We start from the raw sequence: 63,869 nt of genomic DNA, 5'->3' as shown, positions 1-63,869 counted from the left end.
TATGGCAATTTAAGTGAAGGCAATTCAGCTTGAACGAGAATCTGCAACACAGAAACTGTTGTGCAGAACATCTAATTTTGCTGAATTACTGGGAATTGGTCGGATGGAATTAGGAGTTGTACCCTATATGCACATAAATCCTTATGTGTCTAGTTTCTGATGAATTTTACGGTTTGCGATTCCGACTTTTCTATAAAGAGTTATGGCAATTTAAGTGAAGGCAGTTCAGCTTGAACGAGAATCTGCAACACATAAACTGTTGTGCAGAACACCTAACTTGGCTGAATTACTGGGAACTTCTCGGAAGAAATTAAAAGTTGTACCTATATGCACGGAAAGCCCCATGTGTTTGGTTTCAGAGAAATTTTACGGTTTGCGATTCCGACTTTTCTAGAAGGAGTTATGTCAATTTAAGTGAATGCAGTTCTGCTTGGACGGGAATCTGCAACATCTTTTACAAGTTCATGTCTAGAACCGAACTTCGGTGAATTACTGGGAACTGCTCGGATATAATTAGGAGCTATACCCTATATACACGGAAAGCTCCATGTGTCTAGTTTCTGAAGAATTTTACGGTTTACGATTCTGACTTTTCTAGAAGGAGTTATGGCAATTTAAGTGAAGACAGTTCAGCTTAGACGGGAATCTGCAACATCTTTTACAAGTTTATGTCTAAAAGGCCCAGCACATATATTTGGAAATCTTCAGTGTGCCGCATCATCATTATATGTGTGTGTGTGTGTGTGTCTCTTTGTATGAATGTGAATTTGTTGTAATTTGGCTTATGGTGAAATTGGACATTCTCATACTTCTATATAGAATATATGCACATATGTTCTACATGTCATGACTATAGTTGACCGATTCGATCGGATTCGAAAATATGGTGAAATTAGCTAAATTTTTTACCACACTTATAATTTATTATAATAATCTCATCCAACGGTCGGTTTTTCCATTTTATTTGAATTGATAGAGGTTGCCCTTTGGAGTGTATGATATATAAATATAGGTTTATAAGAGTAACTAAGTTTGACCTAACTGATCGAATTCGAAACGAGAACCAAATTGGCTGGATTTTCTAAAACCACCATAAAACATTACAATCTCTCTATCGAGCGGTTGGTTTCTCCAAATTCATTTTCCACTTCATATTTGCTTTAGAATGAACCTCAACAATTTAAATACAATGTACAAGTTATACAACTTTAAGAGGCAAATTGGTATAGGCCAACGTTTTTGTAATTAAAATTGAAGTTTTTATCTTATGTTCACGCACATCCATCTATGGAATATTTACAGACGTGATGTGAAAAAAGAAGCACGTTTCGCGGTCGTCATGCCATCGATCAACTAAGAAGACATACAAGTGACGAAGGTTGACCAATTCGATTGGATTCGAAAATATAGTGAAATTGGCTAAATTTTTTATCACACTCATAATTTATTGTAATAATCATATCCAACGGTTGATTTTTCCATTTTCTTTGAATTGATAGAGGTTGCTCTTTAGAGTGTATGATATATAAATATAGGTTTATAAGAGGAACGAAGTTTGACCTAGTTGATCGAATTCGAAAAGAGAACTAAATTGGCTGAAATTTTTACAACCACCACAAAACATTACAATCTCTCTATCGAGCGGTCGGTTTCTCCAAATTCATTTTCCACTTCATGTTTGCTTTAGAATGAACCTCAACAATTTAAATGCAATGTATTAAGTTATACAACTTTAGAAGGCAAATTGGTATAGTCAAACGTATTTGTAATTAAAATTGAAATTTTTATCTTATGTCCTCGCACATCCATCGATGAAATATTTACAAACGTGATGTAAAAAAATAAGCACGTTTCGCGGTCGTCACACCATCGGTCAGCCAAGAAAACATACAAATGACTACGGTTGACCAATCTGATCGGGTTCGAAACTATGGTGAAATTGACTAAATTTTTAACCACACGCATAATTTATTATAATAATCACATCCAACGGTCGGTTTTTCCATTTATTTGAATTGATAGAAATTGCTCTTTGGAATTTATGATATATAAATATAGATTTATAAAAAAATTAGTGTCTTTAAATATTTATTATAAATAAAGCCCACAAGGCCAGTCCCGAAAAAGCCCGCAAGGCCGGCTTTATATGGACGGGCTTGAATCTTTCGATTTACAATAAAGCCCGACCCGGCCCGCCATTATTTAAAAATATAGTAAGACCCGGCCAGACCCGTTGACGAGGCATATCTGAAAATGTTGTACAACATTTATGGAGGAGGTTGAGTGTATCACTAATTCAATGAAAAGAAATATAAAAGTAATATCTATATTCTTTTTAAAATGTGGTTTCTGGTTCTTGCTATATGATTTGAAGGCAAGGTTGTTATTCCCTTACTACCAAATTGCAATGAACAACGATGTCCGGTTTAGCTTTCCAATTATGCCAAGTCCTGAATAACACAATTGGAAAATTGTCTAGAAAAATATATAAAAATTAAGAAAGAACGAGGAACCGATGATTAAACAGGATGCTCTAATCCATAATTCCTCGTTCCTCTAATCATATTGAGCCAATAATTATAGTGTTGCAGTAAAAAGAGAAAAAGGGGATGGTTTGAGATGAAGATGAGCACAAGGTTTAATCGGCCTTCATCTATTGGGTTAATATATCGGAAACAATAAGGAATGACAATTCGTGTAATTAGAGTTTAGACCTCATCAGTTGATGATGTATGTAATTACTGGTGTCATATTAGAAATAAAAGTGATTTCACTTTCCCGTTTGGAGTAAATACGTATTTATATTGTCATTTTCATCTCAAGTAATTTTTTTTTTTTTAAAAAGGAAAAAGAATTAATAAATCAGATGAAAAGGAAAAAAATGGAGAATGGAGAGGCACCGACAGAGGCCAATGGCTTGTTCATAGTCGGGCAGTAGGTACACCGTACACACAGCTTGTTCACAGCCAACTACGAAATCAAGCTTTTGATATTATTTTATAGCAAATTGTTGCTCCTTTGATAGATACCTTCAACCGGTAAACCTACACGTGGCTCGATCTAATTGGAGACCATCGTTTCCAAGTCAATATAACAACTCAATCATGCACAAGATCTGCAAGCTTATTATTGTTAGATGAGAAAGTGATGTTATCAGTAATAACGAGCTGAGATAATGAAAACGATAATGGAGTGTGTGACAGGGGAGAAATAAAAAGAATTTTAGGAGGGAAAAGAGATCGACTCAATATATTTAACAATTTTCAATATAAATAGGTATGTTAATTGAATTTTCTAATTAAATATAATTTAAGTATTTAACGGTGAAAAATAATGAGATAAATAAATTTATTTTAATTATTTCACGAAAGACTAGTTGTAGCATTTGAGTTATTTATCTTATAAAAAAAATAATATCCGATGTCAGTTGGGCATGACTGAATATGAAATCAGCTAACAATTAAGCGAGATTATCCGAATCATATTCAATTGAATAAAACATTTGATAAAAAACACTTTTTTGCTTAGCAGCAAATTCACTTGTTAGATTGTAATTAATCGTCGTTAACATAACACTGAAGTAATTTCTCTGAAAGTGACACATCAATTCGAAAAGTAGTGTTTAGATCTCTTGAATTCGATACTTTGTGAGAATGCATTGTTTACTTGCTCGTATGTAGACCCTGAGCAGTGGTTGACAGTGTGATTGAGTTTTTGACTGTCTCTGTATTTGGCATAAAAAAGTTACTTCTTGCTAAATGAATTGTTTGTTCGATTAAATGTAGGTCATTGTAGATATATGATTGTATTGACATACATGTAATTTTTATTCCGATAACATTTCTATTATGATAAAAAAAAAGGCTAATCATAATATTCATTATCAAAAATAGAAAGTAATTTTTTTTTTTTAAAAAAGAGAGTAAAATATGACCTAATTAGGGAAAAAAATAAAAACAAAAATCGACGAGTGAAGTTTTTGCAGACGCGTACAAGCCTACCAAATGGATCACTGACTGTACAACTACTAAAGCGAGCTGGACAGCGGGAAACCGGCTCACCCGGTTAATAAAGAAAAAAATAATAATTGAGATTGGAGGAAAATATACTAGCAATAAAATGACAAGCAAAGAGAAAGCTGTCATGAGTGGAGAGAGAGATCAGAGATGTCGTAGTGAATAGGCCAAGAATTCACATCCTCCTCCTCTCACCTTCTTCATCACACCATCGACACCGACGCTCAGATCTCTCTTCATTTCTCCTCTTCTTCTCTCATATTCATCAACACCACAATTTCAGAAACCTGAACAGCTGAGAACCAGCCATGGAAGCCAATGCCGGAATGGTGGCCGGTTCTTACAAGAGGAACGAGCTCGTTCGGATCCGTCACGATTCCGATAGCTCAGTAAGTGCTTTAGCGATTTTGTTAGAATCGTATTTTTGTAGTTGAATTTGGTGGATTTTGACGGATCCGAGTGTCGGCAGTGTAGAGCTATCAGTAAAATGTTGACTGAATCGGAAATTATTAGCTGTTGTAATTGAGTTGAGCGTAATTTGCATTTCAGAGGCAATAATTTATGTTTTCTTCTTTTTACTTTTGATTTTACTGCTTAGGTAGTGGTATTTTGGATCCGAGAGTGTTGATTGTGAAATTGGGAAAGGATTTGGATTTGACACTACAAGGCAAAATCTGTTGAAGCAAGCCATAGAACATTAGATATGCAACACATTTGAAACGGAAATTTGATCAAAATCTGTTCTCGTTTTTAACAACTATGTAATTGCTTTTATGATTTCTCCTATGTCTTGGAAATGTGTATAGTAAAGGTCAATCTTTGATGCTTATATCATGATTGGGACACTTGTGGACAAGCGAATGTGATTGCTTTACCCGATCACTCTAAGATCTTGGACTACTCTTCCTTTTAACTTTTCTCCGAACATTGTTGTTCATTAATGCAGGCGAAGCCCTTGAAGAATCTGAACGGCCAGATATGTCAGATCTGTGGTGACACTGTCGGACTTACAGCTACTGGCGATGTCTTTGTTGCCTGTAATGAGTGTGCCTTCCCAGTGTGTCGGCCTTGCTATGAGTATGAGCGAAAAGATGGGAACCAGGCTTGTCCGCAATGCAAGACTAGATATAAAAGGCACAAAGGTTGGCTTCTCTTTTCGTAATTTTTATTGAGCTTATAGCTTGCTTCAAGGATTGCACTGAAGTTAACTAAACTGATAAACTTCAGGGAGTCCTCGCGTGGACGGAGATGAGGATGAGGATGATATTGATGATCTTGATAATGAGTTCAATTATGCACAAGGAACTAGCAATGCAAGACGCCAATGGCAAGGAGATGATCCTGACCTCTCATCTTCCTCTAGACATGAATCTGGACAGCCAATTCCCCTTCTCACAAATGGACAATCGGTAGGCAACTAAGCAAACGAGCTTCTCAATACCAGTTATTTATCAGAAAAATAAAATCTTTCTTTTAAACTAACATGCTTATAGTCACTTCAGGTGTCTGGTGAGATACCCTGTGCTACTCCTGACAACCAATCTGTGCGAACTACATCAGGTCCTTTGGATCCACGGCAGCCAGGTATAACTTAATTATATTCATTCAAAAAGCCTTCTGACAAATGGCTTATTTGAACTGTCATTTAATCATGTAGTTTATTGTTACAGTTCCCGTGAGAATAGTTGATCCTTCAAAGGACTTGAATTCCTATGGGCTAGGAAATGTTGACTGGAAAGAAAGGGTTGAAGGATGGAAACTCAAACAGGACAAAAATATGATGCAGATGACCAGTAGATACCCTGAAGGAAAGGGGGACATGGAAGGCACTGGTTCAAACGGAGAAGAACTCCAAATGTGAGCATCGTAAAAGGCTTTATTTAACTTGCTGATCTTGGTTATGATTACTGAGTTGAACATCTGTTGTTATTAATGAGTGTTGGAAGATGCATTTTTGCCTACATGATAAACAAGAGAAATGAAAATTGTTTTTCCTTGTTGCAGACAACGTTTGAATATGGTTCGATTTTCCGTTGTAGATGACAATTTGTTTTCTTTTGTTTTCATCTCAGGGCTGATGATGCTCGACAACCTTTGAGTCGTATTGTTCCTATCTCTTCATCTCATCTGACACCTTATCGTGTTGTGATCATACTTCGGCTTATCATTCTGGGTTTCTTTTTGCAATACCGTGCAACTCACCCAGTGAAAGATGCATATCCATTATGGCTAATATCAGTTATCTGTGAGATTTGGTTTGCTTTTTCATGGCTTCTGGATCAGTTTCCAAAATGGTTTCCCATAAATCGTGAGACCTATCTTGACAGGCTCGCACTGAGGTTGGTCAACTTCATATCTTCTGTAGCAATCTATAGTTTGAGTTGTTCTTTTGTTTTCAGATCATTTTAAATTACCTGAATACTTTTTACACTACAGGTATGATCGTGATGGGGAACCATCTCAGTTAGCTCCAGTAGATGTGTTTGTGAGTACAGTGGATCCCATGAAAGAACCTCCTCTGGTTACAGCCAACACAGTTTTGTCCATACTTTCTGTGGATTACCCTGTGGACAAAATCTCTTGCTATGTGTCAGATGATGGATCTGCAATGCTGACATTTGAAGCCCTTTCTGAAACTGCGGAGTTTGCTAGAAAGTGGGTGCCTTTCTGCAAGAAACACAACATTGAGCCTAGAGCTCCTGAGTTTTATTTTGCTCAAAAGATTGATTACTTAAAAGACAAGATACAGCCTTCTTTTGTCAAAGAGCGCAGAGCAATGAAGGTGAGTAATGTGCATGGATTCCTCAAAAAGTTAGGCATGATTATTTCTCATATGCCCATTTCAAGCAAGACGGTCATTTTGATTCTTTGCGTGACAGCCTGCTTTAAATTTACATATTTCATAATTCATCTCTCTGATATCCTTTGCATGTGTACTAAGAGTCCAAGACATCATCATTTAACTCATGACCATAGAGCAGTATATGTATACCAAGACATCATCTCTCTGATTCCCTTGCATATGTAATTTATCCAAACCCAGAACCGAATAAGAAAATAAATATTTCATTATTTGTGGTACATTGCTCTTTAAGCTATATAATATGAGATCTGGTTTCCAGCTTTTGTCTTATTGGTGCCTGTTATTCTCATCTCAAAACAAATGTTTTTTACAATGCTTGGTAGGTTAATGCATGTGTACCAAGAGTCCAAGACATCATCATTTAACTCATGACCATAGAGCAGTTTATGTATACCAGGAGATCATCTCTCTGATTCCCTTGCATATGTAGCCTGGTTTAATTACATAATTTATCCAAACCCAGAACAGAATAAGAAAATAAATATTTCATTATTTGTGGTACATTGCTCTTTAAGCTATATAATATGAGATCTGGTTTCCAGCTTTTGTCTTATTGGTGCCTGTTATACTCATCTCAAGACAAATGTTTTTTACAATGCTTGGTAGGTTAATGCATGTGTACCAAGAGTCCAAGACATCATCATTTAACTCATGACCATAGAGCAGTTTATGTATACCAGGACATCATCTCTCTGATTCCCTTGCATATGTAGCCTGGTTTAATTACATAATTTATCCAAACCCAGAACAGAATAAGAAAATAAATATTTCATTATTTGTGGTACATTGCTCTTTAAGCTATATAATATGAGATCTGGTTTCCAGCTTTTGTCTTATTGGTGCCTGTTATCATCTCAAAACAAATGTTTTTTTTCAATGCTTGGTAGGTTAAAGGATTACCAATTTTATTGTTGGTAGAATCTTGGGTTTTCAAACCATTATCCAAAAGGAAAAAAAAGTGTTAAATTTGGTAGATTTGATTGCTGTAATATTAAAGTAATAGTCTTTTACCTTGTTTGAGTAGATATCTTTAGTGGTCTATAAGTGATAAATTTTGGTTATCTTCCAGGAGAGCTCAAAGGAAGTCTAGAGTAGATTGTGATAACTTTGTATGTGTTTAGCACTTCAAATGGAGAATAATGTGTATCTGTTTGACCCACAGAGAGAGTATGAAGAATTCAAGGTAAGGATTAATGCCTTAGTTGCCAAGGCACAGAAGATGCCTGAAGAAGGTTGGACAATGCAGGATGGGACTCCATGGCCTGGGAACAATTCTAGGGATCATCCAGGAATGATCCAGGTACTCACAATGTTTTATCCAGTGTGTTGGGTTTCTGCCTCCTCTTTTTTGCTCTTATAGTAATTTTAATTCTCTATCATGTGAAAGTGCAGGTCTTCTTAGGCCACAGTGGCGGCCTTGATACAGATGGCAATGAGCTGCCTCGACTTGTTTATGTTTCTCGTGAGAAGAGACCTGGCTTCCAGCATCACAAAAAAGCTGGCGCAATGAATGCATTGGTATGTTCTGTTGAGTTGTTTTTATTAGTTTTCTTTGCTGATTGCTATAATCAAAGTTTGACTGAGTTGGAACTATATTTTGGTTATTCAATCATTTTCTGATAAAGATGGATAAATGCCCAAAATGATCTGTTTTTCATTGATATGCATTTGTATAACTGCATAAATGCTCACCCCACTAGCTCCTATTTATGACCTCTCTGGAGGATCTGTCTTTGTTACTTGGCTGATTAGGATCCTCAATAATTCCTTGACCAAGTACACCATGATGGCATGATACATATCATATTGTGAGGATGCTAACATTCTTTCAATTTGGGGTAGCAATTGTTTGTAAATTACCCTTGTTTTATAGCAATACTGTTATCCTCTCTTAAACAAGATTATCTGAGATACAATAGGTATTTTGATTAATAATTGTATACCCAAACCATCTCAATTTTCTGACATGGTTTACCATGTGCCTTGTAGATTCGAGTTTCAGCTGTCCTGACAAATGGTGCATACCTTTTGAACGTCGATTGTGATCACTACTTCAATAACAGTAAAGCTGTTAAGGAAGCAATGTGTTTCATGATGGACCCAGCTTATGGGAAGAAGACCTGCTATGTACAGTTCCCACAACGTTTCGATGGGATTGACATGCACGATCGATATGCCAATCGTAACATTGTCTTCTTTGATGTAGGTCCTACTTGTTTTGTAATCATCATTCAGCAATGACAAATTTCATTCCACTGGAAAAATTACATTGTTATTTCTTCTTATTTGCAGATCAACTTGAAAGGGTTGGATGGCATCCAGGGTCCAGTCTATGTGGGAACTGGTTGCTGTTTCAACAGGCAAGCACTATATGGGTATGATCCTGTTTTGACTGAGGAAGATTTGGAACCAAACATCATATTCAAGAGTTGTTGTGGTTCAAGAAAGAAGGGAAAGACCAGCAATAAGAAGTATATTGACAAGAAGAGGGCTGTCAAAAGAACTGAATCGACCATTCCCATTTTCAATATGGAAGACATTGAGGAGGGTGTTGAAGGTTGATTCCTCTTCTGTTTTACTTTTGGATCCACTGCCAGTTTCGTTAAACAATTCCATTTTCAGTTAAATTTGGAAAAAAAAGTGATCAATTTGAGTAGCACTGAAATTCACAAATAAACCAAAACAGTGATTTACCCAATCCATGTCTAGTGTTAAACTGTTAACTAGATTCTTTGTATTCTGCAGGTTATGATGATGAGAGGTCCCTTCTTATGTCTCAAAAGAACTTAGAGAAGCGTTTTGGTCAATCTCCAGTTTTTATTGCAGCCACCTTCATGGAACAAGGGGGCATTCCACCTACAACAAACCCTGCAACTCTTTTGAAGGAAGCCATACATGTTATAAGCTGTGGGTATGAAGACAAGACCGAATGGGGAAAAGAGGTCAGTTAGTATAGCAATTTGGTCCTACCAGCTCTCATTTCCCAAATTTAAATAGTAGCATTGAGTTACAGTTATTGAATGGACTTGCGGTTGTGTTTACTATAATTGAATTATCTTTTGTCACCAGATCGGATGGATCTATGGTTCTGTGACTGAAGATATTTTAACCGGGTTTAAGATGCATGCTCGTGGTTGGATATCAGTCTATTGCATGCCTCCCCGTCCAGCATTTAAGGGGTCTGCTCCCATCAATCTTTCTGATCGTTTGAACCAGGTGCTTCGGTGGGCCTTGGGATCTATTGAAATCTTGCTCAGCAGGCATTGTCCCATATGGTATGGCTACAATGGGAGAATGAAGCTTCTGGAGAGAATTGCATACATCAATACCATTGTTTATCCCCTCACATCTATACCTCTGATTGCATACTGTATGCTTCCTGCGTTTTGCCTTCTCACAAATAAGTTCATCATTCCTGAGGTAAGTACTAGTTTAGGTTGATCTTACTTGCATTGAATTTAATGCATGATTTTTTACAGTGCACTAAATCTGTTGAATGTTTATGCAGATAAGCAACTTCGCTAGCATGTGGTTTATTCTTCTCTTCGTTTCGATTGCCGCAACTGGAGTTCTTGAGCTTAGGTGGAGTGGAGTCGGCATTGATGACTGGTGGAGAAACGAACAGTTCTGGGTCATCGGTGGAACATCTGCTCATCTTTTCGCTGTCTTCCAAGGTCTCCTAAAAGTTCTTGCCGGGATTGACACCAACTTCACTGTCACATCAAAGGCCTCTGATGAGGATGGGGATTTTGCAGAGCTTTATGTGTTCAAGTGGACAGCACTTCTCATTCCTCCCACCACAGTTCTCATTGTGAACTTGGTAGGTATCGTGGCTGGTGTTTCATATGCCATAAACAGTGGGTACCAATCTTGGGGGCCACTTTTTGGCAAACTGTTTTTCGCCATGTGGGTCGTTGCCCATCTATACCCATTCTTGAAGGGTCTGTTGGGTCGCCAAAATCGTACCCCTACGATCGTCATTGTATGGTCTATCCTCCTTGCTTCGATATTTTCCTTGCTATGGGTGCGCATCGACCCATTCACATCAGACGCTTCAAAAGCTGCATCAAAAGGTCAATGTGGCGTCAATTGTTAGTTCACTTCAGAGACATTCCTGCTGCGGAAACGCCATTTCTCTCCACTTGTGTGTGTATATAACAAGATGTGAAGTAAAGTCGTCTACAGAACTTTGTGTTTCAGTCTCTGTGCGGTCGAAATCCCAATAGGGAGTCTGGTGGATATGAAAAATGAGAGGAAACCTCGTTACCTTTTTGTTGCTCCTTTCACAAGTATTTATCTTTGTTGAACTTCGATGTTAGTGATTGTGGTGCAGTATTGTTGTTATGGGGAGGATGTAGAAGCTATTTATTGCAGTTCTCGGCCTGAATAGGACGCTATTTTGTGCCATGTAAACTTATTTATGGGGTAAACATATATCCATGTTGGAAACTACAATTCAATACAGATTCTTTGTTTCTTTTTCTCGTTGATCACAATTTCTGTCTTCAAGTCTTCATCTTTAAAATCTTAGTGACTGGAAGTCTGGAACTGCGATTTCTTGTTCAAAACTTGCAGAAGAATACTAGAAGCTGAAGCCAACTTGGAGCAGAACTGTGTATATTTATTTACAACTTGCACTAAATGTACAACTTACACCAATAAGGTATGAGAAGGGCATATATGTCAATTCGAAACAGAGTTGATCGAACGGCGTGGCGTGATTGGCATAATCACGCGGTCTTACTTGTCATTGCCATCAAACGACGACGTATTAAAGTTGTAGGAGCCCACTGGCGTGGTTTAAAACCCCTAGAGCCTCCTCCTATAGTTCCGCAGGGGTTTTTGAGCTTTGAGATTTGGGAGAGAGCAGGGTTAGGGTTTAGCGAAAGCAAGAAGAAGGCGAAGCAACAATGGACGGTCTCACCGAAGCAGTGAACGACATGCACATCACCGATTCAGCGGCCAACAAGAAGAATCGCATCCAAGTCTCTAACACCAAGAAGCCCCTCTTCTTCTATGTCAATCTCGCCAAGGTAGGGACCCCTTTCGTTTTCGCCATTGTTTCATCGATTTTGCGAGAAGAGCTTTGTTAGTTTTTAATTGTGCGCATATGCAGTATTGTTTGTGTTCAGTACTCATGGTTTGCAATTCTGCCTTTGCAGAAGTACATGCAGCTCAACAATGAGGTGGAGCTTTCCGGTCTAGGAATGGGTACTGTTATTTTCCCTCTTTACCCCTCAATTTTTGTTGCATTAAGTGATTTATAGTTTTGGGATGCATGTCAAATCATTCAGTATTATGGAATTGGGAGCTACATTGACAATTTGTTGTGTTCTGTATCGACAGCTATTGCTACAGTTGTTACCATTGCTGAGATCCTCAAGAACAATGGATTGGCTGTTGAGAAGAGTATGTTCTTGTGCCTTGCTGATAATTGTTTTGTTTTTGTTTTTGGTATATGTTGATATGTTATTTTAACTTGCGGCTGTTTTTTAACCTATGCAGAGATCATCACCAAAACTGTTGACATGAGGGAGGATGCAGGAGGGCGCCCAATTCAGAAAGCTAAGGTACATTTTGAATAATGTATTAGCTTAACTATATGATGGTGTCTACATTTGATATAAACAAGTCAGCAGAATGAGGACTAGGGGTTATTCAAAAATTAGTTGATGTAGCTTGCAAGTTAGAGAAACATAGAATGGAACCCACAAATGGGGACATCTAGCTTTTATTGCTTGTAAGGACCATACCATACATATGCGTCATATGTGTTGAAAAATCTTCATTAGAGGAAATTAGGCATTATATCATTCCAAGTTTGCTTGTTTCTGAATGTCTTAATGGACTGGCATCTGGATATGGTCTCTGATTAATAGTTCTGCGCTTAATGTTCAAGGAATTAGATGCCAGGTCCTCAATGATCATATAGCTCTCTAGATAGTTTATTTAGTTCATATGTAATGCCCTTCAACTTCAAAGAAGGAAGTATTAGCTTAGTTTTGTTCAACGAAAAGTATATGCTGTGGTGGTCTGTTTAACATTTGAAAGATAGTTTAACCAGGTTGGGTGTAAAGGGTTGCTTCTGGGCTGGTCACTCTCTTAGATCTTCACAGTACATGTGTTGATCAAAATTGACTATAGCAGGATGCATAACGTTAGTTTCATGAAGTAAATTTATTTCTGTAATTTATCTTGGAGGCCGACAGGCTGATGATATCCTATGATTTTCTTTGTTGTTTAGATTGAGATACTTCTGGGAAAGTCAGACAAGTTTGACGAGATAATGGCTGCTGCTGCCGAGGAAGCCAATGAATATGAGGAGCAGAGTTGAAATGTGTTGTTTCAGATTGCAGTAACTGATACCTTCTTTAAAAGCTGTGGATGTCTAACTTAGATTGGCTTCTCCAAGTGATTTTTGTTTAGCTATTATAAACTTTCGTTTAGGAATTGTTGTAAGATGCAGTTCTCTCTGCTAAAATTTGGATTCGGTCAGTGTTTGAGAATCTTATGATATGGAGGCTTTGGACTTGTTCTTTTGGTGGTAGATCATCCTCCTTGTTCACTTTAATGCTTGTGATTTTGTTGTTTCAATTGCTTCTGCCAGAGCACTGAAAGTATTTTAGCTCTATGTTTTCATGCGCGCACTGATTGATTCTGTCAAGTAGCCAAAATTAAGTAATTGGTTATTCCTTGTAACCTTTTTAGGCGACTCTATCAGTCAGTAACTAGGGAGCTAAATGGAAAGCTTCCACTTCTTTAAAAACCCAAAGAAACCAAGTACCGCATTTGCAAGACAATAGTTCATTGTGGTTTGTCTCCAATCATCAACTACCAACCAAGACAAAATTGATCGTGATCTCAGGTTAAAAGGGAAAATCTCTAATGGAAAAAATGAAGCAGCAATGTCTCCAATGCAATAATGGGTGAGGCCTCGGATACCCTGCAACAAAGCTTGAATGCCTGGATGATGGATTACTTTGTGCGAAAAGCTAACACATGAGGATCTGATATCGTACAATTTCTTTCAAGAGCAAAAAACTCAATGCCATTTATATTAATTCTCAAAAACATCAAAATTCTAACCTCAGAAAAACCCAAGGCTCCCTGAGCTGAGTCGCAATAGAAGAAAAAAAATCCAATAATGAGAAAAAGGGCAACATGCCGTGTGTCATAAAAAAGTTATCCCACTTCTTTTCTCCCTGCTCTGATTTGTAAGTTTCCTATGCTTCCTCATCATCCTCTACCAGTACCTTCTTCATTGCTTCGTAGCACATGAAAGAAATCCCTGCTGCAGGCACCAACTTCATGCAGCTAGGCCCGAGCCCTCTGTATAAACCAGCAATACCTTCATGTTCAAGTATGCTTGCGAGGGCATGAATCACATCATTATACTGCCTTCCACCCACGGCCCCCACCTGCATATGTTTGCGAGCTACTTCAAGAGGGAAAGTTGCGGTACTTGAAATAGCACCAGCTGCTGATCCAATTAAAAGGGTCTGAATGTTCCCAATCTTCTCCTGCTTAAAAATCTTACGATAGGCTTTCCGTAATGTGTCATAAGCACAGTAATTTGTGGCAGCATAAGGAATGACTCCAATAAGACTGGGTGCAAGACCTCTATAGAGCTCTGCAGGTCCCTCTTCTCGAATAATTTTTACAAATGCATCAAGAAGGCCATTATATACGCCTCTCTGCAGATTAAACAAACACCATCATGTGATAACTACATGCATAGTCAAAGATAGGAACAGGACTTCTGCTTTTTACAGTACCTGAATAGTTAGCCGAGTCTTTAGTAACTCAAGGGGGTATGTGATAAGTGTGGAGCTCACTCCAGCACAGGCACCTGCAACTAATGAGGCAGGAATTGGAAGTTTCGACTGTTCTCCAGCTTTGGGCGACAGGTGCTTATTAACCGTATCATAAGCGAACAGCTGCAGAAAAGAGAACAGATCTTAGCCCAAAAAAGAGGAAAACTGATATCTTTCATATCAATAACTTGCTTCCCAAATTTGAGTGAACACAAGTTTCCAAACAATACTATAGCTATGATTCGCTAAACATGCATCTCAAGTCTCTTTTATTTGTTTCTGCATGATAAAAAGAAGGGATTGGGAGTAATTGACATCTACCTAGATGGGGATAAAATATAACATAAAATAATAAATAGAAGAAAAAAAAAACACATATAAGCTCTTGTATCCCACCCCATATAAAGCAAACCTCAAAGTTATTTGTTAATTGAACAGAAACCAGAAAGGTCATCTCCTCAAACATAATTTTGCTTCTTCAATGATGAGAGATGACAAACTAAAAAGCTAACAGGAAAAACAGACAAGCACATCAAATCAGAAATTGCAGCAGTATTTCCCCCAGCTAAGACTAACAAAGAGGACCATGCAACCAACTCAATTTCTTTGATCCACACAATGCTCACCGCCATGATATGCCTAATGACTGTTAAGTGAGTTAAGAGACTGGAGTGACAACAATGCAAATGTTTATCAACGACATGAGGAACAACATTACTAACATGAACAAACATTTTAAAGTTTTCTGCAAGACTGAGTCTAAAGGAACTCAGCATGAGTTAACATACTCATACTGTTCATTTGACAGGCCCATTGCAAGATCATATTGTAAAGAACACGAGCATCAGCTAACCTAAACCATCTGCAACACAAATCTACTAAAGATTGCCAGGCTGCCACAACTATATGTTCTCACACACCAAGAAGGGGCTTACTTCAATGGAAAAGTTATAGACCAAGATTTATATCAGGTGATTGGACCGAGGGGCTTTAAATGAAAATTGTGATAGCACAACCAAATGGGGAAAAAGTAAACCGAATTTGTAACCAAATCAAAAGGGGTCAATAAGGGCTCAATTTGGATAGAGCAAGAATTGACACAAACAAGTGATGACATCAAGGATATGTACGAAAAGCAAACTACCCATTTGACCCTGGATGTGTAATGGTAGAAAAGGTCATAAACAGAAAGGGCATGATCAATTATAAGCAATGCCAACAACCAACAGAACCAATATCTCAACCAAACAAACAAGTGGTCACTAAACAACAACTACAACCAAATAATTCAAGGCCTTAACCATATTAACATCATCAATATGACCAAAAAGAGAAAGAAAAAAAGAACCAATTCCCATACCTCTATTGCCTTGCTCGGCGCAACCCGAATCACATTGACCAAATTCCCCCTAAACAATCCCGTCCACCCATCCACCTTCATAATATCAGTAAACACCTCAGTACACGAATTCCCACTACTCCCAACCATCAAATGCGTCCTTATAGTCTCCAACGGCGCCACCGCAGTCCTCGACACCGCTCCGGCCACCGCACCACTAATCAACCGCCTCAGAGAAGGATTAGCAATCTTAATCTTCAACTTGAGACCACCCTTCTTCTTCTTCACCACCCCTTCCCCTTCTACTACCTCCTCCTCCTTGGCCCCAAAATTCTTAATGCCCTCCACATACTTCATGTACAGGTCGGCGTAAGGCAGCTTCATGCCGCCGCCGTCGCCGCGCGGGTTTTGCGGTTCCGGAGTTGGCGAGACTCCGAACCCCATTCCGACTTGGGAAACGCTGGCGAATAAGCCTCCGGCGTGGGGATACTGCACCTGTTGAGGACTCGATTGAAACCCCAAATTGCAAACGGAGAAGAATCCATCGCTCCTGTCATCGAAAACCTGAACATCTCTCCGCCCCATTGATCAGAGGACTCAACGATTGCCAAAAGATTCACAAAGATTCGATTTTGGGCAAATGGGTATACAAAGAACGCATTTTTAAGACGTGGGCATGGTGAAAGCTTGGAAATTTTGTAGGGAAACAATAGGGTGGGTGGAAATTCTGGGTTTGGGTTAGAATATAGACAAGGAGGCGATGAAAACGAAAGGGAAATGAGTGTGAGAGAGGAGAGAGAATGTAAGGGAAAACCTAGGAAGGGAGAGAGAGAGAGAGAGAGGGGTGGGTGAAGAATCTCTCTGCGTGTTTTTTTCTCTCACACAGAGGAGGAGGGGGAGTGAGAGAGTAGGCTTAAATATGGTGAGGTGTCCTTTGAGGTGGGTGAAGGGAGTTAGGTTTTGTGTCCAGGTTAGAGACGCCTGTATAAAACGACCTGTGCCATCCATATACGCCTTGTCGCTTTGTATAAGTAAAGGCTACGGTTGGGTCTTTCGAGGATTGACCCGTTTTCATTTATAAAACTCGAACCATTAAAATTAATATCCTATGATTAAGGAGTTTTTTTTTAATGAAAAGATTTGCACTTTAGGGGAAAAAAATCAAGAGAATTGAAAGTGTAATCCAGCAGAATTAATACAACAAAATTAGGTTACAATCTAAGCTTACATTTTCTCTCCCTTAAATATATTGCTTTATTGGCAAAGGAAAAATAGATCTGCTGGTTTTAATGAAATTTTAATATGATTGATTTATTATATATATATATTTTTTAATCAAGCCGCAGGGTGAAATAGTATATTCATCACAAGTCAGAATAAGCCATTACATACCATTCCACTGTCATTTAAGGACATAGACAGACAAGAAGGTAGTGGTAGTACCTACAGTGGTACGTAGAAATAGACCCACTCATTACAAATTTCAGATCGTAGAGATAGCGGAAATCCTTCTTTGGTACTACGCCAGAGGCGCTAAAGTTCTAGGTTCCTAATACAAGAAAACGTATTGTAATTAGACAAAAAAAATCTAAAAACATAGGTTTGGGCCAAGAGCCTAAACCCTAGCCCAAATAGAAGTTAATGGACTAGAATAGGATCCCAGCCCAACAATCTGAGCCCAATAGGGTAGTCACCAAGGGGAGCACCCCGGGCCCAGCAGTCTGATTAGGGCCCAGTCCACCATCGACTCCCAGTCCCTCGTCGTACGTCACTTTCAGGCAAAGTTCCATTCGATCCAGTCCGCCGCTCTCCTTAGACGTGATCCACGCCGCTAGAGCCACGTCCCGCGTCGTCCCAAGCCAGGTCAATCTGCATCACCATGGAACAACACCATCCCCGATCTGGTTCTCACAGCCCCATACCACCGTCGATCGAACTTCAGGCGGTGTCTGCGCTCTAAGAAACCCATTGCAGGGACCAATAACTGACCAGTAACATCACGACCTCATCCTCTGCCACGAGCCCAGCCGAATCAAAACTGACAAAACCGAGAACACAACCCCTTCGACAAAGCCCTATGGGCGGTAGATATCGATATCGATCACCCGTCCGGCAGCCACCCCATGACGGTGAGGAGGCCGGAGGCCACCCAGACGTCGGGGCGCCGCCGGACGAGAACAATTTCCAGCAAAACAGAGATCGCCGGCCTTAGGGTTTCTCTTGTAGGACTTCCCTCTAAAGTCCCCCTGAGACAAAATTTATGATTGATTTATTATATGAGAAATGATGAAACCAATCAACTAAATAAAAATGCTCGCTATTCTTTTTTACTGTGGTTATTTTATACAACAATTACCCATACCTAATGTTAGTAAACAACTAATCATACATAGCTATGTTCTGTGTCAGTAACACAATTTAGGGAGGCGTACCAAATCTATGTTCTAAACCTTATTAGAGTTTACCAATGAGTCTACCATGAGCTAACCAATGCTTCAATTCATGCAGAGAAATGAAATAGAAAGAATTGAAAGTTAAGTGTAACAGTCAAGTAGACTGTTTACTATATATATGTTGCTGGCTTGCTGCATATGCTGATCCTGGACTAGAATGTTAGCTGGGTTTGTGTTGGAATGGAAATCCGAATAATATTCGAATATATAGTATACTTTCATTAGTATATTTGAAACCAACTAAACTAGCATATGCTTCAATCAAGCACGTAACTAAAGTTACCATTGATGCCGAAGAATCTGATTAATTCTGAGTATATATTTCTGAGGAATCCAAAGCTAGCTAGTGAATGCAAACAAATTCTATAATATACTTTCCCCCAACTTCCATAGTTTTATATGTTAAGTACTTGGCGATAATTTTTTGTTTGAGTTGTCTAATATAATACTTCATATATGATGCTTGTAATTTTTGGTTTAGAAAACAAAGACATTGTATAGTGAGTCTTACGTTATTAGACTCTTAAATGAGCCTCAACTAATCATACACTTCACATAATTAGACTCTATTGCAAGGTGAATACGTAAACAATGGTGGCCAGTGAGAGATTTTTGGTATACAATAGCAGCAAGGATTATTTTCTCGAATTTCACATGTATTTTGCTCATGTATTACTTTTTGTGACCAGAGAAGTAAAATGTAGGAGATATTTGAACTTATTACTAGTGGAACTATTAGCCCCAACCTATTGCAAATATACAGCTTTTACGTACTGCAAGAATTTTTAAGCATATTCACTATGTTTTTCAAAATCTTTTTCTCCTCAAGGATCTAGAGGCCTATGTAATTAAAGAAGTAATGCGTATAATCTAGGTTTATTCTTAAGGAATTTATTCTACTCCATGTGGTTAGGCTGTTCAGAATCTCAACTGGTCCAATGCTCATAGTGCCACAAAAGCTCAAAACATATTCGTTTTCAGACTTGAGCTTTTATATACATGATACAATGCTCAGCTAAGCTCAGACTTAAAAAGCTGCATGGGGAGTCAAACAATTATCGTGATAATTTAAATCGAAATTGTATATAAGATTATTTTTAAAGTTATTTAAAAAAAAAAATTAAATAATTTAATGAAATTGACTCTGATGATAATCATCTTGATAAAATTGGATGATTATTTTAAAAGTTTGTGATATTAATAGATGCTTGGGAATCAAGGAAAATCAAGATAATTACTCCTAACCGATATAACAAATTAAGAGATATGTTGCAATCGAGGAAAGGATTTCAGGTGTCTTTGTGGCCAAGGAATTTATTTTGGTAAATTTTCTCACAATAAATCAATATATAAAAAGAAAAAATGACGTGTGATGAGTAATTCTAGGCCAAGCTAGCACTTTGAAATGTGTCATGATATATTTCTTGTGTAAGACTCCCACTCAGACTCGCACGTACACAACTGACCCAAACTCTTGCTCGGGTTTGTTACTAGTTTTGGGCACAACCTGCTTTGTGGTCAGGAGTCTGATTAACTCAGGTTGGTTGGGTGGGTTGTGTTAAGCGCAAGATGATATATTTCTTTGTGGTCAGGAGTCTGATTAACTCACTTTGAAATGTGTCCTGATGATATATTTCTTGTGTAAGACTCCCACTCAGACTCGCATGTACACAAGTACACAACTGACCCAAACTCTTGCTCGGGTTAGCAGGTTGTGCGGTTGTGCCCTTGTGGTCTGATTTTGGGTGGGTTGTGTTAAGCGTGACTTCGCCGAAGCCAACAAACCAAGATGCACACATTCACATGTGGCTTGAACGTTTTTATCGCCAATCACCTTTATCCGCGTTACTAGAATGCTTACGTTTAATGTTGGCCTTCACAGACATTGTTAAAATTTACTGTACTTCCGACATGGTATTCAATTGCGCGTCGACACGTTGATACTGTTGCACGTCATACAATATTATACGTGGATTTTAGAACCATTTGCGGGCAGCGGACTCAGTAGTACAAGCAACGCCCACAGAATGTACGGTTTGCTGGTTTTAGTAACCAATGTCTGGATCGTCGTCTTTTTTCTCTCTTCTCATGTATACCACTATATATGGAACTCAGATTGATTTCAAGGGCGTTTACGATCATCTATGGCACCTACAGCAGCAATGCTCCTTCTCTCTGATCACCCTCACTCTCACCACATCAAATCAAATTACCCACCACCATCTTTTGATTCTGATCTTGCTCCATTGCCATCACCTGTAACTAGCTTTCTGGGCGTTCAAGTCTCGCCGCTGAAATGGGTTTCGGGACTGAGAACCAGCATCGTCTGCAAAGCAAGAGCAGATTCTGATCACCATGACCGGGATGAGAAGTGCTTGGTTAGTGGTGAAGCGTCTGAGGCATTAATGGAAAAGAGGTTTGAAGAAGCGCTTCGACTCAGCTGTTGGTAGAAGCTCGAAGCCAAGCGTGGAACATACTCTATGTGCTTCTGGAGTTCTGGTTAATTATATCGATCTGTATTTTGCTCTTTTTCTGCTATAACCTTTTGTATAAATTGTATAGATGAACAATGCAAACATTTCACAGTTGCAACTTGTCCAATGATAACAGTTTTTATTTTAATTTAGTTTCACCAAAACTTTCAAACATGTTAAGTCTTGTGTTCATCTGTGGACTCAATTTAATAGGCATAAACTGTTTGATGAAATGAAATATGAATGAATGTAGATTTTATTATAAGGGCAAATTTTTTTGGATGCTAAGGAATATATATATATATATGAAGGTTTGGCCCATAAAAAGACCCTACATTTTGAGCTTTGATCAAGCAAGACATTGAATAATTCAGCTAATTGTTGCTTAATTAGAGCCTTGTTACACTTCAGATGATCTGTAGTCCTAACAACTTTTCTTAATTTGCAAGAAGCTAGGATTTATATATATATATATATATATATATATGAAGGTTTGGCCCATAAAAAGACCCTACATTTTGAGCTTTGATCAAGCAAGACATTGAATAATTCAGCTAATTGTTGCTTAATTAGAGCCTTGTTACACTTCAGATGATCTGTAGTCCTAACAACTTTTGTTAATTTGCAAGAAGCTAGGATACTACTAAAATTACAAACCATTGCATCTAAGCAATGGTAGTCTGCCTCAATACAAGCATAAACGTTGACACATATATTGCATACTTTATAAACTTGTTATGTTCCTCTGGCTCTACATTGTGGTAGAGTTGGTGCAATCCTGATCGAAGAGGATACTCTCACTACAGAAAAGAAGAGAGGACAAAAAACAGAGGGCCGTAAGAGCGGAAGCACTAGCCATGCATTAGAGAGTTTTTGATATAAAAAAAGTAGACTAATTCGATGTAAAAGAGCACTAGCTAGCCAGGAGTCAGGACCTTGGAGTTTATTAATTCGATATGGGCCGCCAAAAGAAAATTCAATTGCTTGTGAATTGATAACTAAATGAAGGAGGAAAAAAAAAACCTTTTAGCCATATGCAATGGATTAGAAGAAAGTAGGCAGTGATTGACGTTAAAACCAAACCAATAACGGAAGGTCGGAAGCAATGAAAGATAATTCTGAGTTGACTGGTCTATTTCTATATCTCGCAATCTTGGTAAATGTTAAGCAGCTTGTTCTAAGTTCTAAGACATGGGATAACGATCAGATCGGAGGTCAACTGACCTTGGATAAAGTACAATAACATTAGTTTTTATTTTAAGCGTGCAAGTACCTTGTTCTTAGACATAGCTCAATAAGGGGATATTTCTACTTCATCTACCTCCGGAGCAAACCATATGCATTAATATAATCTAGTCACCTATAGCTCCACAAAAGACGAATCAATTAAACTGTGTATTCTTATGCATAGCAGGTGCGATTTCACATTCTTTGACTAAAGAATCAAAGAACAATCTCTTCTTTTATTAGAATAATAATCTTACAACATTTTTGTCTGGTCAACATACAACATTGATTTTCATTGTTAAATATTGAATTGCTATCTTATTAAAATTGAAACCTTTAGGAGCTACACGGACTGAAAATCACAAATATACAGGAAGGATTGGTGTTACCATATTTTGTTTCTTAGAAAGACAACTGAGGCTGTAAGTTTTCTGCAGTAATATTTTCAAATTCTTGACGTTGTCTCTGGAAATAAGGATGAAGACTATGAACTCCCCCCAAGTATACAGGTGTCTGCATTTCAATCAGTCGTGAAACCTACACAGAAACCACATTTCTTTAACACACAGTCTCTCTAAATTTTCAAGCTTAAAAGCCTAAGAAATGTTAAGAGCATGCTATTATGATGAACACTAATAAACAAGAAATAATATCATCCAAGTAGTTGGTAAATTATTTCCATTCTCGAAATTATTGCAAGTCATTATTCATCACAAGATGCTCATGGCCACAATAAGAAACAGGGAAGTGTTTCAGAGAAAAAGAACACCACTCACTGCTCGGCGGAAAGCAAACATTTCTTCTTGACCAGATAGCATGGATACTATACCAGTTGGGGCACCTCCTGAACTCACATTCCCTTCTGCTAAAACATCGCGGCGAAGCTTTGCACCTTCTGTCTCTGTTTCAAACTGGAAACTGGAAGCAAAAAAGTATGTATCTTCATTTAACCATATAATCCAGCAGATTACCAACCATGAGAAAACTAAAAGATGCAGATTGATTACCAACCATGAGAAAACTAAAAGATGCAGACTGCTAACACCATTCAGCAAAATATGTCAATTTTCAAAGCTATAGTGATAAAGGGCCGGGGATGGAGTGATGATCAAATAAGTAGGCTATTTTCCCACCAAATTATTTTGCCCTCTGTAGGAAACTACTTCGAATTGTCACCAACATGCACCAGGAAGTTTATGATGCAATGATACAATCTAAACCCTTGAGACCCGTACTGACACCAGTGATAGGTCCTCATATTGTTCTCTTTAGATTGAGCTAATAAGCAAAAAATTGCTCTGCAAGCAGCACAGATCTACTGGACGATATAGACAATATTCTTCAGAAGAGTATTATTTAAAAACACAGCAATCAGGTGCAATTCCTGATCTATAATGATGATCTTGAAGCATCGGCATCTCTTGCTATCATTAATTAACATCAACATTTAGACTAAAAAGAACAATTACCTCTCTAGATCAAAAAGTGCACCCTCTTCAGTTCCTTGAAACAAATCATCAATAGAGGAAGCTGCAGAACAAAATAGGCGGCAATGATGATTGTATAACTCATCAACAAGGGTAATAAACCTCCGTGCCTGAAAATTTTGAAGGGAAGTTGATCTTAGAATGGGTGCATACAGAAGCATATAAAATAGAAAATGTACATAAATATAGTATGTGTACAAATATCATACTAATTATGTATATGTGTACTTATTTGCCTGGTACATTGTGTGTTTGTTTTGTGTGTGTGTGTGTGTCTCCATGTTAAAGTTGTCTCTGAAAAAATTGGGACATAAGTTCACCCTCTCCCCACCCTGGACTTTTCTTTTTTTGGAGAATCAAAGTACCAATTTGCAAAAGCATGTGTTTAATGTGAAAGAAAGTACTCATCTACACATCCCCCAGTCTCATTCTCTCTTCAATTTCAATTTATGCCCACTTAACACCTGTTAAGATATATTTATAACCTAACTTGTATTATTGATAGAACTTCTTTTCAGTCATTCTTTCAAATTGAAATGAAGAAGGAGCAGAACATGAAACAGATGAAAAACAATGTAGAAAAGCAGTGATAGTACCTTATCACGGATACGCATACTCATCACTGGAATGCCAGATATGAAGACAGTATGATAATTTTCTGCTACTGCAATATAATCTGCTGCACCTACCTGAAGTCAATACACAAAGGACAAAGAGTTTTGTTAGCTTCAAGAAAAAGGCTCTAAACATTAGAAACATGGAAGTGCTTAATTATGATTTTCCTTATAGGTAACTCTAAATAATGTCATTCTGCAGCCAAGTAGTCTTAATTGAAATATTTTGCAATTCAGTACTTGACTCAATAGATTTGAGAAAGGAGAAAACCTCCATAAATTCTATTGCGCTTAAACTGTCATCAGATAATAATGAATGATAAAACATAACAGCACAGAAACTGCAAAGACTTACAGGCCGACCACATAGATACTCAAATGTGAATCGTGCTACTCCATTACAGCTTTCAGTAACCTCCAGTTTTCTGATTCAAGAAACAAGGGTCCTACAATTACGTAAGGTAATACTAACAAATGGATGTCTTTTGATTTTGAAAGAAGTACAGACCAAAAAATATATAAAAGTACCTTCCGAACATCACTGAAATAGTACTCGAGGTGATCTGTTCCCCTACTTGGCTTGTGACTTCTTGCCACTTTCTCTCAAATTTCTCCAGAGCAATGTTGTCTGAAGGCCAGAAGTAGTGATCCTATATGTTTAAGCAGGTAAAATTTGACCACCAGATTTCTTATATATGTAACTTAAATACCAGAAGAAAAAAAAAATACTTGAAAGGAAAAATAATCTAACTTTACTTTCAATTGTAAAGTAAGAAAGTAAAGTAAGATACAGAAATGCCCAATAGATTGACACATCATTGATGCATATCCATCAAACATTACTGGAAGACAGCCATGAGATACACCATTAATATATGAATCTATTGTTAAGGAATAAGGACTTAAGGCACTTATGCAAACTATTAGAACTTACACTTTGCATGGATTTGAAATAGAGAAAAGCAAAGCTATCACTAAAACGTATCATACTCACCTGGTCCTTAGATCTTTGATTTTGAGCTATAACACGGCGATAATCTATCTCACTTCCAATCAGAACATTCTCACAGTGTTCATTCAATTTGGCAACAAACTTTTGGAAGATCTCCTTCTGCATACCATCCTGCATGAGGAATTTTAGTGAACACCATTAATCTTAAGCAAAGTGGTTTCTCTATAAGATTCACTACGACAGAAACTCTCAAAAAATGATATGTTCTTATCAAAATAGAAGTAAACCAAGTTGCTAAATAATTTGGAGAAAATGATGTTATATTTATCACTCCACTGTCCTTACGCAAGAAGTTATATGAATAAAATTAAACAGGATATGTTGCAAAATGCCAATACATAATTAATAAATAAGGTCACAGGGGTTAAAAGACACAACATGCACACCTGATTTAAGTCCGTTGGTGCTCGGTTACTGGTGGCCACAAAAACAGTTCCAGTACTTAGCAATCTGCTAACAATTCCAGATAAGGCCACAATAGCAAATACATCAACAGTCTGTAATAAGAAAGAAATTTCAAGTCATAAAATGAGCTGCAAATTCTATAACCTTGTTTTCATTTATTTTTCCCCATTTATAACAGGTTTAGGAGTTTGTTAATGCTAAAATTAAGCTTTAGAAAACAAATAAATGCAATTGACCTCTAAGATGTCCAATGCCAACTTTGAATCAGAGAAAAAGATCTTCAACTGTAATAAAAGATAAAGAAGGCATGGAAAGGGGAAGAGTAGATAAGAAGAGATCTTGAATCAACTGTTAACAGAACACCTACTTGTTTCCTTTGTTATTCATCTTACATATCAACGGATCACCAGATCTCTTAAATCTATATAGCTCTAAGTTTATCATTATATCATATCATTCTGATACATGAAAGCCCCTCTGTACGTTCATCAAGTAACTTCTTCAAATTCTAGTCGTTATTTCTTGAATGAAAATCAATAAGGTTTTAAATTCATTAATCCCTGACTAAAGAGACAGTATGTCAAATTATAATGATGACCCATTCTCCTAATTAGAATGTATATACCCTATTATGGTCGGGTCTGGTGTGGAATGAACTTTTAACAGTATCAAAAAGGAAAAACTCATTTAGCACACATTTAACCGGACCTGTATCTCATCAAAACAAAGAATGCTGCCACCGTTTTGATCTGCCTGCCGATCTAGGAGAAGCTTATCTGCTACAGCTGGAAGGATGTTTTTCATCTGAACCTGTTGTTTGTAGTTCTCTTCTGCAGCCACCCACTCCTTGACCTTCGAATCGAAGGGTAGACTCATTATCCAATTAGCAATGCTGGACTGCAAAGACTTATCTGCCACTTGATTTTTCCAAATCTGATGCATTTGTTCATTAATTTTCAACATAGCCTGTAAATAGAAAATCAAGGGTTTAACTTTGCATTATCAATGGTCAACTTGGAGAGAAGATGATCCATATCTTCCACGTTTCAAAAACATAAAACAGGTACACATGAGTATGATCAGTTAATCCTATTCAAAACCGCACCTCATGAAAGTGATATCTCTTTCGATGCTTAACTATTCCTTCAGTGGCACTATAGAACATGTCCATAAGCATCGTCTTTCCTGATCAGAATAGCAAACTTTGAGTCATACCCACATACTCACTTTACATATAAAAGATACACACAACACAAAACCATACCACTTCCAACATTGCCATAAATATACAGTCCTTTCGGAGCTGCAGGAGCAATTGGACGACGTCCAACAATTGAATCCAACTTCCTTTCTCTATTTAAGTACGAAACCCATTTCCCAACTCCAGGTTCTACATTCTCAGGTCTTTTCCTGAGCCAAAGCAGAATCATAACTAACATTGATCCACATAGCAATACAGTACAAATTCTCTAAGCATTTTCGATAAGCTGGCTTACTTGGACATCCATCTCCGGAAAAGCTTATTCCCTTGGTTGTTCACTGACGTCCACATGTCATCCTTCTGCTTACTCTCAGCTTCCTCCATTAAAATCCTCCGCCGCTCATTCTCTCTCTTCTTCTCCCAATTCGCCAGGCTTGTCTGCAAAACTTGAACATAAAGATTCAAACTTTGCATTCTCAAACTCCACAATTGAGCTCAAAATTCAAAAACCTTACATGATATTCCTCCATATCTCTCTCATACTGCTCTAACCTCCCCAGCAAGTTCTCCAATTGCGAAGCCACCGCTTCTTGGTTCGGATCGTGTTGCAGCTTCCCTTGCTCAACTAACCTCTTGTACTGCGTTAATGGCCCTGAAACCACAAACCCCATCAGGATCCAAAAGTCACAGCTCTATTGAAAATTCGCAGAAAACCAAAAAAAAAAAAAAACCTGGAAGCTTTCTGGAGTTGGAAACTGTTCGATCACAGTAACAGCGAATTGCATTGAAGCTGGAATTGGATTTTGGGCCGCGAACGAGCCCAAATAGGATCGCTGAGATTGCCGAAGCTTTTCTCATTCTATTCTATCAAAATTTTCTGCAGTGACGTTTCAGAATACAAAAGCGTTACCAGAAATTAGGAAGGCAGACGGAGACGCGACGTGGCCGGTTTTCCGACCAGCCAAGTGGAAAAGCGAAAAGTTGGTGGGGAAAACGACGACGCATTCTTCGTCGTTTTCTGTTCCCATTCCCTGATATATAATCTGTGTGTTTTGATTAGTGATAGCCGTTGGAGGTTTTGAAATGCAATATTTCCAAACCCTGAAAAGAAGCAAGCTCATCATCATTAACACCAGAGAAGCAGAGCAGAGCTGCTTGGCTCTACTCCAACTGTGCGACGTCGTTCCGAAGCTGACGCAAATCCAAGCCCACATTGCCAAATTGGGCCTCCGAAACAACCCCTTAGTGCTCACCAAGTTCGCCTCCACCGCCTCCGACCTCAAGGCCATTGACTACGCCTCTTCCTTCCTGTTCTCGCCGGATTCTGATACCCATTTATACGATGCGTTTCTCTTCAACACCATCATCAGGGCTTACGCTCAGACCGGTCATGCAAAGCATAAAGCTTTGTGCTTTTACAAAGTTATGGTTAAAGGTCAAGTCTTGCCTAATAAATTCACCTACCCTTTTGTTCTCAAGGCCTGTGCCGGCGTCGGGGACTTGAATTTGGGGAAGTCGGTTCATGGGTCGGTGGTGAAATTCGGGTTTGGTGATGATGTCCATGTTCGGAACACCATGGTTCATATGTACTGTAGCTGCGGTGGAGGGATTGAAAGTGCACGGAAGGTGTTCGATGAAATGCCTAACTGGGACTCTGTTTCGTGGAGCGCGATGATTGGAGGGTATGTGAGGGTGGGGTGGTCTAGCGATGCGGTGGAGCTGTTTAGGGAGATGCAGATGGCGGGAGTGAGGCCGGACGAGATTACTATGGTTTCGGTTTTGTCTGCGTGTACCGATTTGGGTGCGCTTGAGCTTGGCAAGTGGGTGGAGTCCTATATTGAGAAAGAGGGGATTCAGAAAAGTGTGGAGCTTTGTAATGCGCTCATTGACATGTTTGCGAAATGTGGCAATGTTGATAAGGCTTTGAAGTTGTTTAGGGGCATGAGCGGGAGGACAATTGTTTCTTGGACTTCTGTGATTGATGGTTTGGCAATGCATGGCCGAGGAGAAGAGGCTGTTTCTTTGTTTGAAGAAATGATTGGAGTCGGGGTGGAACCGGATGATGTTGCATTTATAGGACTGCTTTCGGCTTGCAGTCATTCCGGGTTGGTTGATAAGGGGAAGAGGTACTTCAGTATTATGGTGGAAAAATTTGGACGTGTACCTAAGATAGAACACTATGGATGCATGGTGGATATGTTATGCCGAGCTGGACATGTCAAGGAGGCATTGGAGTTTATTCGGAGAATGCCTATTCAGCTAAATCCGATAATTTTGCGGACCCTAATCAGTGCTTGTCGTGCGCATGGTGAGCTCAAGCTTGGTGAGAGCATCACCAAAGAGTTAATCAGGGCTGAACCTATGCATGAGTCGAACTATGTCCTGCTTTCCAACATCTATGCAAAAATGAACCATTGGGAGAAGAAAACCAAGACTAGAGAGGCGATGGACAAGAAAGGGATGAAAAAGATCCCTGGGAGCACTATGATTGAGCTAGATAATGAAATTTATGAATTTGTGGCAGGAGATAAATCGCATAAACAGTCCAAAGAGATTTATGAAATGGTTGATGAAATGGGGAGGAAGATGAAGAGGGCTGGATATGTTCCCACTACATCAGAGGTTTTGCTAGACATTGATGAAGAAGATAAAGAAGATGCTTTAAATAGGCATAGTGAAAAGTTGGCCATTGCTTTCGCTCTCCTGAACACACCACCAGGAACTCCTATTCGCATGGTAAAGAACTTGCGGGTTTGTGATGATTGCCACTCTGCTACTAAGTTCATCTCTAAGATTTATAATCGAGAAATACTGGTGAGGGACCGAAACAGGTTTCACCATTTCAAGGATGGTCTGTGTTCATGTAGAGATTTCTGGTGACAAACTAATGACAATTTCATGAGTATCAGTTCATTTTTTGAATGACACTTGTCTGGTAACTACAATGATTGACAAACTCCCCATATGCAAATTAATGAAATTATTCTTGAATATGTTGATGAACTCTGTTTTCATAACAGGGAATGGACTCAACTTTTTAAAATTAACAGATATTGAAACTTCTACTAAACAAATTCAAGAAAGTCTACTCAACCCTGTTTTCATTCCAGGGGATGAACTCAACTCTTTACGTACAAATTGATAGCTGATATATGGCTTTTGTCAATTGTAGATTTTGAGGAGGCTCTGAAGGTTTTGTTTACACAGTTAAAGAGTAGACATTGTCCACATTGTCCGCAATGAACATGCACATGTTAGATTTTTCTTATCACAGGCAATAAAAGGAGAAGTACATGATAGATGATTAAGATAGAAATTCTCAAACCAGGATCATAGACTCGTTGGCCAGTTTTGTTTTGTTTTTGTGAAATAACTGGATGAACGGATAGAAGCATAAGAACCTACACACGACATTTTGCTATCAACATCAAGATGAATGGCATGTTTTCAACCTCATGCAACACCTTTGTTCAAACCTTCGAAAGAAACAATCTAACAATGGGAACTTCCTCGTTGATATGAATTCTAACGACCCCTTCCTGAGTTTATACCTCAGTTTTAATATGAGATGCAATAATTTTCCTATTATCCAAAGAAGAGTCGTTCAGAGAACCTAGGTATAAATCCATTGCCATCATCAGTAGCTAGCAATACCTCTCCTCAATTGTGTTTAAGAAAAGTTCTGTATTGTTTGGCGGTTGAAGCACGGGAGTGGAACTCACCTGGTGGCCGGTGGTCGCTTGAAATTCTGTGTTTTTGTCAAACAACCCTAAGTTTGGTGATTTTATGGGCTAATGGCATTTAGAGAAAATTAGGGAGGTGTACTTAGCAAATTAAGTATTTAAAAAAGTAAGTTAGAGATCTAATATTCAAGGAGGTTCAAATACTAATTTTAGAGGTATGAATACCGTTCTGAATCATGTGTTTATTATAAAAAGACGAGGTGATTCGTCAAGCCTTTGCAGAAGATGACGTGGAGGACGCGTTTACTCAGGAGTCAGGAGAAATAGCAAATTGTGAATGAGGATAATCCTGAGCCAAAAAAGCCTGGTTTAGTCCCTGGATGGGGTAACCAGACTCATCAGTAGAAAAAGAAAACTACAGCTTACCTTCTTGGATGCAGAAAGAACATGAGAGTGGTAAGAGGAATGGGAAGAAACCCGCAAACAAAGGAGGGATGCAAATCTTGGACATGCATGTTATCATCCAATTAGTAAGATTATGATTACAAAATTTATTTTTGTCATTGATTGAGTTGTTCATTACTTGATTGTATGTAGTTGAACTATATGACAGATCGACATAGAAACATTTTGCACATGCATTGTCATAACTTTTCACGTCCCCATCAAATTCATGAATACGTGCATGCTCTGGCCCCGTGGTCCTTAATTCAACCCTGTAATCACTGATGTAAGTGTCGTATTACAGCTAAACTACTGCAGATTGGTTGTCCTGGTAAACATTTAAAAACTACTCGTGTTTTGCATTTATGTGTCACCTATAGCATGAAAATACAGGCATGATAGCAACTGACTAACAAGAGTAAGATTTCATTACCAAAAAAAAAAAAACAAGAGTAAGATTTAACTGTTATTGGGATTTTCAATTTTTAATTTTGGAGATATCAAGCGGAAATACTATATGTTGGCTGATATTCAGTTCTTACTCTATCTTTTTTAAATGCTAAGTGGTGGCACGCAAATAATAAAAATTACACCACTGTGTGTGGGAGTTGTGGGTGGTTAGGCTTACTTTATTTTAATACTTTTGTTCCTAACCACTAAATTTTGAGGGTTGAAAGGTAAAAAAATCAGTTACGGAGGACAACATCTCCTCTTAAATATAACTAGCCTTCATACATGTCATTTTTTATTTGACATTATTACCCCTCATATTAAACAAATTTTCTATGTTTTTTTAATATTTATGAAGTATTTATGTCAAAATTTTCAATTATGGTTGACAAAACTTTCTTCTTCCAAACATAGTATAGATAAAAATACAAGTGTTTTCAGTCATCTTTTATGTTTTGAATTAAAGCAAGACCTTCGGATGATGAATTCCAATGGGAAAAGATCTAGAATCATGAAAGGAATTATCTGATAACTTTTTTTGGGGAGAAATATTATCTTATAACTTAATAATAACCATTTACACAATTTTTGAGTAAGAATTGCCCACTTACTCCACTAAGAGTTTTTTACTCTCATTTACCCAGTTTAATATCTATTGACAGTATTGCCCTCATTTTAATTAATAAATTATACTCATCTCTCTCTCTCTCTCTCCCTCCCTCCCTCGCTCCCTCCCTCTCTCCCTCCCTCCCTCTCCCTCCATGTCTGCAGATCGAAAATTTCCGATCGTCCAAAGAACGTGAGGGAGAACAACAAGTTCGGGTTGGAAATTCGGGTTCGGTTTGTCTGAATCGGGGGAGAGCCAAGGCAGGTTGGCGGCAAGCGTTTTTTCGATGCTTGCTGCTTTTCTTGCTCGATCTGGTTCCGTTCGGCCACATCGACGATGACGACGCTGAGATTCGGAGCCATGGCTTCAATTTTGAAATCAAGCAGCCGCACATCAATGTCCAGTTCGACGAATGCGAAGGAGATGAAGTCGGGAAGTGTAGAGAGGATCTCGTCTTGGAATAATATGATGATGATAACGTGCACGCTTCCCGCCGTGGGCCGAAACCCGACGACCAGAGGTAGGTTGTCGTGCCAGGTTCCGGATTTGCAACCGGAAAGAGGAGCTGGTTGCCTAGATCAATTTTTTTTCTTTTCATTATTCGTTTTGATGAACTTTTTAATGAGTTGGCATCAGATCGACTAATATATTGTTGTATACTTGCTATATGCTTGGTTTGGTAATTATTTGACTTGCCCAGCAAACTTTTCAAAATGACTTGGCAATAATAACATTATTGAGAGGCAATAATGTTTCTACTGGGGGCAATAATCATATTACTGGGGGGGCAATAATTATATTATTAGGGGCCAGTATTGTTTCTACTGGGGGGCGATAATCATATTATTAGGGGTTATTGGGGGTCAATAATAATATTATTGGGGCACAATACTATTCTCCCGTGACATATGAGATCTCATACGAGCTTTTTGAGAACTTCCTGAGACCGGATTCCGGCGACCGGTGATCGGAGTCCGGTAAGGTCTCCGTTGACTTCTCTCTCTATGAAAGACAAAGGAGAGGGCAAAATTGTCTTAAAAGTAAATAAAAAGTAATAAATAAATCTTAATTGGGTATTAGGAAAAAATATATATAAAGTATTGTGTAAATGAGTAATCTCTTAGAGTGTTTGGGTAAGTGGAGTTAATTAACCCCAAAATTATGTAAATAGTCATTATCCCATCTGTCTCTGACCAATTCCTAAAATGTCATCCAACCTGGCAAAAACGCTAAGCTAAAAGTCAATTAAGTCCAGCTATCATAATAAAGACTGTGGAGCCTGCGACGACGACGAAGACTTTGGTGACCGCGACGGCAAAGACGTTGGTTATTACTTATTATATCTGTGGTCCTCGATTGAAGTTGTGCTATGTGGCTCGGTTATTTCATGTCATGGTCATATAAGCGCAAATGTAATGCAGCTAAGCATTTGTAGTCTTACTAGTATATTCATACGATTATTATGGGAAATGATCGAGAAGCATGAAAAAGACAGGCATTTGCATGAGCAATCAGCCCACCCATAGGGGTCGTCAACGGGCCGGGCCGGGCCCGGGCCGGCCCATTCATAGCGGGCTCGGGCCGGGCCGGGCAGGGCCTTGCCATATTTTTAAATAATTGCGGGCCGGGCCGGGCCGGGCTTTATTAAAAATCAAAGGATCCAAGCCCGTCCATATAAAGCGGGCCTTGCGGGCTTTTTTGGGCCGGGCCTTGCGGGTTTTATTTATAAATAAATATTTAAAGACACAAGTTTTTTTTTTTTAATCAAGCTTTGGAAATTCAATGGATAATGATCAAATACAACCAAAGATAATAGATCTATATAACTATATTGTACCAAAAAAATCTATATTTATATATAGATACTAATTTATTGATAAATAAATTTTTAAAGACACTAATTTTTTATAAACCTATATTTATATATCATACACTCCAAAGAGTAACCCCTATCAATTCAAAGAAAATGGAAAAACCGACCGTTGGATGAGTTTATTACAATAAATTATGAGTATGGTAAAAAATTTAGCCAATTTCACCATATTTTAGAATCCGATCGGATTGGTCAACCGTAGTCACTTATATGTTTTATTGTTTGACCGATGGCGTGGCAACCGCGAAACGTGCTTATTTTTTCACATCACGTTTGTATATATTCCATCGATGGATGTGCGTGGACATAAGATAAAAAAAAATTAATTTTAATTACAAACACATTGGTGTATACCAATTTTATTCCTTTAGTTGTATGACTTATACATTGCATTTAAATTGTTTAGGTTCATTCTAAAGCAACCATGAAGTAGAAAATGAATTCGGAGAAATCAACCGCTCGATGGAGAGATTGTAATGTTTTATGGTGATTGTAGAAAATCTAGCCAATTTCGTTATTGTTTCGAATTCGATCAACTAGGTCAAACGTAGTTACTCTTATAAACCTATATTTATATATCATACACTCCAAAGAGCAACCCCTATCAATTCAAAGAAAATGAAAAAACCGACCGTTGGATGAGTTTATTACAATAAATTATGAGTGTGGTAAAAAATTTAGCCAATTTCACCATATTTTCGAATCCGATCGGATTGGTCAACCGTAGTCACTTATATGTTTTATTGGTTGACCGATGGTGTGGCAACCGCGAAACGTGCTTATTTTTCACATCACGTTTGTATATATTCCATCGATGGATGTGCGTGGACATAAGATAAAAAAAATTAATTTTAATTACAAACACATTGGTGTATACCAATTTTATTCCTTTAGTTGTATGACTTATACATTGCATTTAAATTGTTTAGGTTCATTCTAAAGCAATCCATGAAGTAGAAAATGAATTCGGAGAAACCAACCGCTCGATGGAGAGATTGTAATGTTTTATGGTGATTGTAGAAAATCTAGCCAATTTCGTTATTGTTTCGAATTCGATCAACTAGGTCAAACGTAGTTACTCTTATAAACCTATATTTATATATCATACACTCCAAAGAGCAACCCCTATCAATTCAAAGAAAATGAAAAAACCGACCGTTGGATGAGTTTATTACAATAAATTATGAGTGTGGTAAAAATTTAGCCAATTTCACCATATTTTCGAATCCGATCGGATTGGTCAACCGTAGTCACTTATATGTTTTATTGGTTGACCGATGGCGTGGCAACCGCGAAACGTGCTTATTTTTTCACATCACGTTTGTATATATTCCATCGATGGATGTGCGTGGACATAAGATAAAAAAAAAAAAAATTTAATTACAAACACATTGGTGTATACCAATTTTATTCCTTTAGTTGTATGACTTATACATTGCATTTAAATTGTTTAGGTTCATTCTAAAGCAACCATGAAGTAGAAAATGAATTCGGAGAAACCAACCGCTCGATGGAGAGATTGTAATGTTTTATGGTGATTGTAGAAAATCTAGCCAATTTCGTTATTGTTTCGAATTCGATCAACTAGGTCAAACTTAGTTACTCTTATAAACCTATATTTATATATCATACACTCCAAAGAGCAACCCCTATCAATTCAAAGAAAATGGAAAAACCGACCGTTGGATGAGTTTATTACAATAAATTATGCGTGTGGTTAAAAATTTAGTCAATTTCACCATAGTTTTGAACCCGATCTAATTGGTCAACCGATTACCGATATGTAGAATATATATATATGCACATATTCTATATAGAATAATAGAAGTATAAGAACTTCCACACACACACACACACACACACATATATATATATATCTATATATATATATATCTCTCTATATATATTATTATATTATATATATAAACACACACATATATAAATATATATACATATATATAAACACACACACACACATATATATATCTCTATATATATATTATATATATAAACAAACACACACACACACACATATATATATATATATATATATATCTCTATATATATATCCTCTATATAAACACACACACACACACACATATATATATATATATATCTCTATATATATATATTATATATATAAACACTCACACATATATAAATATATATATACATATATATAAACACACACACATATATAAATATATATATACATATATATAAACACACACACACACACATATATATATCTCTATATATATATTATATATATAAACACACACACATATATAAATATATATATACATATATATAAACACACACACATATATAAATATATATACATATATATATATATATAAACACACACACACACACACACACACATATATATATATATATATATATATATATATATAAACACACAAAAATATATATATCTATGTGTGTGTGTGTGTGTATATTTATAAACACACACACACATAACTACAAATATATATATATATATATATATATATAATATTTTACGGGCTTTTACGGGCCGGGCCGGGTTTTTGCGGGCTTTAGGCGGGCCGGCCCTCGGCCCACCAAGGCGGGCTTTTGCGGGTTTTTTGACTGGCCGGGCCGGGCTAAAAGCCCTCCGGGCCGGCGGGCCTCCATCGGCCCACTTGATCCGCGGGCTTTTTGATGAGGCCTACCCACCCATAAGTAAGAAGCAGAGAATTAGTCTTTTTATATTCTTTAGACAAATAAAAGCAAATAGCAACCACAAACATCAAATTGATATGCATTAGTAAGTGGAAGATGCTTTCTTTTAGTATCAATAATAGAAGATGTGCCCCAAGTGACAACACCTCAACTGGTATCAATATTATTACGTTGGAGCAGGTCTATTATTTACATCTGAGAATAACTATGTGACAGGCATAGTAAACATAATAATATATTACATCTATAAAGTTTATATTCCATGAAGGGAAATGAGTAATAAGAGCACACAAACAAAGCAATCACTCTTAGTTATCTTACATCAGTACATGAACAACAAATCTGAAGTGCATAAACATCAAACTTGATCAGAAATACAATCTACAAAGACATTATAGAGCACACTGTTTGAATTAAAGTGAGCACAACGAGAATAGCCGCTACAACAATAGACAGTCCAGCCCATGGAGTACTAAAATAGTCCTGTTTCAAGCTTGCCTTCCACTTGTGCCAGGGGACTCTATAGTATGCATTCAGATCCTCACAGAGATCAGTAAAATAGAAGTTTCTACTGAACAGAATAGGCCCCAAGTCAAGGGAGTTGATATAACTTGCCGCTGCTTCACTATCCGGTAGCTTGGATTCAAGGATTCCACTCTTAACAAGCAAGTCCACATCCTTGGAACTGTCAACCAGGCGGTCAATGATGAACACATAATCGTTGATGTAGTGATCATGGAGCTCACACTGCTCGTAGGCAATGAGATTCCGAAAGAAAATTTCTGTTGACCCTCGGATTCTCAAGTGTGGAATTTTCAGGACCCCATTCTCAAATTTTATGTCAAATATGTTTTTGTCATTGACATTCTCAAATTTAACTCCGGACTGGTATAATTCTGTTGCACTTGGTATGGTTAAAGTCTTGAGTCTCTTCTTGTTGGGAAGCTCTAAAGGTCGATGACATGTGAGGACAAAATCAACAAAATGTTTTGTTCCTTCATGCTTGATTTTCTCCTTCATTTCTTCAAATGGCCTTATGTATACCCTATTCTGCAAGAACCGGTGGGTAAGCTCAGACATAGAAAGCACCATATTATGTTGCAGAGGAATGGTATTACTGGCAAGGGCTAAGGAATAAAGATACTCAAGAATGAAGAATGGGATCTGATTTTCAAGCAATAACATGTCATATGTTATGTCCCTTAGCATCCATGGTTTTCCGAATAAACGGTCAACCTTTTCCTCTTGCAGTGTTGGGTAAGAAAACCTCAGCAGGAGCTCAAAGGTGAAAATGGAATCTACAAGAACCATTTCCACAAGCTCAGTTTCATTGTATTCAATTTTTACTGCATAACAAGCACGGATTTTTGTTTCCCACTTTTTCAAGGTTTTCAAACATTCCTCCATGCTTACCTTGGTCCTTTCCAGAAAGTCCTTCACATACCGTATTTTGTGATCTTCCATGGCTTCTAGGCCTTCTCTACCATGGTGAAGCGGGCCTATTGAGACCACCTGAGGTGTGTATGCCTTCTCATTCACATCACGTAGTCTCTTTGGAACCCTGTAGATACAACACTGGGGGGAAAGGGGAGACACCTCTTCCAACTTATTTTTCAGATTTTTTGGCTGTAGCTCTCCCATATCCAAATTAGTTTTAGTACGTATGATTTGCACAGCCTGCAAGCAATTTAGCCATAAGAAATAAACAAAGTAGAAGTCACTCGATTTCTGTGTTCTGTATCATGTAGCTAGTGATGATTACTATTTTGCAGCCTTTGTAATCTATTCATGAGTCCTAATCATGCAAATTAGCAATAACAAACTCAAAATGCAGATGGTAACTACAGAGTGTAGACTTCTAGGAGTACAATTAATCACAAAAACATTACTTTACCAGAAAACATTCAGAGGAAACAAAAGGTTCACATTGTTGGCAAAAGTTCAGATGAACTATAATGCTACAATCTAGAAACAATCGAGCACAAGCAATGCAAAATCTATGCACCTTCAAGAAGTAAATTTAAAAGCACTGAGCATATAGGAAGTAAAAAAGAGCGAAAGAAATGAGTGTTTGTACCTGCTATATATAGCTAAGCAAACTTGTTACGCTTCACTCCTGAGTCTGGTATATGAAACACTTCTTTGTCTGCTTTCAACTGCAACATATAGGAGGTTTATAAAGTACACTTGCACCAGCAACAGAAAGTCACCAAGTCGAGTCTTTTTCCTTTTTCCTTTTCCCTGTTTCAAACTTCTTTCACTTCTGCCTTTTTCTTACGAGAAAATGTTACAAACTGTACCTGAAGTAAGGCTCATTCTTAACTTCATTACCCGACTATGCAAAACTATCACTTTAATACCCCAAGTTTGAAGTCCGACCCAAGAATGGTACACACCGTCCATCACGGCATTAATTAGCTAAACACGTGGCATATTTTGAGGGCCCTTATGGTTTGCCACGTAGCAAAGACTTAACGGTGTGATGGACGGCGTGTACCATTCTTGGGTCGATCTTCAAACTTAGGGTACTAAAGTGATAGTTTTGCATAGTCGGATACTGAAGTTAGGAGTCGGCCTTAGTTCGGGTACTGTTTGAAATATTTTCTCTTTTCTTGCTCTTTCCATGTTTTTGGTTGTTGCAATGTGAAATTATTATCATGGAAGGCCCCATTCCCACCGCATCAATTACAACAGTTACAGAGTTAATGTTAATTTGTTCCACGTATCATTGGTATGAATAACGTTGTGAGACGTACAACAGAAACTATTCATGTACTATAAACGTAAGTAAATGATAAACAAGTGATATATGTATGACGAAATTTTAGTCAATTTTAACAAAAAATCTTGAAAATAAATACGCGTCTTTATATTAAGAAGAATAATTTGAATATTGGAAATTGGTATTCAAATAGGTTTCTTAATTTGAATATTGGAAATTGGAAGAGTAATGATTAACTCCATTACTCTTTTGGATATATCGGAGCAAAATCTTAATTGAGATTCCAAGCGTAATATTCTGTAGTATCTAGGATTCTATTTCCGAATTTTACTTAATCAGGTTTAATTATGTTTCCTAGTGTTAGTCTATAATAAATTGTTCGTTTTGTTTTCTAGTTGTATTAGGTTTATGTTATGTGCCCTATATAAGGCACCTCTTAGATTGTAATTTTCATTTCAGTTATTAATAAAAAAAAAAAAAATCAAATATTAGAGAAGTTTCTCTATGTTTCTTACGGCCGTGCCCGTAATTGCTAATGGATTCTAGCACATCTCGACGCTTGATGGAGCCTCTTACTATAGTGTTCACGCTTCCCACATCAATTGGTATCAGAGCGGGTATCTCCCGCTTCTTAGCAGACGACGATCCAAGGGAGAAGTTCACTACTACCAACCTCAACGATGCTAGTCGTAGAGTATTTATCAAATAAAGTTTCGTTGAAGAGGAACATGCCAAAGGATTCACCCTAGGACAACCTCATCAATCCAAAAAAAAAAATATGGAATGTCGGATATCCACAACGCCGGATTACGACGACTTCCGAACTACATGTATCATCAAAGACAAGGTATGCTCGGTAATAATTGACAGTAGTCTACGACAGAACTTTGTAGCAAACAAAGTTGTGGATTATTTTCAATTACCGACAGTGAAGCTAAGTGATCCATACTTGATTCCATTTGGAGAGAATGAATATGCACAAGTAGTAGAGGTTTGTAAAGTTCCTGTCTCTATGGAAAAAGAAAGCTACAGCTTACCTTCTTGCATGCAGAAAGAACATGAGTGGTAAGAGGAAGTGGGAAGAAACCCGCAAACAAAGGAGGGATGCAAATCCTGGACATGCATGTTATCATCTAATTAGTAAGATAATGATTACAAAATTTGTTTTTGTCATTGATTAAGTTGTTCATTACTTGATTGTACGTTCTTGAACTATATGACAGACCAACGCAGAAACGTTTTGCACATGTATTGCCGTAACCTTTCACTTCCCTGTCAAGCTTATGAACACAGCTTGTGCATGGCCCCTGGTTCTTAATTCAACCCTGCAATCTCTCATGTAGGTGCATTTATGTCTTACCTACATATGGGACTGATTCGTCAAGCCTTTATTACGACGACGAAGACTTCGGTGAATGCGACAACGATGAAGACTTTTTTTCTTTTTTTTTTGGCAGTGAAAGAAATGATCGAGATGATTAGCTATCACATTGAGAGTAAAAGTAACGATTATGTTCTACTATGGGAAATAAATGATCAAGACGCATGAAAAAGACAGACATTTGCATGAGCAATCAGCCCACCCATAATTAAGAAACAGAGAAATAGAGAATCAGTCTTTTTATCTTCTTTAGACAAATAAGAGCAAATATCATCCACAAACATCAAATTGATATGCATTTTCTTTTGGTATCAATAATAGAAGATGTGCCCCAAGTGACAACACCTCAACTGGTATCAATATTATTATGTTGGGGCAGGTCTATTATTTACATCTGAGAATAACTATGTGACAGGCATAGTAAACATAATAATATATTACATATCTAAGTTTATATTCCATGAAGGGAAATGAGACGGCTGAGAAAGGCAAACATGATTACAAGAGCACACAAACAAAGCAATCACTCTAGTTATCTTACATCAGTAGATGGACAACAAATCTGAAGTGCATAAACATCAATCTTAATCAAAAATACAATCTACAAAGACATTATAGAGCACTGTTTGAATAAAAGTGAGCACAACGAGAATAGCCGCTACAACAATAGACAGTCCTGCCCATGGAGTACTAAAATTGTCCTTTTTCAAGCTTGCCTTCCACTTGTGCCAGGGGACTCTATAGTATGCATTCAGATCCTCACACAGATCAGTAAAATAGGAGTTTCTACTGAACAGATTAGGCCCCAAATCAAGGGAGTTGATATAACTTGCCGCTGCTTCACTATCCGGTAGCTTGGATTCAAGGATTCCACTCTTAACAAGCAAGTCCACATCCTTGGAACTGTCAACCAGGCGGTCAATGATGAACACATAATCGTTGATGTAGTGATCATGGAACTCACACTGCTCGTAGGCAATGAGATTCCGAAAGAAAATTTCTGTTGACCCTCGGATTCTCAAGTATGGAATTTTCAGGACCCCATTCTCAAATTTTATGTCAAATATGTTTTTGTCATTGACATTCTCAAATTTAACTCCGGACTGGTATAATTCTGTTGCACTTGGTATGGTGAGTGATCCATACTGGATTCTAATAATTGAGAGAACTTTGTAGCAAAAAGAAAAATGGAAAGTTGGATATTCACAACGCCAGATTACGACGACTTCCGAACTACATGTATCTTCAAAGACAAGGTATGCTCGGTAATAATTGACAGTGGTTTACGAGAGAACTTTGTAGCAAACAAAGTTGTGGATTATTTTCAATTACCGACAATGAAGCTAAGTGATCCATACTGAATTCTATTTGGAGAGGATGAATATGCACAAGTAGTAGAAGATTGTAAAGTTCCCGTCTCTATGGAAAAAAAAAGCTACAGCTTACCTTCTTGCATGCAGAAAGAACATGAGTGGCAAGAGGAAGTGGGAAGAAACCCGCAAACAAAGGAGGGATGCAAATCTTGGACATGCATGTTATCATCTAATTGGTAAGATAATGATTACAAAATTTGTTTTTGTCATTGATTAAGTTGTTCATTACTTGATTGTACATTCTTGAACTATATGACAGACCAACGCAGAAACGTTTTGCACATGTATTGCCGTAACCTTTCACTTCCCTGTCAAGCTTATGAACACAGCTTGCGCATGGCCCCTGGTTCTTAATTCAACCTGCAATCGCTCATGTAAGTGCATTTATGTCTTACCGACATATGAGGCTGATTCGTCAAGCCTTTATTACAACGACGAAGACTTTGGTGAATGTGACAACGATGAAGATGGGGTGACCCGAGGTAGGGGTCCCACAGTGCCGCGACCCCGAGTCAATGAGAAACCGACATGTCACTAACGACATCCCGATAACTCATCAACCCGAAATCGCAAGGCCTTTTAGGTTCAAGTTGTTGGTTTACAAAACACTTTCTTGGACAAAAGTCACAAAACATTCTAGCAACCGAACAACATATTTTCGAAAGCGGAATTTGAAATGGGCTAAGAGTTTTGGGCTTGCAATTGGAGCCCAATTCGGAAAATGACAAATCCCTAAGTAAATACAAGTATGAGAGACGCGCCCCAGGGTTGCGGGTCTCCCGAAATTTTGGTAAACGAGTAGGAAATAAATAAAAAGTAAATAAACATGTTATTTCAAAATTCTGTAAAGGACCAAAACCATTTCTTGATGAAGTCAAAGAGAAATGCGCCAAGCCGAGCCATGTGCCTCCTCTGTATGCTCCCCGACCACATACTCGAAACCTGCACACTGCCGGTTAAAATAAAACAAATCGGTGACCGACCTGGTTCGTCATCCTTCGAGAACCGGCCAACTACTCTGTAGTCTTTATGACTACAAGTAGCGAAAGTGTCCATTTCCTGGCCCTGAGTCTCCTATGACTGGTTCACTGTCTGTACTCACTCTTCCTCGACAAACATAGGAGCACGGCCCCCTCCGGAGGTTCAAGGTTATCGACACCGTGGGATCCCTAGAAATCTACGCATCTAGGTCCCATTCACTCTCAGGTCAGAAGTACAAACATACAATGGGGTACAGTATCTCAACATACAAGTCTAGCCTCGATTTTCGTAATCAACAAGTATCAGTGATGAAAACACAGGTATCACGAGGCATCGACTAATGAACAACCAAAAACGTATTTACAGGCAACATACTATTTTACTAGTGCATTCCACACATAGAAAAGCCTCTAACAAGGAAGGGACAGCTGACCCTACCTGGAATTGGAGTGCTCGCCCAAACTTAGCTTCGCTTCCGACCCTCGATACTTCTTCCAATTACATGTGTACACGCTCGAGTCCTTTATAATAAAATTAAACCAATAAGTAACTTGACGTTATTAACTTAATCAATCGAGCACCAAGGCATTCACTTAATTTCCTTAAAGTCCATTGAATTATCCTTTAATATAAAAATCTACTATCCATTCCCAAATAATCCGAATGGTATTGCATTTGAACCATTTGGGATATGGTGATTATGCTTCTTTCCATAATATAATTCGGGTTAACCGATTTGACCCTTTTCACTTAATCTTTAAACCTTGAGCAAAAAGATATGTAACAATTACCATTCCTGAATGATTTCACTTCTTGGGTCATTCCTGGATAAGGTAACTAAAAAGACACTTAAATCACAATTGTTTCATTTATCAAAATTGAATATCCAAACTTATCCTAATCACACAAGGTCCACAATATATTGTTACTTCTAATTTCCACTTGACATTAGGTATTACTCAATTTCCTTGTTTTTCCTTATCACTAACTTCTTTAAAAGAATTCACCTTGCAACGTGACAACCCCAAATCGATTACACATTTACCATGTTAATATCCCCAAACCAAATCTCTCTTTATGTTGAGTTAATTCATACTTGTCCGCAATCTAGCCAAGTTGCCAACCTAGTTGATCATTCAATGAAGCATTAACCATTCACACATACATCATTTCATTTGCACCAACTCATTCACATTTAACTGAGCACTATAAAGGTAAGCAACTATCCATTTCCACTCACTTCTTTTGATCTTGGGAGATACAATACAACCACAGTATATAGTAACTCATTTCATTCATCATGCCATTACCTTTCTTATAACCTCTCCAGCTCCTTCCTTTGGTAGCCTTGGCTAACCTTCCTTGACCTGGGATTTCATCTCCACCTCAAGACAACATGCTCAACTAATCAATTTCAATATCCCATCAACACAGAAATCATAAGTTTTAAGGGCTGGGATTTCTTACCCATATCTGCTCTGCCGAGACCAAAATCTCCATAACATGATACTCCTTGCAATCCTCTGTTCTTCGCCATTTCCTCAAAACTGAAATCGAAACCAGGACCAGAAGCTCCCCTTTCATTTCAATTCCCATCCTCCAAGTCCGGGATTCAAGAACATCGACCAAAAGAACTCAAAATTAACAGCCCATCAACATCGTAACAACAATCAGAAATCACCAAAGCCGAAGATAACTCAACTCACCTTATTTCGATCTCGGAGTCAAATGTTTTCCGAAAACTCGATGAAGCTCGACACTGATAAAGCACAACTCCACCCCAAATTTCCAAGAATTAACTCCGGTAGGAGTCCTCGTGCTTCAGTAGATGCAATCGAACCAGAAGCCAAGGCCGGACGTGTCGGAAAAGTCACCGGCGTCGGTGACAGCGACGGTACCGAGATGAACCCAGAAACGAAATTGTCAAAACTTGATCAAATCGAAAATCTAATTTATACTAGAATGTAGAGCACGACGCGAGGAGGAAGTTCCATACTGCATACAGTCCAATCCGTGGCCGGAGTTGCCGGAAATTGCAGAACTCGCCGGAGGAGACACAAAGCTTCCTATCGTCAATTCTCCGTCTACGAACGACGCATGGATGATCAGAGGCCACAAGGAGGTAGGCAAAAACGAGACAAAGAGAATAGTGTCATGCGCCGTCGTGGGGTGGCTGGACTAATGGTGTCCCGACTGTGGTTGTCGCGTGCGGTGGCTGTAGGCGGTGCATGTCGATGGTAAGACTCGGGTTTGGTTGGTTTTGGGTGCTGGATCAATTGGTTGTGGAGATGACATGAGGTGGTGGCCGGAGACGGTGTTCTCTGGTGGTGGTAGAAGACGAAGGTGAGATAGGGAGAGAGAGGAGTGCGTGCGGCCAAGAGAAAAAGAGGGGTGTACGGGTTTCTGGTCTTCTAACCCAAAGCCTCCTTATTTATACTAATGTATCAGAAAAGTCAATTTTGCCCTTGCGACAAATCACGCAAATCTCCTAGCTGATTACTTCCAGGTTTCGACTTGTAACTTTTGGTTGCTTTTCATCGGCAATACCTTTTTAAATCCTTGACGTCGTCCTAGGCCCAAAACTCAATTTCGTAAAAATAAAAAAAAATTCCAAAACTTTGTTACAACTCAATTTATCATCTTCAAAAATTTAACAAACGGTCGCCTCGCTAAACTTCGGTAACCTTCTAGGCCCAAATGAAAGAATCTCAGCCCAAACTTAAATCATGAGGCCCAATAGGTGGTCTCGACACCAAAACAATCTCCGAAATCGATTTCTTCACTGAAATTACCTTGCGAAAAATCTTATTAGCGAGAAATTACCTTAAAAAATTAAACAAAAATTTTCGAGGGCTCACAGAAGACTTTTTTATTTTTTTTGGCAGTGAAAGAATAAACTTCATTGATAAAAACAGGTAGTCCATACCCAAAGATTGTAGTTGGGCTATGTGGCTATATGTTATTTCATGTGCCAGAATCCAACAGCACGAGTTAAACACAAGTATGGCTTGAAAATTCGCCACACGTGCGGGGGCCTGTTGAGAATATATACATCTCACATGGGAAAAATGGGACCTTGCCTATGGGTTTATAAGGGTTTGGGCCACTCCATCCATTGCCAATTGGTTTTGGATGTGATCTCCAGATTACTTTATCAAACTTTTAGTTTATGAACCATGCGTTTATTATAAAAAGATGAGGTGATTTGTCAAGCCTTTGCAGAAGATGATGTGGAGGACGCGTTTACTCAGGAGTCAGGAGAAACAGTAAATTGTGAATGAGGATAATCCAGAGCCAAAAAAGCCTGTTTTAGTCCCTAGATGGGGTAACTAGACTCATCAGCAGAAAAAGAAAGCTACAGCTTACCTTCTTGGATGCAAAAAGAACATGAGAATGGCAAGAGGAATGGGAAGAAACCCGCAAACAAAGGAGGGATGCAAATCTCGGACATGCATGTTATCATCTAATTAGTAAGATTATGATTACAAAATTTATTTTTGTCATTGATTGAGTTGTTCATTACTTGATTGTACGTAGTTGAACTATATGACAGATCGACATAGAAACATTTTGCACATGCATTGTCATAACTTTTCACGTCCCCATCAAATTCATGAATACGTGCATGCTCTGGCCCCGTGGTCCTTAATTCAACCCTGCAATCGCTGATGATGTAAGTGTCGTATTACAACTAAACTACCGCAGATTGGTTGTCCTGGTAAACATTTAAAAACTACTCATGTTTTGCATTTATGTGTCACCTATAGCATGAAAATACAGGCAGGATAGCAACTGACTAACAAGAGTAAGATTTAATTACCAAAAAAAAAAAAAGAACAAGAGTAAGATTTAACTGTTATTGGGATTTTCGATTTTTAATTTTGGAGATATCAAGCGGAAATACTATATGTTGGCTGATATTCAGTTCTTACTCTATCTTTTTAAAATGCTAAGTGGTGGCACGCAAATAATAAAAATTACACCGCTGGGTGTGGGAGTTGTGGGTGGTTAGGCTTACTTTGTTTTAGGGCTAAATACTGGTTAATACCCTGTGGTTTAGGTTCAAAATCAATTCACTCCCTAGACTTCTAATTTCATCAAAAACACCCCTGCACTTTCAATTTTGATCTAATAGGTCCAATTCGTCAATATTCTATTATGGATTCAAGTTATAGTTGAATTATTTGTTGAAAAAACTATTTATTTTTAATAGTAGGACTCAGTCTTAAATTGACTATGCAGGCCACCTCAACACCACATCATAAAACATAGGCTATATATGAGCCACGTTAACAAGTTAAATAACTCAATTGTTGAAAAACTAACAAATTGGACCTATTATATCAAAATTGAAAGTTCAAGGGTGTTTTTGATGAAATTAGAAGCTCAGGGACTGAATTGATTTTGGACCCAAACTACAAGGTAGTAATTTGTATTTAGCCCTTTGTTTTAATACTTTTGTTCCTAACCATTAAATTTTGAGGGTTGAAAGGTAAAAAAATCAGTTACGGCGGACAACATCTCCTCTTAAATATAACTAGCCTTCATACATGTTATTTTTTATTTGACATTATTACCCCTCATATTAAACAAATTTTCTATGTTTTTTTAATATTTATGAAGTATTTATGTCAAAATTTTCAATTATGGTTGACAAAACTTTCTTCTTCCAAATATAGTATAGATTAAAAATACAAGTGTTTTCAGTCATCTTTTATGTTTTGAATTAAAGCAAGACCTTCGGATGATGAATTCCAATGGGAAAAGATCCAGAATCATGAAAGGAATTATCTTATAACTTTTTTTGGGTGAAATATTATCTTATAACTTAATAATGACCATTTACACAATTTTTGAGTAAGAATTGCCCACTTACTCCACTAAGAGTTTTTTACTCTCATTTATCCAATTTAATATCTATTGACAGTATTGCCCTCATTTTAATTAATAAATTAAACTCATATCTCTCTCTCTCTCTCTCTCTCTCTCTCTCTCTCTCTCTCTCTCTCTCTCTCTCTCTCTCTCTCTCTCTCTCTCTCTCTCTCTCTCTCTCTCTCTCTCTCTCTCTCTCCCCCTCCATGTCTGCAGATCGAAAATTTCCAGTCGTCCAAAGAATGTGAGGGAGAACAACGAGTTTGGGTTGGAAATTCGGGTTCGGTTTGTCTGAATCGAGGGAAAGCCAGGGCAGGTTGGCGGCAAGCGTTTTTCCGATGCTTGTTGCTTTTCTTGCTTGGTCTAGTTCCGTTCGGCCACATCGACGATGACAACGCCGAGATTCGGAGCCATGGCTTCAATTTTGAAATCAAGCAGCCGCACATCAATGTCCAGTTCGACGAATGCGAAGGAGATAAGTCAGGAAGCGTAGAGAGGATCTCATCTTGGACCTAAGCAATATGATGATGATGACCTGAAATCAGGGACCTGGAATAATATGATGATGATAACGTGCACGCTTCCCGCCGTGGGCCGAATCCCGACAAATAGAGGTAGGTTGTCGTGCCAGGTTCCGGATTTGCAACCAGAAAGAGGAGCTGGTTGCCCAGATCAAATTTTATTTTTTTTCATTATTTGTTTTGATGAATTTTTTAATGAGTTGGCATTAGATCGACTAATATATTGTTGTATATGTGTTGTATTGTTGTATACTTGTCATATGCTTGTTTGGTAATTTTTTGACTTGCCCAGCAAACTTTTCAAAATTGACTTGGCAATAATAACATTATTGAGAGGCAATAATGTTTCTACTGGGGGCAATAATCATATTATTAGGGGCAATAATTATATTATTAGGGCCAATAATGTTTCTACTGGGGGGGCAATAATCATATTATTAGGGTGTAGTAATGTTTCTATTGGGGGCAATAATCATATTATTAGGAGTTATTGGGGTCAATAATAATATTAAGTCCCGCTATTATAATAAAGACTGTGGGGACGAAGACTTTGGTGACCGCGACGGCAAAGACGTTGGTTATTACTTTTTATATCTGTGGTCCACGATTGAAGTTGTGCTATGTGGCTCGGTTATTTCATGTCATGGTCATATAAGCGCAAATGTAACGCAGCTTAGCATTTGTAGTCTTACTAGTATATTCATACGCTGTAAATCGCCGAAACAGAACTAACAGCTAGCGCAATTGATCACCTCCAATTAATTTTAAAACCTCTTATAATGCACCCTCTAGTAAAGAAGAATATGTCAAAGTAATTGCAAAAGTATAAACAGCAAATTAAGGAAGTACCTACTAATCTGTTCCGTCTTTCTAAGAGTTTAGAGAGCCAGTGAACCGTGAATACCAGATTTTTCTGCCTCTAAAACTATCAGAAAGGAGGTTTATATATAGAAATGCCATTGCATCATCAGCAGCAAGTCAGCAAGTCAAGTGTTTCCTTCTTTTCCTTTAGAAAGAAGAAACTGAACAAACAAACTTGTTCCTCTGTTTTCCGCTTTTGGTAAAGATAGTTTGTTTGCGTGTGAAATTATTATTGTGGAAGACCCTACATCAACTATAAGCCAAAACACTCATTATCAACAGAGGCATTTTCAGTGTCTCATAGCTTAAAAGTCTATACTAGCTCTTCATTTCCTGAAAACCTTTGTACCAGTGAGATACTTCCAACACCTGGTTACCTGCAAAATATTAATCACTAGTTTGCAGTATGATATTTGTTAATTCTATGACACTGATTAGCATAATCATGGTTGGTACCCACTGATCCCTGTGAATTTTGAAATTGAACTGTTTCTGTTTGGTTTTGAAGTATATTCCTAGCTCCCCCACTTTTCAGTATCATCAGCATGAAAAACGTTCTGAGACACCAAAAATAATTCCCACATTTTGATAAATTAACAGCAATATTTTTTAATACATCACTGAGATACTGCATAGAGATGATTAGCTATCACATTAAGAGTAAAAGCAAAGATTATTACGGGAAATGATCGAGACGCATGAAAAAGACAGACATTTGAATGAGCAATCAGCCCACCCATAATTAAGAAACAGAGAATCAGTCTTTTTATCTTCTTTAGACAAATAAGAGCAAATATCATCCACAAACATCAAATTGATATTCATTTTCTTTTGGCATCAATAATAGAAGATGTGCCCCAAGTGACAACACCTCAACTGGTATCAATAGTATTATGTCGGGGCAGGTCTATTATTTACATCTGAGAATAACTATGTGACAGGCATAGTAAACATAATAATATATTACATCTATAAAGTTTATATTTCATGAAGGGAAATGAGACGGCTGAGAAAGGCAAAGTGGCAAACACGATTAAAAGAGCACACAAACAAAGCAATCACTCTTGGTTATCTTACATCAGTAGATGGACAACAAATCTGAAGTGCATAAACATCAATCTTAATCAAAAATACAATCTACAAAGACATTATAGAGCACACTGTTTGAATAAAAGTGAGCACAACGAGAATAGCCGCTACAACAATAGACAGTCCTGCCCATGGAGTACTAAAATAGTCCTGTTTCAAGCTTGCCTTCCACTTGTGCCAGGGGACTCTATAGTATGCATTCAGATCCTCACAGAGATCAGTAAAATAGAAGTTTCTACTGAACAGAATAGGCCCCAAGTCAAGGGAGTTGATATAACTTGCCGCTGCTTCACTATCCGGTAGCTTAGATTCAAGGATTCCACTCTTAACAAGCAAGTCCACATCCTTGGAACTGTCAACCAGACGGTCAATGATGAACACATAATCATTGAAGTAGTGATCATGGAGCTCACACTGCTCGTAGGCAATGAGATTCCCGAAAGAAAATTTCTGTTGACCCTCGGATTCTCAAGTGTGGAATTTTCAGGACCCCATTCTCAAATTTTATGTCAAATATGTTTTTGTCAGTGACATTCTCAAATTTAACTCCGGACTGGTACAATTCTGTTGCACTTGGTATGGTTAAAGTCTTGAGTCTCTTCTTCTGGGGAAGCTCTAAAGGTCGATGACATGTGAGGACAAAATCAACAAAATGTTTTGTTCCTTCATGCTTGATTTTCTCCTTCATTTCTTCAAATGGCCTTATGTATACCCTATTCTGCAAGAACCGGTGGGTAAGCTCAGACATAGAAAGCACCATATTATGTTGCAGAGGAATGGTATTACTGGCAAGGGCTAAGGAATAAAGATACTCAAGAATGAAGAATGGGATCTGATTTTCAAGCAATAACATGTCATATGTTATGTCCCTTAGCATCCATGGTTTTCCGAATAAACGGTCAACCTTTTCCTCTTGCAGTGTTGGGTAAGAAAACCTCAGCAGGAGCTCAAAGGTGAAAATGGAATCTACAAGAACCGGATTTTTGTTTCCCACTTTTTCAAGGTTTTCAAACATTCCTCCATGCTTACCTTGGTCCTTTCCAGTGATAAAGTAATCTGAGGTTCACATCCAAAACCAATTGGGCCATACACGTGGCTAACTTTTTGGGTGACGTGGAGCCCGTGTGGCCGTTAGGCATGCACACGTGGGTAACCCGCTCTGATACCATGATAAAGTAATCTGGGGTTCACATCCAAAACCAATTGGCAATGGATGGAGTGGCCCAAACCCTTATAAACCCATAGGCAAGGTCCCATTTTTCCCATGTGGGATGTATATATTCTCAACATCCAGAAAGTCCTTCACATACCGTATTTTGTGATCTTCCATGGCTTCTAGGCCTTCTCTACCATGGTGAAGCGGGCCTATTGAGACCACCTGAGGTGTGTATGCCTTCTCATTCACATCACGTAGTCTCTTTGGAACCCTGTAGATACAACACTGGGGGGAAAGGGGAGACACCTCTTCCAACTTATGTTTCAGATTTTTTGGCTGTAGCTCTCCCATATCCAAATTAGTTTTAGTACGTATGATTTGCACAGCCTGCAAGCAATTTAGCCATAAGAAATAAACAAAGTAGAAGTCACTCGATTTCTGTGTTCTGTATCATGTAGCTAGTGATGATTACTATTTTGCAGCCTTTGTAATCTATTCATGAGTCCTAATCATGCAAATTAGCAATAACAAACTCAAAATGCAGATGGTAACTACAGACCTAAGACAACTATAATGAGTGTAGACTTCTAGGAGTACAATTAATCACAAAAACATTACTTACCAGAAAACATTCAGAGGAAACAAAAGGTTCACATTGTTGGCAAAAGTTCAGATGAACTATAATGCTACAATCTAGAAACAATCGAGCACAAGCAATGCAAAATCTATGCACCTTCAAGAAGTAAATTTAAAAGCACTGAGCATATAGGAAGTAAAAAAGAGCGAAAGAAATGAGTGTTTGTACCTGCTATATATAGCTAAGCAAACTTGTTACGCTTCACTCCTGAGTCTGGTATATGAAACACTTCTTTGTCTGCTTTCAACTGCAACATATAGGAGGTTTATAAAGTACACTTGACCCGGCAACAGAAAGTCACCAAGTCGAGTCTTTTTCCTTTTCCCTTTTCCCTTTTCCCTGTTTCAAACTTCTTTCACTTCTGCCTTTTTCTTGCTCTTTCCATGTTTTTGGTTGTTGTAATGTGAAATTATTATCATGGAAGGCCCCATTCCCACCACATCAATTACAACAGTTACAGAGTTAATGTTGATTTGTTCCACGTATCATTGGTATGAATAACGTTGTGAGACGTACAACAGAAACTATTCATGTACTGTAAACGTAAGTAAATGATAAACAAGTGATACATGTATGACGAAATTTTAGTTTATTTTAACAAAAAATCTCGAAAAGAAATAAGCGTCTTCATATTAAGAAGAATAATTAGAATATTGAAAATTAGTATTCAAATAGGCTTCTTAATGATGGAGTTAATTATAAATTACTCTTTTGAATATATCGGAGCAAAATCTTAATGGGGATTCCAAGCGTAATATTTTGTAGTATCTAGAATTTTATTTCCGAATTTTATTTAATCAGGTTTAATTACGTTTCCTAGTGTTAGTCTATAATAAATTGTTCGTTTTGTTTTCTAGTTGTATTAGTTTTATATTATGTGCCCTATATAAGACACCTCTTAGATTTTAATTTTCATTCAAGTTATCAATAAAAAAAAAAATTCAAATATTAGAGAAGAATCTCTATGTTTCTTACGGCTGTGCCCGTAATTGCTAGTGGATTCTTACTCATCTTATTTGCCTTTCGATGCTTGACGGAGCCTCTTACTATAGTGTTCACGTTTCCCACATCATTTGGTATCAGAGTGGGTATCTCCTGCTCCTTAGCAGACGACGATCCAAGGGAGAAGTTCACTACCACCAACCTCAACGACGCTAGTCGTAGAGTATTTATCAAAGAAAGTTTCGTTGAAGAGGAACATGCCAAGGGATTCACCCTAGGACAATCACATCAATCCAAAAAAAAAAAAATGGAATGTCGGATATCCACAACGTCGGATTATGACGACTTCCGAACTATATGTATCATCAAAGACAAGGTATGCTCGGTAATAATTGACAGTGGTCTACGAGAGAACTTTGTAGCAAATAAAGTTGTGGATTATTTTCAATTTCTGACAGTGAAGCTAAGTGATCCATACTAGATTCCATTTGGAGATGATGAATATACACAAGTAGTAGAGGTTTGTAAAGTCCCTGTCTCTATGGAAAAATTTTATAAAGAAGAGATACTTGTCATGTGATTGACATGGACGACACTGATGTGCTTTTTGGAAGACCATGGCATGAAAGCGTCAAAGGTGGTTATTGCAAAGACAACACATATTTATTTAGGTGGGAGTCGCACAAAATTAAAATCAAGCATGGAAGGAAGAACATCAAGAATGACCATCCTGAGGTGTGTGAAAAGGAACATGAAGAAGCCACTTTGAAGATTGAAGAGAAACTCATTAAGGACAAGGAAGCTGATTCATTCATCACATCGATATCCATGTCATGCATGCCTAATTGTGTTCAAGATCAACCCAAGGAGAAGTCAATGCCCATTCCTTTTCAAGTGGAGGAGTTCAAGTTTCAAGATTCTTATTCCAACCTTGTCTAAGGTATTGGATTCATGGTGATACCCTTCAATTTCGAGAATATTGAAGTTGATGACTTGTCATATTTTATTCCTACTAATGATCGAGCTGCATACAAGACGAACTCGAGGTCGAGTTCTTTTCAAGTGGAGGAGATTGATGTAGGACGAGATTTTAGCCAATTTCAACAAAAATCTTGAAAAGAAAGAAGCGTCTTCACATTAAGAAGAATAATTTGAATATTGGAAATTGGTATTCAAATAGACTTTTTAATGATGGAGTTAATCATAAATTACTCTTTTAGATATATCGGGATTCTCGAGCAAAATCTTGATTGAGATTCCAAGCGTAATATTCTTTAGTATCTAGGATTCTATTTCCGATTTTTATTTACTCAGGTTTAATTACGTCTCCTAGTTTTAGTCTATAATAAATTGTTCATTTTATTTTCTAGTTATAGTAGGTTTATGCTATGTGCCCTATATAAGGCATCTCTTAGATTGTAATTTTCATTCAAGTTATCAATAAAAAAAAAACTAAATATTAGAGAAGTTTCTCTATGTTTCTTTCGGCTGTGCCCGTAATTGCTAGTGGATTCTAGCTCATCTCATTTGGCTTTCGACACTTGATGGAGCCTCTTACTATTGTGCCCACTCTTCCCACATCATTTGGTATCAGAGCGGGTATCGCCCGCTCCTTAGCAGATGACAATCCAAGGGAGAAGTTCATTACCACCAACCTCAATGACGCTGATCGTAGAGTATCTATAAAAAAAAGTTTCGTTGAAGAGGAACATGCCAAGGGAATTCGCCCTAGGACAACTTCATCAATCCAAAAAAATATATATATGGAACGTTGGATATTCACAACGCCAGATTACGACGACTTCCGAACTACAGGTATCATCAAAGACAAGGTTTGCTCGGTAATAATTGACAATGGTTTACGAGAGAACTTTGTAGCAAGCAAAGTTGTGGATTATTTTTAATTATCGACAGTGAAGCTAAGCGATCCATACTGGATTCCATTTGGAGAGGATGAATATGCACAAGTAGTAGAAGTTTATAAAGTTCCTATCTCTAAGGAAAAAGAAAGCTACAGCTTACCTTCTTGCATGCAGAAAGAACATGAGTGGCAAGAGGAAGTGGGTTTCCGCAAACAAAGGAGGGATGCAAATCTTGGACATGCATGGTATCATCTAATTAGTAAGATAATGATTACAAAATTTGTTTTTGTCATTGATTAAGTTGTTCATTACTTGATTGTACGTTCTTGAACTATATGACAGACCAACGCATAAATGTTTTGCACATGTATTGCCGAACCTTTCACTTCCCTGTCAAGCTTATGAACAGAGCTTGCGCATGGCCCCCTGGTTCATAATTCAACCCTGCAATCACTCATGTAAGTGCATTTATGTCTTACCTACATATGAGACTGATTCGTCAAGCCTTTATTACGACGACGAAGACTTTGGTGAATGCGATAACGATGAAGACTTTCTTTTTTTTTGGCAGTGAAAGAATAAACTTCATTGATAAAAACAGGTAGTACATACCCAAAGATTGAAGTTGGGCGATGTGGCTACCTGTTATTTCATGTGCCAGAATCCAAAAGCACGCGTTGTACACTAGTGTATCTTGAGAAAGCATGTAAGTTAGCATATAGAGCAAACACAAATGTGAATTACATGATTGTAAAGGTTGCAGTAAAAATCAATTTAATTGTTATTGAGATTTCCAATTTTTAATTATGGAGATATCAAGCTGAAATACTATATGTTGGTTGATATTCAGTTGTTACTCTATCTTTTTAAAATGCTAAGGCCATCTCCAACAGAATACTTATTTAAAAAAAAAATTGAAATTTAACTACTTTTAGGCTAAGTTTGATCTCTAGCAGACTAGCTAAACAAAAGCTAAATTTAACTTTAGCTAAAAGACCTATCTATATTTAGCTAGAGATGAGAGAGAATTTAACTAAAAGTTAAATTTAACTTGGGATTTAAGTATTCTGATGGAGCACAACTAAATATTTAACTAGCTATGTTCCAGTCTTAGCTATTTTTAGCTATGAATATAACTATTACTGTTGGAGATGCTCTAAGTGGTGGTACGCAAATAATTAAAACATTAATGGGTGTGGGAATTGTGGGTGGTTATGCTTATTTTGTTTTACTATTTTTGTTCTTTATCGTTAAAACTTGAGGGTTGAAAGGTAAAAAAATCAGTTATGATAGACAACATCTCCTCTTAAATATAACTAACCTTCTTCGAAACTGAATGGAATAAAATAGTTATTGTAGAGAGAACATAGTGGAAGAAAAAAGTAGGTAGTGAAATCATTTCTTTTTTATTTTTCTCAATGAAATTTTGTTTTGTAATTGTCATATTTACTCTTGTGATTTAATTTATTCTCAATTTTTAAAAATCTTTTAGGGTTGTTTCTGTCAAAATTTCTAGTTTTAGCTAATAAAACCTCTACTCTTAATAATAGTACAGATTAGATATAAAAGGTGGAGTGAGTGGTTAAATAGTTTTGTATAATTTTAAGGGTCCTTGACCAAAAGCACTAAAATGAGCCAAAATTTTCCCACTTACACCGACATATTTTTATTCCCACTAATCCAATTCAGATTACAATGACAAATAAACCCTCAATCTAATCAAACAACTACATTTTATGCCATTCTCTCATCTCTCTCTCTCTCTCTCTCTCTCTCTCTCTCTCTCTCTCTCTCTCTCTCTCTCTCTCTCTATCCATATCCAGTACAGATCACGGCCACCTTCACCGGAGAAAGTTTCATGACGACATGGAGAGCTATTCTTCCCTTACGGTGGCTTATACGACCGCGGAGGCGATGCAGAAGATTCATGGCTCTACACTCTTCGACGCCATCTGATTTGGACCGAACGATTTGCGAAATGGCTGCAGGGATCTGTCGACGACACCAAGTGCCCCGCCATTTCATGCTTGGCTCGCGATAGGGTCATGGGCTTCTCTGCTTAGCTGTCTTCCTCTTTTGCGTCCTCGATCTCAACCAGATCGACTCCCTTTTTTCCTCTGATGCAGAAGAACCAACAGCTGGGTTAGAGTAGACGGGCCCATCTTCATCATCATCGTCGTCGACACCGGCAAGGTGAGCAGTCGTGCTCGAAATGACGTCGGAGGAAGACTACTTTGAAGAAAATAGATGTTTTACTGATGAAGACGAAGAACGAATTGAAGCTCTTTTTGGCAACAACCTCATTAACCTTGCCACCATCATTTTGGGTTTCGCTGGATTTTTGCTCATGTCATTTTTGGCTGGTTTTCCAAGGGTTTAGAATTTTCCAAAGGATTTTATATTCCAGAGAGAAAATGAACTGGGACCAATTTTAACCATGCCTTTTGTGGTTTCCAAGTATTCCTTATAATATTTTTTTTTTTTGGGTAAAATGGGGGCAGAAGGGGAAAGAACTTCGCTGACCAGCCCTGGTCAGGGTGGGCTGCCCATAGCCAATAAACATTCGACATCTGTCCATTTAGAAAAATATATATACATATTGGCTAGTTGCAACCCCAAACGGAGAAGATGGCTCTCTCTCTCTCTCTCTCTCTCTCTCTCTCTCTCTCTCTCTCTCTCTCTCTCTTCCAAATTGGGTTTCCTTCTGCCTTCTTTTACTGAATTATAGGGATTGGAAGGGATGGGTATTGGAATCGAAGTGATGTACTAGATTTCTTCAGTACCCATAGGCATTCGATGATGGGTACTGGATTTCAGTTACTTTTGTTCGATTTGCGGTTCAATTCAATGTAAAGTTGTAAACTCCACGACGATGGAACAAGAAGCAGTGGCTCACTGATTCAGGTGGCACACTCAGGAGGATCGAACCCGAATAGCTCAGACAGGTCAAACCCAGCTTACTCGGATGTCATGACCTGCGTCAAGAAGCTTCTTTTTGCTAAGGAATTTGCCTTCTCTAATTCTGGTGATTAGCTCTTATTGTAGGAATGCCCTTATCGTATCTGTTGCCATGTGGGTTGCTTTATTGAAGAACAAATGAGTCTCTATTATGCGTGTAGAATTCGATGTTTGTTTTGATGGTTCGATTTTGTTTTGCGATTTGTGTATCAATGCTCTCAGATTTATTAGAGATTCACATGTATATTGACATCTTTGCGGTTTTGGTTGTTGAATCTTTGGGGCTTTGGTTGTTATCATGTAAGAATGTTGCAGTAATCTGCGTAGCCAATTGCATTCATTATTTGCTTCTGCGTAGCCAAATCACATAGTAGAAGTTCAAAGTGACAGTTTAGTCATTAAAACTTTTGGAAGGTTCATCCAAGAGGACTTCTAAGACACTCAGTAATTGTCCCAGAGGGAAGATGCAGGGAAATGAACAAATTATGCTTTGAATTCTGACTATCTTTATTATGTTTTGCAGGTATTGGTATTGGTCCTAGTCTAAGAAGATAATAGTGTTAATGAAAGTATGGTTTTAACTATTTTTTCAAACATGAAAAAGGAAGTTTGATACATCTCAGAAATTTGACATCTTCCCATGATACCATGCCAAATACCAGAATAACTTGAAACTGTAAAAAGGACCCTTTAGAAAAGGTAACGGTTGCTAGTTCAATACAATATCAGCTGTGACGACTCAATCTCCTATAGACAGCAAAGAAAGCAACCTCTTTATCATACTGCTATTTTTCGCTCTATCTTATGACAACTTACACCAACAAGAAATCTAAAACAATGAAACTGAAGTAGCGAACAACAATGGTTGGTTGATAAATTTGAGTTTCAACAATTGCCACTTCCATTTTCAGTAGTATCCAAAAGAAAAAAGCTTCAGCAGGGTCGTCATCCAAAATCTCATCCTCTTTACTCAGCATTCACCCTATGTTCGACGTTCCAAGTTCCAATCTCCTTCCTAAACACAGTTTATCAAAGAACCGAATAGTCAACAACAATGTTCTCTCAAGAATTGGCCTAAGCATTCCAAGAAAGCATGACAGTAAATATTGCTGGTTTCCCCACAATCAAAAGTAATGCTCAGTAATAAACCCAAAGGAAATATTGCTATATATTAATGCACTAAGCCATCCATCATCTTCGACATAGCAGATACATGTACATTACTCATTCTGCAATGAAATTCATTGACACTTAACTTCTGCTAGCTAGCAGTTAGCTAGAGAATTTATCAATATAACATATTTTTGTTCTGCAATCTTGACAAAAGAAAAGAATAACAAGGAAGAAGAAACAAGGCTTACAAAATCAATTGTAAAAGCCTACAGAGCATTAGTAGCCATACCTCAAAGTCATAGCAGCATAAAAGAATCATCATAGCAGATCAAATAATTGAGCTAAAACTCCTCAGTCAATGAGAATCATCACACTGTTTTTTACCTTGTAAGTCATCGGAATCACTTATTGGTTGATTGCCCAAACTTGTACAATTTTCACCATCCATTAACCTGCTATAGAGTAACCAATTAGAATCAAGTAACCAACTTTTGTCATCGAAAGAGTTTCAAGAAGCTAAACGAGAACACAATCGAACTCTAATTACCCAGAATTGATAATCGAACTCTTTGGATTAGAACACTAAAACAAAATTATATACCGCCTGATAAGAGATTAAATTAAAATTAGATAAAATCTCAATACTTACCGATTATCATACTATTCTGAATTCAATCAAATTGAAAGTTAATGGAGAGACTCCACTGCTTCTTGTTCCACCTTCGTGGGGTTTACATTGAATCTAACCGCAAATCGAACAAAAGTAATTGAAATCCAGTACCCATCATCGAATGCCTTTGGGTACTGAAGAAATCTAGTACATCGCTTCGATTCCAATACCCATCACTTCCAATCCCTATAATTCAATAAAAGAAGGCAGAAGGAAACCCAATTTGGAAGAGAGAGAGACAGAGAGAGTTAGACGTTAAAAGAGAGCCGTCTTCTCCGTTTGGGGGTTTCAACTAGCTAATATTTTTTTTTTTTTAAATGGACAGATGTCGAATGTTTGTTGGCTGTGGTCAGCCTACCCTGACCAGGGCTGGTCGGCGAAGTTCTTTCCGGCAGAAGGCCCAAAAGGAAAGAAAAATGAAAAAAAAACAAAAGTTCTATTGGGCAATAGAGGTTTATTGGGGGACAATAGACGTCTTGAATTGATGTAATCTTCTTGTTTTTTTTCTTTAATCAAAGTTTTATTTGTCTAAATTTAAGGAGATTAATTAGTTCCCATTCCGACGATTAAAAGTTCTATTGGGGGTAATAAACTTTTCCGACAACATATGAGATCTCCGATGACCTCTTTGGGGAGATCCGGTGAGGTTTTTAGAGAAGTCCGGTGGTAGCGGCCAGTGACCAAAATCCGGTGACACGTGACTGAAATCCAGCAATTGTTGGCCGGATTCAGGGGACTGGTGACCGAACTCCAACGAAGTCTCCTATGGTTTCTCTCTCTTCCATTCTCTCTCTCTCTCTCTCTCTCTCTCTCTCTCTCTATATATATATATATATATATATCATATTCAGAGTGGAGCTCCGCTTTGAAAATTAACGTGTGAAGTTCGAGTTTTTGGTTACTTTTCGGTCGCATATCCACAACTCGACCGTTCAGTTTTTAGATACTAGTGTATAGATCGTCTCTGCAAATTTTCAGCCAAAATGATGATCGTTAAGGCACTGATATAGCTAGTACGGTTCAGGTTGACAGATTCAGTCCGTCCATTGGTTTACGCGAGTTAGATACCTTAACGTTCATTAATTTGGCTGAAAATTTGCAGAGATGATCTATACACTAGTACCTAAAAATTGAACAGTCGAGATGTGGATATGCGACCGAAAATTGACCCAAAACTCGAACTTCACACGTTAATTTCAAAGCGGAGCTCCGCTCTGGATAGGATCTGTATATATATATATATATACAGATCCTATCCAGAGCGAGGCATCACTTTGAAATTTCAGAGTGAGGTTAGGGTTTAGGGTCACTTTTCGGTCTCATATCCACATCTCAACCGTTTAGTTTTTAAGTACTAATGTATAGATCATCTCTGCAAAATTTCAACGAAATTGATGGTCTTTAAGGTATCTAACTCGCTTAAACCAATGGACGAACTGAATCTGTCCAACCTGAACCGTACTAGCTTTAAGGCAGTTATCAATGCCTTAACGACCATCAATTTGGCTGCAATTTTGTAGAGATGATCTATACATTAGTACCTAGAAACTGAACGGTTGAGATGTGGATATGCGACTGAAAAGTGACCCTAAACCCTAACCTCGCTCTGAAATTTCAAAGCGATGCCTCGCTCTGGATAGGATCTGTATATATATATATATATATATATATATATATATATATATATATATATATAGACACACACACACATGGAGCCGTTCAAGTGCGGACGTCGCTCCTTCGGCCACGATCGAGCAGTGACGGCGCGGCGCGACTTGCCGGAGGGACGCTAGGGGTCGTGCGGAGGGGTCTGCAGTCCGTTGGAGTCGTCGGCGACGGTTCTGCACAGAACTTGCAACTGCAGATGAGGTGGCTGCCCAGAAACCGGCAAGCCCGACCTCCTCCGACCTAGAACGTCGCCCAGAAGAGGTCTGGGACTCCTCCGCCCAGCCCCGGGCCACTGTCGTCGCTTGGAAGCCACCTGCTGTATCGACGTCCGCTCCTGATCAGGCCTCATATATATATATATATATATATTTATATAACAAAGGGGGTAAATGTAAAATAGTCTCAAAAAAAAAAACATAATTGGGTATTAAGGAATACCTTATTAGAGACTTCATGGGTGAGGGGAAATTAAAAAAATTTAATGGGGTAAGTGGGAAAATCCCTAGAATTAGGGTAAATGGAAAAAAAACCTTAATTTAAATATTATTTTTTGTTTTTTTTATCTAACGTTATTACCTCTCATATCAAACAAATTTTCTATGTTTTTTTAATATTTATGTAAATATTTTCAAATATGATTGACAAACCTTTTTCTCTTAAATATAATATAGATATAAATATAAGTGTTATTAGTCATTTTTAGGTTTTGAATTAAACCTAGACCTTCAGATGATGAATTCCAATGGGGAAAGCTGGAAAATCTTATAATTATGAGAGGGATTATCTTATAACAAATTTTTTTTGGGTGAAATATTATCTTATTGTTTAAGGAAAACTGAAATTGGGAGAGAATTGAGTCGTGCTTTCATTGATAATAGGGGCCTCTTTATATAGAGGATTACAAGACATAGAATCAGAGTTGTAACAGGAAAGATAATCGTACAATTAATCGGATATCTATGAATATCACCGAGAATATCTCTAATTCTAAACCCTATTACAACTAGGTCAAGTAACCTAGAGTTTGGGCCAGACACATATTCTGGATTTACTTGAACACTTCTCATTGTGTCACCCAAACGTGGTGCTCCTCTCGTTGCCTCATCAAAAATCTTGCCGAGTAACAAAAACCCTGTGGGACAAAAATAACCTCGGTCGAAGGGGAAAAAGAGCACAACACACCCTTCACGTTTCGAGACCATATATGTAGACATCTCCCCCTGATGACTACGGTCATGGGAGTTCGAATAACTTCAGCAAACGATGCTACCAACATGTTTCTTGAAAGTGAAATTTAGGCAATGACTTAGTGAGCAAGTCTGCCACACTGTCCTCAGATCAAACATTCACTTTGATCTTGACTCTTGAGGAGAGTCTGTTGTTGCTGATTATGCTTGGTTTTGTCGCTTTTGATGTAGCCTTGCTTCATTTGTTCAAAACAAGCAGCATTATAAATGCTTGTAGGCTCATCTGTGGTAGACTTCAAACCACAATTTTTTGAACATGCGTAACTATAGATCCAATCCATTTACATTCACGAACCACTTCATGAAGAGAAATAATATCTCTACATTGTTCGAAGATATAGCGACTAGAGTCTATTCTGTAGACCTCCAAGATATCGCAGTTTTACCCATGGTGAACACTTCACTAGTTTGGGCATGACTTTTGTGTGGGACAGAGAGATACCCAACAACAGCAAAACCTCCCAAAACACATGTCGTTTTGGGATGGGGATAGTGGACGTAGGCCAGTGTTGGCGGCGTTCCTGGTGTTTGATGGGTCCGAATCTATGGTCTCTCTGTAGGGATAGAACAAGCCCATATCAATCGTACATCTCAAGTATCGAAAGATATCTTTTACACCAATCTAATGGTGTCGCGTTGACGTAAAGCCATATCTAGCTAACAAGTTCACAACATATGAGATGTCTGGTCTTGTGTATTGAGATAAGTACAATAATGTGCTTATTGTACTTAAGTAAGACACTTCTGCCTTTAGCACATCTTCGTCATCATCCTTTGGACGAAGAGGGTCATTTTCAAGATCAAGACTACGGACGATCATGGAGGTGCTTGAAGGCTTTTGACCCTGTCAAAATGCCTAAGCATCTATCGACACGATACTCAAGTTCCAAACCGAGACATAATCGTGTTCTCCCAAAATCCTTCACCTCAAACTCGAATTTCAAGTGTTCAGAGGTTTCCCTTAACTCTTTAAGGGCTTCCAATAAAGATCATGTCCAACATGAACCGCGATAGAATCCGAAACTTGTTATGAAAACCCGTGGCCGCGGGCATATCCCCTCCCAATCAAGTAGTCACTTTAGTGAGCATTTCAACCTCTTTGTAAAACACGCTCCGTGGTCTAGAGCCACTTAACTTGGGTAAATGAA

At 37.9% G+C, this 63,869-nt stretch overlaps 8 protein-coding genes across 10 annotated transcripts; 3 read left to right on the top strand and 5 right to left on the bottom strand.

Annotated features, from left to right (window-relative positions):
• Window positions 1-4,124: 4,124 nt before the first annotated feature.
• LOC112169464 (cellulose synthase A catalytic subunit 1 [UDP-forming]) lies at window positions 4,125-11,375 on the top strand. 2 transcript variants are annotated; one of them, XM_024306494.2, is made up of 14 exons: window positions 4,125-4,405; window positions 4,963-5,158; window positions 5,244-5,425; window positions 5,519-5,600; window positions 5,687-5,873; window positions 6,089-6,355; window positions 6,453-6,798; window positions 8,042-8,179; window positions 8,272-8,397; window positions 8,869-9,081; window positions 9,172-9,436; window positions 9,625-9,821; window positions 9,949-10,299; window positions 10,388-10,975. In XM_024306494.2, the coding sequence occupies exons 1-14, from the start codon at window positions 4,325-4,327 to the stop codon at window positions 10,973-10,975; spliced, it is 3,219 nt and encodes a 1,072-aa protein (XP_024162262.1). In that variant the 5' UTR covers window positions 4,125-4,324. The 2 variants fall into 2 exon arrangements, with proteins under 2 accessions (XP_024162262.1, XP_024162260.1); XM_024306492.2 differs by having other exon boundaries at window positions 4,126-4,405; window positions 5,510-5,600; window positions 10,388-11,375.
• Window positions 11,376-11,687: 312 nt separating this feature from the next.
• LOC112172357 (uncharacterized protein At2g34160) lies at window positions 11,688-13,444 on the top strand. Its single transcript, XM_024309656.2, has 5 exons — window positions 11,688-11,912; window positions 12,042-12,090; window positions 12,226-12,288; window positions 12,385-12,449; window positions 13,124-13,444. The coding sequence occupies exons 1-5, from the start codon at window positions 11,790-11,792 to the stop codon at window positions 13,211-13,213; spliced, it is 390 nt and encodes a 129-aa protein (XP_024165424.1). The 5' UTR covers window positions 11,688-11,789; the 3' UTR covers window positions 13,214-13,444.
• Window positions 13,445-13,833: 389 nt separating this feature from the next.
• Window positions 13,834-16,968, bottom strand: LOC112172355 (adenine nucleotide transporter BT1, chloroplastic/mitochondrial). The gene is made up of 3 exons (XM_024309655.2): window positions 16,054-16,968; window positions 14,655-14,816; window positions 13,834-14,573 (listed from the first exon to the last, which is right to left on the bottom strand). Exons 1-3 carry the CDS (start codon window positions 16,615-16,617, stop codon window positions 14,103-14,105), a joined length of 1,197 nt encoding a protein of 398 aa, XP_024165423.1. The 5' UTR covers window positions 16,618-16,968; the 3' UTR covers window positions 13,834-14,102.
• Window positions 16,969-22,402: 5,434 nt separating this feature from the next.
• Window positions 22,403-27,923, bottom strand: LOC112173779 (AFG1-like ATPase). The gene is made up of 14 exons (XM_024311459.2): window positions 27,637-27,923; window positions 27,421-27,557; window positions 27,201-27,343; window positions 26,969-27,114; window positions 26,810-26,889; window positions 26,413-26,670; window positions 25,686-25,796; window positions 25,282-25,410; window positions 24,816-24,937; window positions 24,643-24,712; window positions 24,270-24,362; window positions 23,656-23,783; window positions 22,963-23,104; window positions 22,403-22,723 (listed from the first exon to the last, which is right to left on the bottom strand). The coding sequence occupies exons 1-14, from the start codon at window positions 27,761-27,763 to the stop codon at window positions 22,589-22,591; spliced, it is 1,821 nt and encodes a 606-aa protein (XP_024167227.1). The 5' UTR covers window positions 27,764-27,923; the 3' UTR covers window positions 22,403-22,588.
• Window positions 27,924-27,956: 33 nt separating this feature from the next.
• On the top strand, window positions 27,957-29,889 carry LOC112173780 (pentatricopeptide repeat-containing protein At4g21065). The gene has a single exon (XM_024311460.2). The coding sequence runs from the start codon at window positions 27,989-27,991 to the stop codon at window positions 29,783-29,785; it is 1,797 nt and encodes a 598-aa protein (XP_024167228.1). The 5' UTR covers window positions 27,957-27,988; the 3' UTR covers window positions 29,786-29,889.
• Window positions 29,890-36,812: 6,923 nt separating this feature from the next.
• LOC112174317 (putative UPF0481 protein At3g02645) lies at window positions 36,813-38,873 on the bottom strand. Of its 2 annotated transcripts, none has more exons than XM_024312058.2 (2): window positions 38,563-38,722; window positions 36,813-38,345 (listed from the first exon to the last, which is right to left on the bottom strand). In XM_024312058.2, the coding sequence occupies exon 2, from the start codon at window positions 38,307-38,309 to the stop codon at window positions 37,050-37,052; it is 1,260 nt and encodes a 419-aa protein (XP_024167826.1). In that variant the 5' UTR covers window positions 38,310-38,345; window positions 38,563-38,722; the 3' UTR covers window positions 36,813-37,049. The 2 variants fall into 2 exon arrangements, with proteins under 2 accessions (XP_024167826.1, XP_040365147.1); XM_040509213.1 differs by lacking the exon at window positions 38,563-38,722 and adding an exon at window positions 38,746-38,873 and having other exon boundaries at window positions 36,814-38,345.
• Window positions 38,874-41,355: 2,482 nt separating this feature from the next.
• LOC112171691 (putative UPF0481 protein At3g02645) lies at window positions 41,356-42,240 on the bottom strand. The gene is made up of 2 exons (XM_040508613.1): window positions 42,218-42,240; window positions 41,356-41,923 (listed from the first exon to the last, which is right to left on the bottom strand). The coding sequence occupies exons 1-2, from the start codon at window positions 42,238-42,240 to the stop codon at window positions 41,356-41,358; spliced, it is 591 nt and encodes a 196-aa protein (XP_040364547.1).
• An 8,267-nt stretch (window positions 42,241-50,507) lies between these two features.
• Window positions 50,508-52,420, bottom strand: LOC112171690 (UPF0481 protein At3g47200). Its single transcript, XM_040508612.1, has 4 exons — window positions 52,247-52,420; window positions 51,757-52,011; window positions 50,959-51,504; window positions 50,508-50,918 (listed from the first exon to the last, which is right to left on the bottom strand). The coding sequence occupies exons 2-4, from the start codon at window positions 51,973-51,975 to the stop codon at window positions 50,517-50,519; spliced, it is 1,167 nt and encodes a 388-aa protein (XP_040364546.1). The 5' UTR covers window positions 51,976-52,011; window positions 52,247-52,420; the 3' UTR covers window positions 50,508-50,516.
• Window positions 52,421-63,869: the final 11,449 nt, after the last annotated feature.

This window comes from Rosa chinensis, chromosome 6, assembly GCF_002994745.2.
Source record: "Rosa chinensis cultivar Old Blush chromosome 6, RchiOBHm-V2, whole genome shotgun sequence".
Taxonomy (NCBI): domain Eukaryota; kingdom Viridiplantae; phylum Streptophyta; class Magnoliopsida; order Rosales; family Rosaceae; genus Rosa; species Rosa chinensis.
The sequence above is the reverse complement of the archived record's forward strand: the minus strand, read 5'-3'. Positions and strand labels throughout refer to the sequence as shown.

Bases quoted from the DNA above. Each gene is read 5' to 3' on its own strand.
- LOC112169464 (XM_024306492.2), top strand. From the start codon at position 4,325: ATGGAAGCCAATGCCGGAATGGTGGCCGGTTCTTACAAGAGGAACGAG. The intron at 5,426-5,509 runs GTAGGCAACTAA...ACATGCTTATAG, and splicing joins TTCTCACAAATGGACAATCG to TCACTTCAGGTGTCTGGTGA. The intron at 8,180-8,271 runs GTACTCACAATG...GTGAAAGTGCAG, and splicing joins ATCATCCAGGAATGATCCAG to GTCTTCTTAGGCCACAGTGG.
- LOC112172357 (XM_024309656.2), top strand. From the start codon at position 11,790: ATGGACGGTCTCACCGAAGCAGTGAACGACATGCACATCACCGATTCA. The intron at 12,091-12,225 runs GTACTGTTATTT...CTGTATCGACAG, and splicing joins GCTTTCCGGTCTAGGAATGG to CTATTGCTACAGTTGTTACC. The intron at 12,450-13,123 runs GTACATTTTGAA...TTTGTTGTTTAG, and splicing joins GCCCAATTCAGAAAGCTAAG to ATTGAGATACTTCTGGGAAA.
- LOC112172355 (XM_024309655.2), bottom strand. From the start codon at position 16,617: ATGGGGCGGAGAGATGTTCAGGTTTTCGATGACAGGAGCGATGGATTC. The intron at 14,817-16,053 runs GTATGGGAATTG...TCTTTTCTGCAG, and splicing joins CGCCGAGCAAGGCAATAGAG to CTGTTCGCTTATGATACGGT. The intron at 14,574-14,654 runs GTACTGTAAAAA...TTTAATCTGCAG, and splicing joins AGACTCGGCTAACTATTCAG to AGAGGCGTATATAATGGCCT.
- LOC112173779 (XM_024311459.2), bottom strand. From the start codon at position 27,763: ATGAGAAAAGCTTCGGCAATCTCAGCGATCCTATTTGGGCTCGTTCGC. The intron at 24,938-25,281 runs GTGAGTATGATA...TTAAACATATAG, and splicing joins ATCAAAGATCTAAGGACCAG to GATCACTACTTCTGGCCTTC. The intron at 24,363-24,642 runs GTAAGTCTTTGC...TATTGACTTCAG, and splicing joins AGTATCTATGTGGTCGGCCT to GTAGGTGCAGCAGATTATAT.
- LOC112173780 (XM_024311460.2), top strand. From the start codon at position 27,989: ATGCAATATTTCCAAACCCTGAAAAGAAGCAAGCTCATCATCATTAAC.
- LOC112174317 (XM_040509213.1), bottom strand. From the start codon at position 38,309: ATGGGAGAGCTACAGCCAAAAAATCTGAAAAATAAGTTGGAAGAGGTG.
- LOC112171691 (XM_040508613.1), bottom strand. From the start codon at position 42,240: ATGTTCTTTCTGCATGCAAGAAG. The intron at 41,924-42,217 runs GTAAGCTGTAGC...CTCAATTATTAG, and splicing joins TTCTTTCTGCATGCAAGAAG to AATCCAGTATGGATCACTCA.
- LOC112171690 (XM_040508612.1), bottom strand. From the start codon at position 51,975: ATGGGAGAGCTACAGCCAAAAAATCTGAAACATAAGTTGGAAGAGGTG. The intron at 51,505-51,756 runs GTTGAGAATATA...ATCACTGGAAAG, and splicing joins ATGTGAAGGACTTTCTGGAT to GACCAAGGTAAGCATGGAGG. The intron at 50,919-50,958 runs GTCCTGAAAATT...GAGGGTCAACAG, and splicing joins ACATAAAATTTGAGAATGGG to AAATTTTCTTTCGGGAATCT.